At 37.3% G+C, this 72,089-nt stretch overlaps 2 protein-coding genes and 2 pseudogenes across 3 annotated transcripts; 2 read left to right on the forward strand and 2 right to left on the reverse strand.

Annotated features, from left to right (window-relative positions):
* The first annotated feature begins 18,587 nt into the window (after positions 1 to 18,587).
* On the forward strand, positions 18,588 to 23,319 carry LOC148872522 (uncharacterized; annotated as a pseudogene). The gene is made up of 7 exons (XR_016107283.1): positions 18,588 to 18,638; positions 18,726 to 19,368; positions 19,446 to 19,613; positions 19,683 to 19,763; positions 22,153 to 22,535; positions 22,672 to 22,840; positions 22,916 to 23,319. The product of XR_016107283.1 is annotated as an uncharacterized LOC148872522 (transcript).
* A 190-nt stretch (positions 23,320 to 23,509) lies between these two features.
* Positions 23,510 to 24,337, reverse strand: LOC148872523 (uncharacterized; annotated as a pseudogene).
* Positions 24,338 to 29,398: 5,061 nt separating this feature from the next.
* On the forward strand, positions 29,399 to 30,481 carry LOC148872524 (MSF1-like family protein). The gene has a single exon (XM_088973766.1). It carries the CDS (start codon positions 29,653 to 29,655, stop codon positions 30,208 to 30,210), a length of 558 nt encoding a protein of 185 aa, XP_088829892.1. The 5' UTR covers positions 29,399 to 29,652; the 3' UTR covers positions 30,211 to 30,481.
* A 9,884-nt stretch (positions 30,482 to 40,365) lies between these two features.
* Positions 40,366 to 42,624, reverse strand: LOC148872525 (zinc finger A20 and AN1 domain-containing stress-associated protein 8-like). Its single transcript, XM_088973767.1, has 3 exons — positions 42,239 to 42,624; positions 42,006 to 42,082; positions 40,366 to 41,221 (listed from the first exon to the last, which is right to left on the reverse strand). Exon 3 carries the CDS (start codon positions 41,206 to 41,208, stop codon positions 40,690 to 40,692), a length of 519 nt encoding a protein of 172 aa, XP_088829893.1. The 5' UTR covers positions 41,209 to 41,221; positions 42,006 to 42,082; positions 42,239 to 42,624; the 3' UTR covers positions 40,366 to 40,689.
* Positions 42,625 to 72,089: the final 29,465 nt, after the last annotated feature.

Below are 72,089 nucleotides of genomic sequence, written 5' to 3' on the forward strand. Positions count from 1 at the left end.
ATTCCACTAGAAATCCTTTTGGATTTTTTCCATTTTTTGTACAACACATGATGGTATAATTGTAGCACCCATGGTTTACATTGGTAGAGCTTGTATCACTACTTTTACCATAGTAGTTCTTCCTCTTGTGATAAAAGTTTTGCTCTCCTAGATGTCAATCTATTTTCAACTTTTTGGATAGCTTCCAGTTGCTTTAACTTGTTTGCTTTTCCAAAATTTTAGTTTGGCTCCTAAATACTTTTCCACTGACGGTATTTGTTTAAATCCTGATTCATAAGAGTATTCTTCTCTTCCTTGTATCAACTCCCTCACGAAATGTGCTTCCAATTTGATTTATCATTTGTTTTTATATTCTTTCAAAATGTTGTATGATCTCTTTTACTTTGTGCAATTTCTTTTCATTTTTAAATTTGGGTTGTGAATTGGACCAAGGCTACATCTTTAACTCCAACTATGATTCCTGGGCCAATGTTAGATGTGAAGATATTAGACCATAATTGTGTGAGTTATGGTAAATGTAAGCAATAGCTTATAGAAGATTCTTTTCCAAAAAAGCACATTCTGTTTATCCTTCTCAAGTTTAGAAAGAATCAAGGTGCCCTATTTGATAAGGTCTCTGATTGGTTGTATTGGAGAGATTTGGGATTAAATCAGGGATGGGCAATGGGCTACCTCTTGTTGTTTAGCCTTATGAATAAAAAAGTTTAAAAGGAATCACTTTCAAAAAAATAGCAAAATGATTTTAAAGAATTCATCTATGATTTAGGATTCCATCCCATGTTTCACCAGGAAAGGTCCACTTCCATTGCCAATCACCATCTAAAATTTCCCTTTTCAGTCATATTCCCTCTCTAGTGATTTATTTTTTTCAAACATTCAATGAGGTAGAAATATAGTCAATTTTTACTCATGGCCAAATGTTTCATGCCTTTTTTGGTTAATGATGTAATGACAAATTCCATTGGATTTGGAGCATATTTCCATGGCTCCTCTTAACCCTGACAAATTACAGGAATTTTTTATTTTATAGTTCAACAGTGGATTGATGTTGATTGAATAGTGACAAGTGGTTGTAGATAAGTGAATGTAAGAATCATTCAGGTTTTAAGATTGTTCATGTGTTGTATTGTGGCCAAATTTGAAACATGAATGCGTAGGATGTGTTTAAATAGAATACACTTTAAAACATACAAGTTACAATGAAGGATCTTGACACAAGAACACATGAATTAAATTTTTTTCATCTTAATTAATAACAAATAGAAATTGTGAAATTAGAGCAAATTAATGATGATTAGAACAAAAATAGTAAATGTAGTGTTTTCTCAAATATAGAACAGAATTTTATAGCCCCAAAGTACAGGGGCAATGCATCCTGACCATGAATTGATGCCAAATTCACGGGCAGGATGTAGTTTATAGGGGGGAGAGGGCTAGTAGTAGGGGGAGGGGGGGCTGGAATTCAGAATTCTGCATCAGATGTATCCATACTTCTCCGTTTAAAATTTGATTAACAAATGGCAATTTTGAAATCGATTTCATGTCTTGCATTACTTATGTAAAGATTGTATTGCAATTAACTATGATCCATAAAGGAACTGCGTTATTGACCCCATTTAACTATTTCTTTAAATGACTCTTTAATGCTTTTTCTTCAAGAAGATCCTGCATCCATATTATAATTGATAACAAGAAGTAGTTCAGAAGTGGTGCTTGATGATTAGCATCAATATGGTGAATATAATTATATTCATCAAAATCCAAAAGGAAATTCTGGTATTAGTTACAAAAGAAACAATGTCCAAAAACAAAAAACTTGAAAACAAATTTGCAAACTAGAGTTAAATTTAAAAAGGGAGAGGGGAAACCTTAAAGCTATGTTTGGTTTGAAAGAAAAAGTAGGGAAAGGAAAGGACAGTTAGGGAAACCTTCACAAATCGTGTATAGGTTTCTCTACCTTTCCTTTATTTTCCCTACTTTTTCCTTCAAACCAAACATAGCCTGAAAGGATTACTTTAGTATTTATTAGAGTTCTGGTTGGGTCTAAATGCTTGTCTAAGGTGTAGAATTTGCCATCACTGAAAAATGAACTTAGAATGTAGGTCTTAGAGTCCAAGGACTTAAGTGATTGAATAACTTCAAGGTTCAAACATTGTTGGTTGTTTCTCTAACATGATAAAAGTGCAATGAAGGGAAACTGCAAGAGCATCAAACATGCCTATTGGGATGAACCGGAGATCTTGATATCAAACACATAGAACACTTTATTACTCCCACTTCACTTACAACATTAACCAAGTCTATAGACTCTAGTAGCTTAGTTTTTCTACCAGTAATAAGCTCTAATAACATGAGGCCAAAGCTGTAGACATCAATTTGTCCAGTTGTTTTCTTATTGTGTCCGTGTTCTACAATCAAATAATGGAAATTCTTTAAGCGATTTTCATTAACTAAACTAGCACCAAAAGTAACCATATACATTTAAAATGCATGTATATGATATGTTATGTTTGTGCCTTGAATTCTTTGTGGTGACCCGCTTCATGAATCAGCTCCGAATAAATTTGAAAAAAACTGGAAGGAAAAATTTCATAGTGGTTTGTGGTAGATGCATAAGCCCGTAGCCCACCACAAATCACCCGCAGCGGTATGGACCTAACCCATATTCATTTTATAGGTCTGAACCGAATACAAAGAGTCATGTATTTTTCGGCGGTTTTCTCTCTTGTATATAGAAGGCAGAGTCTTGAGTGATATTGGGTGTATTTTGGGGCTTAGGGTTTTATGTGAGAGCACAACTCTATATTTCTTCTCCATTACCTACTACATAGTGGATTTCTATTTCTACGCCAGTGAAGTAGATTCTCAGGCAGTGAAGTAGATTCTTAGATACTTGACAGGCAATGAAGTAGATTCTCAGATACTTGAAAGAAACATTAGATGTTGTTTGGAGTTTATGAGGAATAGTGATAGTTTGATGGACTATGTTAGTTTAAATTATGCAAGTGATCTTGACAGGAGAAAGTCACTCACAGGTTATGCGTTTTGTATTGGTGGTTGTGTTGTTAGTTGGATAGCTACTTTGCAGTATATAGTTTCTTTATCCATTACTAACGCTAAGTATATGGTAGTGACTGAGAGGCAATTAAAAAAGCTATTTGGCTGAGAGGTTTGTTTGGTGAACTCAGTTTAAGTCCAAAGGTGATTGTTGTCTATTGTGACAGTTAGAGCTTTATTCATCTGACCAAAGATTAAATGTACCATGAGAGGACAAAGCACACTGATGTGAAGCACCACTTTGTCCATGATGTTGTAAAAGGAGATATCATTGTAAAAAAAAAAATAGTACAAAATGTAACCCAATCGATATGTTAACAAAGCCTCTTCCTATGGTTAAGTCCAAGCATTGTTTGGCATTTGCAGCATTTGAATTTGCTGGAGCTTTTGTTGGATAAAGCAGAGGAAGATTTATATTCTGCGATGCCTAAGAGAATTTAAGCCAATGTGGAGGTTTGTTATGGTTGGGCTTTGAATTCTTTGTGGCAACCCATCTCATGAATCCATTCTAAATTAATTAGAGAAAAACCCAATGGCAAAATTTCATAGTGGTTTATTGTGGTGGAAGTGTATGGCTTGGACCACTAGGCTCAAGTTGGTAGCCCACTACAAATCACCTTTGGGGTGTGGGGGTGAAGCCCCCATGGTGTTATGGACCAGATCCATATTCGACTAACCGAATATAAAGAGTTATATATTTCGAGGGTTTTCTTTCTTGTATATTTAGCCTTTGTTTTTTGTGAGAAGAGTAAGACTTTGAGTGTATTTAGGGTTTAAGATTTTTTATGAGTGAGGTTGTGAGTGCACAGCTTTGTACTCCTTTCCATTATAGATTACCTAGTAGATTTCTTCTCCTTTGCTCATGGACATAGGCTATAAGCCAAATCACATAAATTTGTGTGTGTCCTCTTTGCTTGCTTCCTTTTATCTCTGTTTTCCCTTTCATTTTTGGTGTCATTCAAACGTGCATTTCTAGGTTTTGTGCAACAACAAACATTGGTGGGATCTTTTTGGTACCTTCAACAAAACCCATCAGACCATGTGCTCAGAAAATGAGTAGAAATTGGGCTCTCCAAACCATATAGTGTGGACTAGTCAATTTAATTGGGAAGTAATGAGAAACATTACTGGATAGAATAGGGATTGGAGTGGGCTCTTCAATAGACGTTGAAGTTCTCAGGCTAGAAATCTTATATCCTTGTGTCATTGCTCTAATACTAAATTAACTTCATAAACAAGTTTGATCATTAAAAAGATCAAATTTCCATTGATTAAACTCCTTATATCTATACAAATACATCAGTATGAGACATCTGTATACAATTGAATAAAAGAAGTTACGTGTAGTTTGTATATGTTATAGACAGGTGGGAGTAATAGTTGTATGGGTACAGAGATGACATGATTATCTGGATTGTAGAGACGTCACTCTAACAATGCAAACATAGGCCCTACATAGTCGATTCGATTCAGTTCTATTGTTTTTACCTAAGCCATAACTGCCTCATTCCTGGGGTTCCTCTTGAATGGATAAATAAGGTTTTTTTTTCTCAACAATGGATAAATAAGGATGGCTTCATGAATTAAAGGGCAACCTCATCCTCTCTTCTCAATTTATCCCTTTGAAACACTTGGTATATTTGACTTGCTATCTAGAGATTTGTGAATATGGTGTGGGGTGAATGGGTTGGAACTTGAATGTGATTTGTTTTCAGGGCCTGAGAAGTGGCAAATGTTGTGCAATTTCTTTTCATTTCTAAACTTAGGTTGTGAACTAGACCAAGGATACATCTTTAGCTCCAACTGTGATTCTTGAGCCAAGTTGGGATGTTATGATATTGGACGATAATTGTCTAAACTTTTCAAATGCTATTGCAAGTTACTATAAGGGCGACACATGTTTGCTCTTTTGTCCCTCTTAAGTTTAGAAAAAATCAAGGTGCCCTACTCGCTTAGTTGATAAGGTCTCTAATTTTATTTGATGGAGGCCCATCACAAGAAAGCCCATCTCACCCCTAGGGGCGGCAGCTCTAGGATAAGGATAAGGCAAGAAGTCAAGATAGAGAAGGAAGCCAAGATAGAGAAGGAAGCCAAGAATCCAAGATTATCAAGATTAGTCCAAAAAAGATAAGCAATAACAACTCAAGACTTCCAAGACTATCAAGATTAGCAAGACTCAAAGCATCATCAAGATTTTCAAAGACTTCCTAGATTTAAGCATAGAGGATTACCAAGGAGATCGGACGGTGGAAGATCAAGCCCAAGAATTCCAAGAGGATTCGACCTTATCAAGACAGCTCAAGAGGATCAAGATTCATGTTCTTTTCCTAGTTCTTTTACAATTTCTCAATGTATTATAAATACTGTTATTTCCCAGATTTATTAATCAATTCATACTTCAGAATTTCTTCAGATTTCCTCTTCAATTTTTGCCACCTTTTCTCTCTCCTAGAGAAATCGTGTAGTTTCGCTAGCAACTAGTGTTCGCCCGGTGCTTGCATAGCCAGTTCCAGTTTTCCATTGCTTCCACGCTGCGTCACTATTGATTGTATTAGGGAGACTTGGGATTGAATCTGGCATTCAACAAGGATGGGGGGATGGGTTTGTTCAGCCTCATGAATCAAAGAGGTTTAAAAAGAATCACTTTTTACAAAAAAAAAAAATGTATAAAGAACTCATCTCTGATTTAGGATCTCATCCCATGTCTCACTAGGTAAGGCCCACTTCCATTACCAACCACTATCTAAAACTCCCCCTTTCAGTCTTATTCCCTCTCTAGTGAGAAGACATCTTTAGGATTTGCTTTCTGAAGCCTTAAATTCTATCACTCTCTCTTGTATCCTGCCAGGGGGCTTCAACATCATTCTTAGTATGGAAGAGAAAATTAGGGGTATTTAGCTAAGTTAGTGCAACGGAAGGGATGAAAGTTCTTGTGTTTGGGCCAGACTTGATAGAGGGCTGGTCGATACTTCTTGGCTTACATCTTTCAATTCAGCCCTAGTTCTTCATCTCCACAACCTCTACCCTGATCACATGCCAATATTTTGTAAGTTAGTGGATAATAGAAGAGATCAGCCTTCTATGTTCAGATTCCAGCAAATGAGATAGAATTGGTGTCTCCTGGCTCTTGGAACGCTACTTTAGAGGTTAGTTTTTAAATTAAAACACCTCCAAGGCTGTCTCTAAGTTTGGAATAAGGAAACTTTTGAAAATTTGTTCTAGCAATTTAGATTGCAGATGATGAGGTCCTTCGCAAAGAAGTGGCTCAGCTCATGCTTGGCTGAACACTTCTGATAGTCGTAATGAGCTAATAGATGTACTACCACACTGTCCAAAATCACGTTGGTGGACAACTTAGAGATCTCAGATTCAGGTCAAGTTATTCAAGAAGACCTTCGGTTTTTTGAACATGCACTCTTGGGTTGAACAATGTTCTCTTCATGCTGATCTCCTCGAGACATTCCAGATTTGAAAAGTTAATTAACACTTAAAGCGTGAATTGAACTTACATCACTCGGTTATAGCGCCAAAACACTTAATACCACTTCAAACCACTAAACCATCTCACCTTTTGTGTAATATGATGAAATAAAATAATTTTTATTAACTTTTGTAACAATACATATTTTATATTTATGGTTAATAATTCTAACTAAAAATTAAAAGAAATAATATTTAAAATTAAAATTTTATAAATAAATGGAATAAATATTCTATTAAATCCAAATATACATAAAAAGATGATTTTAATCCCAAGAAATTTATACAAATAAAATATTAATAATAGAATAATTATCTTAGTACTTAAAATTTATAAATTTGTGCATGATATATATCTTACAATTTTTATATAATTGTATAATCATTAGTTAATATTTGAATTTATATTAAATAACATTACACTTATCATTTATAAAAAAAAAAATTATTTACCACATATTTTATTTTCTTATAAATAGTAGTGTTTATAATCAGGTATCAGGAACAGGTACGTACCCACATCAAATAAAATCGGGTATCGAGTATGGGATACCCTAAAGTCAAAACCCAAATCCTATAGGATTTTAATCTAAAATCTCAAATTCATTCCAAGCCCTATAGGGTTTTGATAAACGGGTCCTATTAGAATCAGGACAAATCGGATACCCAAAAATTCCCGCAAAATTGCCATCTCTAGAATTGGCAAAGCTTATTGTGACTAACAAGACCAATTAGTGGTGGATAAATCATTAGGATCTTCCGTTGGTTGTAAAAGAGACTCAAAATCAAATCTTATTGCCACCAAGGTTAGGGGTTATGGGTATGGAGAATGGACCACCCCTCACTGAATATCTCGATGAACAAAAATAAACGACTAACATACAATAAAAAAAAAAAAAAAAGTTACAGCAAATTGCACATCAATGCTTTTATAAAGAATGTCCCTAAGTTGAATTGTTTCATTCAAATCAGTAAGAGATTACAAAGGAAGCCTATCTTCCTCAAAAATATTTTTCAATACACTTATGAGGGTCTCTTTGCCATGATGAGGAAGAAACATTTAAAGCCAATTGAAAAGGATTATGAGCAGCTCTCTTTCCTATAATGTTGATAAACCTGCAATCAAAAGCTTTAATTAAGGTTGTGTTTGGTTTGAAGGAAAAGGTAGGGAAAGGAAGAGAAAGGTGGAGAAATCTATACAAGTTTTGTATAGGGTCCCCTGCCTTTCCCTTTCTTTCCCTACATTTTCCTTCAAACGAAACACAACCTAAAGGATTGAAAGAGTTCCCTACAATTGGCTAAAATTGGATAAGTTCTCCAATGAAAAGGAGGCCCCTTCAACAAGCACTAAACCACATTCCAAGAGTCTCCTTTAACAACAATACGATGTAGCGTAACCTGATAGCATTGCCCCTTTGATATGATGGCATGAACCATCTTGAATCTTGGACTCTAATGTGATGGCATGGACCATCTTCAATTCTTCATGAATCTTGGACTCTTATATGATGGCATTGTCCCTTTGATGTCATCAGATTTGCCTATTTTTCAAGACTAAGCTATTTCTAGCTTCCAAATGAATCACAGAGTAATCAAGATTTCAACCACAACTAGCATTGGCTAATTGTCTGTGTTTTGATTTAACCACCAATGTAAATGGTACCAGATACAAATGGAAAATGCCGCAAGAGAAAAAGAATGTGGTATTCACTTAGATAAATGGCTAATTTATAGACAATGTCGCAACTAACACGTGCAGTCCTGGCCAAGTGGTCAATTTGTTATAGCCGGAATCTTTTTCTATTATATTTTTAATACCCTCTCCTCAAGTTGGAGCATCAGAAGATATGATGCCCAACTTGGATGATAGATCGATGAACTTGTCAATACTAAGAAACTTTGTTAGGAGATTTGTAGGCTGACAAGTACTTAGAACATGAAAGGTCTCAATCTCTCACCATTGTATGTGTTTACGAACAAAATGACAGTCGATGTCGATGTATTTCGTCCATTCATGAAAAAGTGGAACAATAGTTATATGTAATGCAGATTTACTCTCACAATGCAATTACATTGGAGATGTTAGAGAAATAGAAAGATCAGCAATGACCCATTTTAACTGTTCCAGCCATGGTGCAGTATTCTACTCGATAAGGGAAGTAGAAACTATGGGTTGTTTCTTTGTTTTCCATGAGATGGAAGAACTATCCAACATTGTAATGTAACCAGTTGTGAACTTTTGAGTTAAGGAGAGTTAGAATAGAGAATGACAAGAATAATTGGGTGCAGTTAATTGGCCATTGGCCTTGCATTGTATTTATAGTGAAGGAATTTTACAAAGAGAGAACTCTATCTTAGATAGAATCCTAGATAACAACAAGAGATAACACACAGAACAGATCTCATCTCAAGAGATAACACACAAAACAAATCTCATGTCATTAGGATAACAATTATCCCAATTATCCTAACTCCTAAGGATAATTGTTATCCTACGGATGGAGTCCTAGATGTATAGGAGTGTAATTACTGGATATACTCTAACACGCCCCCTCAAAATCCATGCTCATCATGAACATGAAATTTTTCCCTCAAAAGTGAAACTGATCGCCGGCAAGAGGCTTTGTGAGAATGTCAGCAACCTGATCTTTGGAAGAGATGAACTGCACAATAAGTCATCGTGCAAGAACAAGATCCCAGAGAAAGTGAAAGTCAACCTCAACATGCTAAGTTCGAGCATGAAACACAGGGTTGGCAGCAAGGTAGGTGGCACCAATGTTGTCACACTAAATAGTAGGTATCTCAGAGAGAGTGATGCCAAGGTCTCAAAGAAGAGATGAAATCCAAAGTACCTTCGTTGCAGATGTAGCACAAGCACAAAACTCAGACTCAGTGCTGGAGCATGCAATTGTTGCCTGTTTGTGGGAGCTCTAGGCAATGAGATTAGGCCCTACATAGATAGCAAAACCATCGGAGTATCGGCGGTCATCTGGACACCTTGCCCAGTCTGCATCTGAAAATGCATGAAGAGTAAGAGAGGTAGACGACGTCCGTGAGATGTGCAAACCATGCTTAATGGTATGTTTAGGTAACGCAAGATACATTTAACAGCTACCCAATGAGCATCAATAGGGGCCTACAGGAACTGAGAGACTTTGCTAATGGCAAATGAGATGTCTGGATGGGTGATAGCAACATACTGAAGGGCACCAACAACACCACAATACTCAGTAGGATCAGTAAGAGGAGAGTCATCATGACGATTAAGTTTGGGATGAACAACCATGGGAGAGGAAATAGGTTTGGCAGCACCCATGTGAGACTGTTGTAGCAGATTAGTAATGTACTAGTGTTGACTGAGAAGTATCCTATTAGAATGCAATAGAAGCTGAATACCAAGAAAGAAAGCAACAGGGCCCAAATCCTTAAGAGAGAAATGGTGAGAGAGTTCCTGAATGTAGTTATGAATAGCACTTTGGGAGTTCCCAATAAGCAAGACATCATCCACATAGATAAGTAGATACAGGGTAACATGCTTGGAACAGAACACAAATAGAAAAGTATCAGCTATGGAGGCTCGAAAACCCATCTATGCTAATTGATGAGTGAGACGAGCATACCAAGATCGTGGAGCCTAACGAAGTCCATAAAGGGCTTTGTGCAACTTGTACACATGGCCCGATTTGGTAGGATCTTCAAAACTCTTAGGTTGTTTAATGTAAATTTCATGAAGTACCCCATTCAAGAAAGCATTATCAAAATCAATCTAATGTATGCAACATTGATTCATCACAGAAAGAGAGAGAATGGTACGAATGGTTAGAGGTTTGACAATTGGGTTGAAAGTAGTTGCAAAATCAACCCCAGGAATCTGAGCAAAACCCTGTGCTACCAAACGTGCCTTGTATTTATCAATGGTACCATCGGCCTTCCGTTTGATCTTGTAGACCCACTTGCTCCCGACCACATTCATGTCAGACGAGTAGGGAACAAGATTCCAAGTGCCATTAGAAACCAAGGCATTAAATTCTTAAGTCATGGCATCATGCCAATGAGCAGATTTAACTGCTTGTGAATACCCAGAGGGTTCCGAAGTATCATGTCGAGACTGAACTAATAGAGACTATGGTAAGGGATACCTATTTGCAAGATTAGAAAGAGGTGGAAGAGACCCATCCATCGAATGAATCGCCATAGGATGCTAACAAGAAGGTTGAGAAGCAACTGGAACTGAGGTAGCAAGAATGTCCTGCATAGGACGGGTCCCATGGGATTCAATCTCAGGAGAGGACATACCTACGGAAGATGATGCCGATTGGGGAATGCTGTCAGTCAACGATGGAGGATCTGAACCTCCCTGTAGCAGTGAGTCAGAAGCTGGTGAGTCTGGAGGAGAACCCAGAGGTGCAATTGGAGGTGGTAGTGGTGTGTGCAAATAAACCCTAGTGGCGTGAACATAGCCTTGGGAGAACTCGTAGAATCCTAAGAACTTTTGTTCATAAAAAATAACATGTTCGGAGACGTATTCTTTCCCAATCACAGGGTGTAGACAATGATACCATTTACGTTTGTTATTATAGCCAAGGAAAATGCATTGCTGGGAACAAAAGTCAAACTTATGGTGATTGTACGGCTGAAGCAAGGGATAGCAAGCACGTCTTAAAATTTTAAGGAACCTATAATCCAGAGGATAGCCGAAGAGAACCTCATATGGAGACTTGTGTTGGAGAGTAGTAGTAGGAAGCTGATTAATCAAATAAATTGGTGTAAGGGCAGCATTTGCTCAAAAGGAGAAGGGGAGCGGCAAGGAAGCTAGAAGCAATTGGGTTGATTCAATGACATGACGATGTTTCCGTTCAACACAACCATTTTGTTCATGTGTGTGAGGGCAGGCAAGTCGATGTGCAATGCCAACAGAGTCCAACTAAGAAGACAGTTTGCGATATTCTCCACCCCAATCCGATTGTAGAGCCTTGATTTTGGTATCAAATAAATTTTTGATAACCAGGAAAGTACATCAAACACATCTGATTTCAAGTGCAACGGAAATAACCAAGAAAATCTACTAAAAGCATCAACGAAAATTACATAATATCAAAACCCTATATCTGATAAAATTGGGGTTGGTCCCCATACATCTGAAAAAATTAAATCTAGTGGATGAGAAACAACTAAAGAGGATGAGGGGAGAGGTAACCTATGACTCTTACTGACTTTACATGACTCACAAGATAAATTAGAGCTGAAATTAAAATGACCTTCATAAGGGAGACAGAATTGGGTGACAACTTGCTTGACAACTCACATTGTTGGATGCCCAAGACGTTTGTGCCAATCATCAACAGAAGCATTCTCACTAATCAATGCAGAAATTTGATTTGTATTGACCACCACACCCAGAAACTGATACAACCCATCTCTACCGGTTCCTCATAGTAGGATGTTCCCCATATAATCCTTCACAAGAAAATAATCACAATGAAATTCAAAAAATAATTTGTTATCCCGAGCAAACTTCTGAACAAAAAGCAGATTTTTGGAGAGCTTTGGCACATGAAAAATATTATTTAAAGAAAATTGGCTAGTAGTAGTGTGTGAAATTGAAGAACCAATATTCTTTATTCCAAACCTGAACCGTTACCAACTTTGACTTAATCTGACCCACCATATTTAGATCGATTTTGCAGATTGTCAACATCTGGCGTCATGTGATGTGTTGCGCCACTGTCCGGGTACAAGGTCGGATCAAAGGAAGATTGAGAGGGAGGAGCAATATTGTTGTTGTAGGCCACTGGTTCTACTTCTTCGTTCTTGTAATTGAGAATATATTGCCGACGACATCTAATCATGCCATATCCCGGCTTATTACATAGTTGCAGACAATTGTGTTTCCACACCCTCTATCACCATTATTTGCGCAGTTTTCTTAAGAACCATGCCCCTTACTTCTTCCGTGGGTGTTCCTGGAAGGGGAGTACTAATTATTATTCTAATTTTTATTTTTAAAATTAGCCATATTGGCCATAAGGGGTGAATCAACTGTAGTAGCATTCTGTTCTAACTAGCCTTCGTGGCCAAGAAGAATACCTAAAATATCATCAATATCGAGGTCCTCTATGTCAGACCTATTAGTGATGGCAGTAACAACAGATTCATATTCGGATCCTAATCTGGCTAAGATATATAGAATTAAATCACTCATCTTTACTGGTTCTGCGACAGCTGCAAGGCTATCTGCTATGGATTTAGCTTTTCTGACATATTTGAAAATAGACATACCTCCCCTTTTTGAGACTCTGAAGTTGTCTTCTATACTGCATCAGCCTAGATCTTGAGTATTTTGCAGAAGACATAGCTAGAGCATTCCAGATGTCACGGGATGATCAATGTCCTACAACTTAGGCGAACATGTTATCCATGAGTGATGCAATGATCTAGAATAGCACCAGTTGATCCTTCTCAAACCATTCTACATGTGTTGGATTGAGAATCATCTAACCTCCATCTATCAGATCTGGTATATATTGAGGAGGTGCAATGATAGGACCATCTATATACCCCATTAATTGGTTGGTGTAGAGGATTCGTAGCAACTTCACCTTCCAAATCAGGTAGTTGTTGATTGTGTGCTTGATAGGAAGATAATGGATCCCACTATGGGGAGCTAAATTCGAGCCTGCCATGTTGTTGGAGGCTGACGCACCTAGCAATTGTTGAGAAGCAGAACTGAAGCCACTGGAAGCCATGGGACCGACAAAGCTCTGATACCAAGTTAGAATAGAGAATGCCAAGAATAATTGGGTGCAATGAATTGGCCATTGGCCTTGCATTGTATTTATAGTGAATGAGTTTTACAAAGAAAGAACTCTATCTTAGATAGAGTCCTAGATAATACCAAGAGATAACACACAAAACAGATCTCATCTCATTGGGATAACAATTATCCTAACTCCTAAGGATTATTGTTATCCTATGGATGGAGTCCTAGATGTATAGGAGTGTAACTACTGGATACACTCTAGTAAGGAGCAAGAACAAGGTCATTTGAAGCTGGCAAGAAGATTCCATGATGTGGCATTACTTTTAAGAACTGGACAAAACAGAGGGTAGCATCAAAGTGTTCTTAGTTTAGTTCATGCATGAACTGACTAAGATGATGGACACCAAATCTGAGATTAGGCCTTGTTATAGTGAGATAAACAAGACATCCTACCAACCTCTTGTAACATGCTGGGTCAAAAACGGGAGGACTAAAAGTGTCCACAAAATGCCATTCTCGCATCTTTGGATAAGTGATTGGCTTAGAATCAGTTATCCTTGTTTCCACCAAAATATCCATGATGTATTTATTCTGACTTAGAAAAATGTCAAAGGAGGAACACACTACTTCATCAACTCGTAGAAAGAGAATGGACCCAAATCTTTGATGTAAAAACAGCCATTAGGTAATGCTTAAAAGAAGCAACTTTGGCAGAGCCATTTCCTCTAATGATGAGATCATCAACATAAACAAGTACAGAGATAAATGAGTCACTTGGGCAGCAGTAAACATGGAATAATTGACCACTAATTATTTGAAGCCAAAGGTGGCAAGTGTAGTGGTAAAATTTTCAAACCACGTGCGAAAGGCTTGTTTAAGGAATACAAGGATTTGAGTAATTTGCAAATGTGATGATCATCCTCCCTAGCAAAAATCAAGAGAAATATGCATGTAAACTTCTTCATTGGAGATCTCCGTGAAGGAAAGCGTTGTTTACACCAAGATAATACAAATCATAATGTTTTGTCATAGCTATAGCCAAGAGACATTTCATAGTGACTACTTTAGCCACCAGTGCAAAGGTATTAAGGTACTTTCTAAACATTTAACTTGTGTATAGTCCTAATTAGCAATTAAACGGGCTTTATGCCATTAGATTGAGATATCAACATTGAGTTTTATCTTATACACCTATTTGGAGTCAATGGCTCATCTGTCAAGAGGTAGATCAACAATGGTTTGTGCTTTTATTTCGCTCAATGTATCTATTTCACCAACCATAGCACGCTTCCAATTAGGGTCATGAACCACTTCTGAATGAGGTAAGCTCAACATGGGTAGAAGCAGCATTAAGGTAGGATTGTGGTGTAGTGGTGGGGTGATCCAAAAAAGAATGGAAGTTGATAGTCATATTCATGAAGACCAATGGGTGTTGGCTTAAGTGACAAGGGTAAGAAGGTTCAGTTGCATGAATGGCAGTGCTCAAATTGTGGTTTGAGTTTAGTTGTGACTTGTATAGGTTGAATGATGTTGTCTATAGGAGATGGGGGTTCATTAAATGGAGTGGGTAGCTAAAACAATGATTCAGTTGGAGAGATTTTAGTGCCACTATCAAGTATAGGAAGTAGAATTATAGTGGTTTGTAATATGTTCTAAATAATATGCTCAAAAGGGAATTGGTTTTCACAAATGGTTCAACTATGATATGTAAAATATATGATATCCAAAGAATAAATTGTTAGACAGTTTTGTATGCCCTTAGCTTCAATCAGAATGATGTACTTTATGAGTTTATTGTAAATGAATAAAAGTGTATATTTGATTCATGTTCCCTTGGTATGTTTCTGTGTAATACCCTTAAACTGGACACTTAATGAGACTCGTGTTAGTTTAGAATGTTCACAGCCAGTGGATCGGTCTAGGGAGACACATCCTGACAAGGCTGACACTGTGGTGCCACCAAGTCAGTTGGGGTGGCATGTCTCAGCTGTCAGGGTGAGACCCTAGGCACATACAGTGTAGGATTAATTGAATCTTTGAACTGGACCAAATTTTCAGTATTGCCCTAGACCTTGGAGATTGATGGGCAAAACTGGAAAGTTACACCCGACCCCTAGACTCAATTATGATACTGCACTAGGTGTCAGATTGGGTTGTCTTTGATGTACCAATCAGTGAGATCCTTAGCGGGGGTCAAAACCTAGGTATGTTGGGACAATCCGAGAATTCATCTGAGTGGGTGATCATAGTGACAGGATCAGCCCCTTTGTCGGACAAAGGTAATGATCGGGGATGCACTCCCACTGATGGAAACCAAGACTGCCGGCAGCCGATTTCAACCGTTGAGATTTGTTTTGCAAAGTATATTTTATATGAGATATAAAAGTATATATATATATATATATATATATATATATATATATATATATATATATATATATATATATATATATATATTATGGTTTCTAAAATGTTTGCAAAAGGTTTTAATTCCCAGGATCCGTATAAGTAGTGAGTGCAACACTGTTCCTTGCAGCCAAGGGAGAGGTCCTCTCTTGTCGGGCAGTGTATGATCATTATAGGCTGAAAGGTTAAGTGTAAGACCATTGAGGATAATACCTGATGGGCTAATCTTGCATCTGCCCACAGTCCCTGGGTGTTACAAGGTGGCTTGGCCCAGGGACCACTTAGGGTAAGTGTTGGGCTCATAGAGCCCATTTGATGGGTTTCAGGGGGTGCACTGTCTTTAAAAGTGTATTCGGCCAGGCCTTGTAACAAAGGCTGGGCCGAACCCATGTGACTGATGTGTAGATCAATGCTTGGGTCCCACGCCATACAAGGAAGCCCAACTGGGCAGTAGTTAGGAAGGTTAAGTGAGCACATAAGATTAATGGGCCTAAAGCCCATTTCGAACTGTGCTATTTATTTAGTTAATTAAATGGGCGAATTCTGAGATGGATTGGTAGATAGGATAGGGTCTTGACCCTATCCACTCAGCGAGTTCAGATCTGAATGTGATTCAGATCTAGAAAACTCCTAATGAGATTAGGAGAAAGCTAATCTAATCTGCAGATAAGATAAGGGTTTATCCTTGTCACCTGAAGAGAAGGCTGATCCAAATATGATTTGGATAAGCAGCTCCTAATGGGATTAGGAGTTGATCCTTTAGGTTAACAAAAGAAGGAGGGGGCGGCAGCCTTTAGTAGAAACAATCACATCAGATTTTCTTGAGTGCTGAAATCACAAGAGAGAATTCTGCACCCTGCGAATACTCTCTTGTCGCATCCTTGCTCTTGCTGCCCTATTTGCCAGTTCGATCTCCAGTTGTGGGAGAAGTCAAGATTGGATCTTGACATCAGTTCTTTGAGAAAGGATTGGAAGGAATCTGTGTTCACGTACCATCCTGCTGATTCTTGCGAAGGACAGAGTTCTTGGAGAAGAACACTGTTGATCCTGTTCCATCCTGCACTACGCCATCTTCAGTGGGAGCAGACTTTGGATCCTTCCTTGGGCGTGAACACCTTCGTTGGGAGATACTACTTCTCCGTATCAGGTATAATCCTCTCCTACTCCTTCTGGTTCAGATCTGGTTCAGTTCATAGTTCAAGAATGATCCTTGAAAATATGATTTTCTAAAATAGGGAATGCGATTCCCAGTTGAAGGGAGAGAAAATTTTTTGAAATTCGCCCTTTATTCCGCAATCTTTGGGTGTCCATGGGATGGATCTCTCATCCCTTCATAAATGACCAATAAATTAACTGGAATCATAGACGTGGTAGCAAATAAGGTGTTATTTGTCAAAATTAATGGGTGGCTTTTGATTGGTCAAAACTCTTTCCATACCATATCTTTTCCTTATCATAGATTTTCCCCTTCACAAAAGACCACATCACGAGGCACAAAAATACATCTCTGTGTCCAAGTCATACAATTTATACCCTTTTTGGCCACAAGGGTAGCCAATAAACACACTATGAGTAGCCTTACTAGCTAGATTATCATGTGACAGAGGGCATGCCTGCACATAAAATAGGTAGTCGAAGACACACATATGTGAATAGTTTTGTGGTTGTTGAAGAAGCACCTCGCAGGGAGATTTTATATCCAATAAAGGTGTTGGGAATCAATTTATGATGTATATTGCTGCAAGTAAATAACCTCCCCCTAAAAGAAACTAATAGCGATGCCTGAAATCGAAGTGTTTGTGCTACCTCTAGCAAATAGCAGTGTTTACATTCCACTACGTCATTTTTCTAGGGCATATCTATAGGTTTTCCTACATTTCCCTTCCTTTCCCTACACACCATGTGGTCTGAAGAACCACTGTCTATGATCCACTAGGTGTTTTACCAAAAGGATTCATGAAAGCCGGTTCTTGCGTTTCTTTATTAAGGAGTGTGATCAATTGAGAATATTGTTGTGGTTTAAGGTCAATAGGGGAAGCAACCCCCAACTCAGATGTACTTACATTTGCACAATAGACAAAATGACCATAGCATCTATATATCCTTGGTATGTCCATTCTTTTTACATTGATCACAAAAGAATTAAGCTAGGATGATTGGTGTTGTGAGTGACTGGCTTTGAGGTAGATGACATTCCTCTTGTGTAACTAATGCATAACTTTGCTGATGCTCAGTAAATGCTCGGACCCAAGAATAGATGATCGGATTGCACAGAAAGAATCACCTAGACCCATAAAAAACTAGTGAATTTCTTCTTCTTTTCTCATGCAGCCATGAAATACTTCATGGCGGAACCATAGAAACAGTCACGTAAAGGTGTGAGAATTCCAATTTCATCCCACAATCTTTTAACCTTTTTAAAATATAAGATCTCCTTGCTGGAGAAAAGCTAGATCATGTTTAAGCTAATGGATTCATTACCTTGCAAGTATCTCTCATCAAACTCCAAATATCAGACGACAATTCTTAAAGATCCTTGGTCAAAGAACTTATCAACCAAGAAGCGACAATAGAATTATTTTTTTCCAAGAATCCAATTTTGGTGTGGATCTTTCAAGTTGAGGGAGAGAATCATCGACGAAATAGTATTTGTTGTTTGCTCTTAAGGCTGCGTTTGGTCGGAGTGCGAATCTGAACTGTTACAAATTTCCATTCCGGTTCAGATTTGTTTTCATTTGGTAAGAGTTCAAAAATACACCTATTTTCGATGCAAAAATGTGTATAAGCCAAGGTTTGCATCGAAAATATGTGAAAATATTGCTTTATAAAAAACAAAGAAAATTTTGCCACGATTTTGGTCGAAGTAAATAAGCATAGGTTTTGACTGTTTTCCCTTTGAGTGTTCGATAGAGAAGAGAAAGGTTCCATGATAGAGGTAAGAGAGATCTGAACTTCAAATCCATTCATCTGCCGTGGTAATGAGAAATCTGAACTCTCATTTTGATTTTCTTTTCGTTTTTAGGTCACTTCCCTCATCGGAAGAGAGATCTGAACTCCAAATCCATCCATTTGCCTTTTTCTGAGTTATGTATTATATTTCTTTGTCCTATGGGTTTTCTTAAATCTTCCTTCATTTTCTTCTTGAATCTTTAATCTATTCACTTCATTGAATCTTCCTTCATTTTTGGTTCCTTGGGATATTATCTTATTATGGGTTTTCACAGGAAATAAATACATAGAAAAAATGCAGAGAGTTCGAGGTGATTTTTTTCGATTTTGGCAATCTTTCGCTGAATTTGGTGGTTTTGGTGGCTTTGGTAGCCACAGGAGTCTGATCTCTACTTTTTTTGGGGGAAGAGACCCTTTCAATGATCCTTTCTTCACTAGTCCATTCCAAAGCATGTTTGAATCTAGTATGATGGGACCAAACATGTTTGGGTCAAGTTCAAGGTCTTTTGGAGACTTAGATATGCATCCAGCTAGATTCCTAGAGCATCAAGCTGCACAATCTAGTAAATAAAAGGGGCCTATTATCAAAGAGATAACATCTGAAGATGAGGCCGAAGAATAACAAGGAGCCAAAGCCAAAGAGAAGACTGAAAACCCTAGGAAGCATTCTAGGTAAAAGGAACCGTATGTTGAGGATCCAGATGATGAATCTTAAGGTTAAGTCTTTTCTATAATTTCATACTCTTGTAGTTTCTATTATATATTGAAGTAGATATTCAATGTGTTTTATGAGAGGAAAAGCAAGCATGTTTAGTATTGGAAATTTGGAATGACTATAACAGGACAGATAGAGCACGTCCCCAGGCTCGTAGTCATAGCTTTCAGACTTCCACTGTTACTTACGGAGGTGCCAATGGGGCATATTATACTGTCTACAATTAGAAGGACTGGCAGTGATGGGGTATGTATATCTATTCGGTTGACAGTTGGATGATATGGGTTAAACTAAAGCCTCGATTTTTCTGGTCAGGTGACTATAGACGAGAATAGAGAAGCTGATACAACTACTGGTCGAGCCACACACAGGGTTTGGAGGGGAGTTCATGATAAGGTATCATTTGCAGGTTCTCTAACTTAACATCTTGAATTGTTTATTCACTGTTGGTTGGATCACTAGAGTTCTCATTATGCCTAGGAGGCCTATAAATTGGAATTTAAGTAATATTGCATGGATGCAAACATAGGAATCACAATCTGATGCATGTTGCATTGTGATGTGGCAAGATGAAAAAAGGGAAGAATCAATTGTCTATAGTAGAGTATAAGCAGATCAATTGTCTATAGGAGCACAACTATCACCACAACCTTGATTAAGGGTGTCAATGGACCAGTTCTGGATTGGACCCCGTCCAGTCCAAAATCAATTTGGACGGATTGGATCCAAAATATTTATTAGATTGGATTGGCCCTGGTCTATCCGTAACAAATTTATATTGGATTGGGTAGGATTAAGCCAATATCAGGTCCATTGATATAAGATAAGAATATATGTGTCAATGGACCAGGTTTGGGTTGAAACCAATCTAAATCAAAATGAATTGGAACAGATTTAATGGTCTAGACGTTGAATTGGACCGGTCCAAATTGATCTAAAACATTCATTGGATTGGATTGGACCTGATCCATTTATAATGGATTCACATTGGATTGGATCAAATTGGACCAAATCCAGACCAATTGACACCTCTACCCTTGATATTTGATAAAGTTGGAGTTATATGAAATTTCTAGTGGAGATTCAAAGAAAACACTCACTACATCTTTTGAAGGCTTGGATGGATTTCACTAAATCTAAAGATGAGACTATTATTTAATGCCTTAGAGCTTTGGTGTCATATTCTAAGAGAAATACTTTAAAAACGAATATATCCTTTTGGATTGCGAACTTAATAGTGTCCTTGTCATGTATTTGAAAAAATACAAAAGCTATTTATACTTTGAGAGATATACTAGAAAAGGGAGCCCATTGGGTAGTTGGTGGTGGGTTGAAAACCCTTTTGGCTTCAAATTGGATGTTAATGGTACTAGATTTGACGTTGTATTGATTACACATCTTATATGGATGATCAATCATCAAGCAATCAAGAGGATTTATTTACTTTTTCCCCATCATGGTTTAAACTGTTTACTTTGGGTGTTTGGATGGAGGTGTATGACTAGCTCTCCTCCCCTTCAAACTAGCTTGGCGAAGAGATCCTCAATATTGGACCTGAGTTGTCTGATTTATGGTTAAAGAAGATATGTTTCATTTGTTTCTTAAATGTAATCTTTCTAAGTTGGTATGGTTTGGTGGTTCAAATTTCATGATTAAATCTAAAGAGTTGAGCTACTCATTTGGCGTCTGTTTAGCTTAGATGTCGTTGCTCCAGAAAATAATGATACATCAGTGTCACGTCAGAAAAAAACAGTGCTCCAAGAAATGCCTATTTGTTTGGAATTGTTTTTCTATAAAAAAACGGTACTCTAAACTATGCCTTGGAAACCGGAAACTCGTTGCTGCCAACAGGAACATGAGGTGATAGTGACAGGGACATGATGTGACACTGGATAATAGGTACTGGTGCTGAAAAGTTTTCTAGAGCATTGGTATCAAACAGAAAGTGTTGCTGCTGCTCCAAGAAGCGTTCTACATGGCAGCAACGTTTCCAAACAAAAAAGAGACACCGTTTTCTCAAAAAACAGTGCTTCCAACCCACACATCAGCAGCACCATTTTTAGAAAACAGTGTCGCATCTGCAGCATCAATGCCAAACATATACTTGCTGAATGGATTTCTTAGTTATCAAAAATTGGCCACTTGGCCACGAGTACACAAGTTAGTTGCGACTTTGTCTATAAATTAGCTATCTATTTTTCTTGCATTTTCGTCTATTTGGTACCATTTACATGGTATTAGAGCATGTTCTGAAACCTGTTTTCTCCCATCCATGATATTTTTCTCCTTAGGCTGTGTTTGTATTTGTTCGGAAAGAGTTCAAAAATATGCCTATTTTTTATGCAAAAATATTGCTTTAAAAAATCGAAGGATATTTTGCCACGATTTTGATCGAAGTAATAAGCATAAGTTTCGACTGTTTTCTCTTCGAGTGTCCCATAGAGAAGAGAAAGGTTCTGTGATAGAAGTAAGAGAGATCTGAACTCCAAATCCATTCATCTATCAAGGTAATAAGAGATCTGAACTCTCATTTTGATTTTCTTTTCATTTTTAGGTCACTACCCACGTTGGAAGAGAGATCTGAACTCCAAATCCATCTATTTGCCTTTTCCTAACAGTTACGTATGATATTTCTTCGTTCTATGGGTTTTCTTGAACCTTCCTTCATTTTCCTCTTCAATCTTTAATCTATTCGCTTCATTAAATCTTCCTTCATTTTTGGTTCCTTAGGATGTTATATTATTATCGGTTTTCTCAGGGAATAAGTGCATAGAAAAAAATGCAGAGAGGTAGAGGTGATTTCTTCAATTTTGGTGATCCTTTTGCTGAATTTGGTGGTTTTGGTGGCTTTGGTAGCCACAGGAGTCTAATCTCTAGCCTTTTGGGGGGAAGGGACCCTTTCGATGATCCTTTCTTCACTAGTCCATTCCAAAGCATGTTTGAATCTAGTATGATGGGACCAAACATGTTTGGGTCAAGTTCAAGGTTTTTTGGAGACTCCGATATGCATCCACTCGGATTCCTGGAGCATCAAGCTGCACAGTCTAGTAAACCAAAGGGGCCGATTATCAAAGAGGTAACATCTGAAGATGAGGCCAAAGAAGAACAAGGAGCCAAAGCCAAAGAGAAGACTGAAAACCCTAAGAAGCATTCTAGGTCAAAGGAACCGTATGTTGAGGATCCAGATGATGAATCTCAAGGTTAAGTGTTTGTTGTAATTGCATACTAAAACTATATATATACTCTTGTAGTTTCTATTATATTCATATTCTTGTAGTTGCTATTATATATACTGTTGAAGTAGAGATTCATTGTGTTTTATCTTTCAAAGAGGAAGAGCAAGCATGTTTAGTACAGATAGAGCACATCCCCAGGCTCGTAGTTATAGCTTTCAGAGTTCCATTGTTACAAATGGAGGTGCCAATGGGGCATATTATACTTTGTCTACAACCAGAAGGACTAGCAGTGATGGGGTATATACATCTATTCGGTTGACAGTTTGGGTGATATGGGACTCTTTAAACTAAAACCTCTCTTTTGTTGGTCAGGTGACTATAGACAACAACAGAGAAGCTGATAGAACTACTAGTCGAGCCACACACAGGGTTTCAAGAGGACTTCATGATAAGGTATCATTAGAGGTTCTCTAACTCAACATCTTGGTTTGTTTGCACACCCTTGGTTGGACCACTGGAGTTCTCATTATGCCTACGAGGCCTATAAATTGGAAATTAAGTAATACTGCATGGATGCAAACATAGGAATCAGAACCTGATGCATGTTGCATTGTGACGTGGCAAGATGAAAAAAGAGAAGATTCAATTGTCTATAGTAGAGTATAAGCTGATAAATACTCCATATTCCTTGTTCTTCCTCTATGAATTATTTGCATGGATAAATACTCCATATTCCTTGTTCTTCCTCTATGAATTGTTTGCATGGATTCATACTCCATATTCCTTGTTCTTCCTCTATGAATTGTTTGCATGGATTCATACTCCATATTCCTTGTTCTTCCTCTATGAATTGTTTGCATGGATTCTACAATGGACAATTGATTCTTCCCTTTTTTAATCTTGCCACGTCACAATTCAACATGCATTAGATTCTGATTCTTATGTTTGCATCCATGTAGAGAACCTCTAGTGATACACCCTCGAAACCCTGTGTGTGGCTCGACCAGTAGTTGTATCAGCTTCTCTGTTGTCGTCTATAGTCACCTAACCAACAAAAGAGAGGCTTTAGTTTAAAGAATCTCATATCACCCAAACTGTCAACCGAATAGATGTATATACCCCATCACTACCAGTCCTTCTGGTTGTAGACAAAGTATAATATGCCCCATTGGCACCTCCATTAGTAACAATGGAACTCTAAAAGCTATAACTATGAGTCTAGGGACGTGCTCTATCTGTATTAAATATGCTTGCTCTTCCTCTTTGAAAGATAAAACACAATGAATCTCTACTTTAATAGTATATATAATAGCAACTACAAGAATATGAATATAATAGGAACTACAAGAGTATATATATAGTTTTAGTATGCAATTACATCAAAGACTTAACCTTGAGATTCATCATCTGGATCCTCAACATAAGGTTCCTTTGACCTAGAATGCTAACTAGGGTTTTCAGTCTTCTCTTTGGCTTTGGCTCCTCATCTTCAGATGTTATCTCTTTGATAATCGGCCCCTTTGATTTACTACATTGTGCAGCTTGATGCTCCAGGAATCCAGGTGGATGCATATGAGTCTCCAAAAAACCTAAACTTGACCCAAACATGTTTGGTCCCATCATAGTAGATTCAAACATGCTTTGGAATGGACTAGTGAATAAAGGATCATCGAAAGGGTCCCTTCCCCCAAAAAGGCTAGAGATTAGACTCCTGTGGCTACCAAAACCACCAAGACCACCAAATTCAACAAAAGGATCGCCAAAATTGAAGAAATCACCTCTACCTCTCTACATTTTTTTCTATGCACTTATTCCCGAAGAAAACCGATAATAATATAACATCCCAAGGAACCAAAAATGAAGGAAGATTTAATGAAACGAATAGATTCAAGATTCAAGAGGAAAATGAAGGAAGATTCAAGAAAACCCATAGGACGAAGAAATATCATACATAACTCTTAGGAAAAGGCAAATAGATGGATTTGGAGTTCAGATCTCTCTTCCGACCAAGGTAGTGACCTAAATATGAAAAGAAAATCAAAATGAGAGTTCAGATCTCTCATTACCTTGACAGATGAATGGATTTGGAGTTCAGATCTCTCTTACCTCTATCGCAGAACCTTTCTCTTCTCTATCGCATGCTCGAAGAGAAAACAATCGAAACCTATGCTTATTTACTTCGATCAAAATCGTGGCAAAATTTCCTTCGTTTTTTGTAAAGCAATATTTTAACATATTTTCGATGCAAACCTTGGTTTATACACAGTTTTGCATCGAAAATAGGCGTATTTTTGAATTCCTTCCAAACGATTACAAACGCAACCTAAGGATAAATATATCATGGACGGGAGAAAACAGGTTTCAGAAAACACTCTAATGCCATGTAAATGATACCAAACAGATGAAAATGCAAGAAAGATAGATAGCTAATTTATAGACAAAGTCGCAACTAACTTGTGTACTCGTGGCCAAGTGGCCAATTTTTGATAACTAAGAAATCCATTCAGTAAGTATATGTTTGGCATCGATGCTATAGATATGGCACTGTTTTCTAAAAATGGTGCTGCTGATGTGTGGGTTGGAAGCACCGTTTTCTCAGAAAACGGTCTCTTTTTTGTTTGGAAACGTTGCTGCCATGTAGAATGCTTTTTGGAGCAGCAGCAATACTTTCTGTTTGGTACCAATGCTCTAGAAAACTTTTCAGCACCAGTACCTATTATCCAGTGTCATATCATGTCCCTGTCACTATCACCTCATGTTCCTGTTGGCAATAACGAGTTTCCGGTTTCCAAGGCATGGTTTAGAGCATCGTTTTTTTATAAAAAAACAATTCCAAACAAATAGGCATTTCCTGGAGCACTGTTTTTTTCTGATGTGACACTGATGTATCACTATTTTCTGGAGCAACGACATCTAAACTAAACAGACGCCAAATGAGTAGCTCAACTCTTTAGATTTAATCATGAAATTTGAACCACCAAACCATACCAACTTAGAAAGATTACATTTAAGAAACAAATGAAACATATCTTCTTTAACCATAAATCAGACAACTCAGGTCCAATATTGAGGATCTCTTCGCCAAGCTAGTTTGAAGGGGAAGAGAGCTAGTCATACACCTCCATCCAATATTGAGGATCTCTTCACTGGAAACAAGTGAAGAATTGAATTCACAATAAATAAACTTAGTATTAAAGTACCGCGGAGAAAATTTGGTCCACAGTAAATAGTTTAAACCATGATGGGGAAAAAGTAAATAAATCCTCTTGATTGCTTGATGAGTGATCATCCATATAAGATGTGTAATCAATACAACGTCAAATCTAGTACCATTAACATCCAATTTGAAGCCAAAAGGGTTGGGGACCGATGGCTCCTTCTTATGTCAATATTCAACACACCACCAACTACCCAATGGGCTCCCTTTTCTAGTATATCTCTCAAAGCATAAATAGCTTTTGTATTTTTTCAAATACATGACAAGGACACTCTAAATTTTGCAATCCAAAAGGATATATTCGTTTTTAAAGTATTTCTCTTAGAATATGACACCAAAGCTCTAAGGCATTAAATAATAGTCTCATCTTTAGGTTCAGTGAAATCCATCCAAGCCTTCAAGAAGATGTAGTGAGAGCTTTCTTTGAATCTCCACTAGAAATTCCATATAACTCCAACCTTATCATATATCAAGGGTAGGGGTGTCAATTGGATTGGAATTGGTCCAATCCAATCCAATCCAATGTGAGTCCATTATAAAGGGATCAGGTCCAATTCATTTCAATGAATGTTTTACACCAATTTGGACGGGTCCAATTCAATGTCTAGAACGTCCAATCTATTCAAATTCATTTTGATTTAGATTGGTTTCATCCCAAACCTGGTCCATTGACACATATATTCTTATCTTATATCAATGTACCCAATCCAATATAAATTTGTTACGGATGGACCAGTTCCAATCCAATCTGGTAAATATTTTGGATCAGATCAGTCCAATCTAATGTATCTTGTCGGTTCATCCAATCCGTCCAAATTGATTTTGGACTGGACGGGGTCCAATCCAGAACCGGTCCATTGCCCTTAATCAAGGGTGTGGTGATAGTTGTGATCCTATGATCAACAAGTATAGCAAAAAGAATATGCTTTATAAGGATGAATTTGCTCGCATGAAAGAGAATATTCGATTTCCATCCAAACAAGAGGCCATTTGATTAATGGGAATAAAGGCCTGATCATTCCAATTCCCATTCTAACCATTCGGTTGGGTGGAAATCGAAATCCCATTTCCATTCCTAGTGAAATGGCACTCCCCCATATGAGACAATGAGCATTTCCTCCCCCTCCCTTGGGAATGAGAATCTCATTCCAGCTGGCTCTAATTCCAAGTCTGAATCCTTTCTAAACCAAATAGGTAAGGGGAATAGATCATCCCGTACATTTCCTATTCTAACTCTTGGTATATATGCACTAAATTGACCAGTGAACATATACCGGAGCCTTCGATTGACATTTTTCTTCCTACTAACAAACAAAGAGCTTCCTAGATATGTGTCATCTTTCATCATCAACCTAACCTCAAGCAAAGAGCCTTTAAAGGACAATCTCATTGACAAGAATTAGAGATCTTTTATAGTTTATAGCATGTTCCTACTAATCACAATAGAGCCTAATAGTTTCCTTTGTTTTAATGATCTTTGAAACCTTAGCCTTGATGTCGCGTAATCTAGACACTCTCTCGTGTACTGTGACTCAGATTCTGACTAGATGTCAATCTGGCTAGACTGAGTTGTAGTGACTGAGTTGATGTCTGACATCCAAGCTGATGTGCTGCAAGAGAAGGAAAGGGAAGGCACTCTGATGCTTAAGACAATAAGTGAATGGAGATTTCTCTAAGAGTGTAATAGAGCTTGAGAGAATTAGTATGCATACCTTTTCAGGTGAATTCAGACGCTTTGTCTTTTGGTGGATAAAGGAATTAAATACTAAAATATCAAGGTATACTAAAATATCAAAGGATAATACAAACAGTCTTCATTAAAAAAGGTGCAAGATGCAACCATAGCATAATTAAATGAAAAACAATGGACTGTCCAATTCATTGTTTATAAAGGAAAGATGTTATATAGAAGTGCCCATCAAGGTAGATATCTGATAAGCATCGGGTAAAGAACTTAATACAGTTATGAGAATTCATACAAACAATTCATAGAGGTAGAACAAGGAATATGGAGTATTTATCAGTTTATACTCTACTATAGACAATTGATTCTTCCCTTTTTTCATCTTGCCACGTCACAATGCAACATGCATTAGATTATGATTCCTATGTTTGCATCCATGCAATATTACTTAATTTCTAATTTATAGGCCTCCTAGGCATAATGAGAACTCTGGTGGTTCAACCAACGGTGAGTAAACAAATCAAGATGTTGAGTTAGAGAACCTCCAAATGATACCTTAAAGTCCCCTCGAAACCCTATGTGCGGCTCGACTAGTAGTTGTATCAGCTTCTCTGTTCTCGTATATAAGTCACCTGACCAACAAAAGAGATGCTTTAGTTTAAAGAGTCCCATATCATCCAAACTGTCAACCGAATAGATGTATATACCCCATCACTAACCTTCCGAGTTGGTTTGTTGACTCTGTGCTGAGGTGTCGACAGAGGCCGTGTGTCACCATTTATTTGGGAGGAATAAATCACCCCTCATCACTTGGCCTATCAAAAAATGAATAAACCATCATCTATAAATATAACATGGTTAATTGTTGAACCTATTCTACTGGATGCCCTTGATTTGATTGGTAGCTAGAGAGTATTTCAACATCTTAGAAACGACCATGATGCAATGATGAATAAATAAGGAGACAAAGAACAACCCTTAGAAACATCTTACTATAGACGAAAATATACAAATACCGAGATGTTCCCAATGCACTGCTGCGAGGACAAAATCTGATCTCCAGACAAAATGCAATTATCCAATGTTGGGTCCAACTATATGTGGTCTTAGAGAGATGAACGGGATACAATCCCAACCTTTGGCATTTGTTTACCTCTCTCCCCACTGTACTCATCTCACTTTCTCTCTCCCTTTACACATACCACTTGCTCATAAGAGATCGAATATGCTTCCCACAATACATTATAGTTGCACATGACATGACCAATATATTCCATACTTATATGTTGTGTTAGATGCTGGATAATATTTTTGTGAGTATCAAATCCAAAATCTAGTCATAGGGGATGAACTTTTTTTTGTGTTCTTTTGTTTTTGGTTTTCTGTGTTTCTTTGTGAGTATCAAATCCAAAACCTTGGTCTTCCTAACCGCTCACTCATTTTTGCTCGATCCCCGGTATGGTAATCCATGCAATAGCATTAGTAAGCTGTAAATTGCTGTTACAGCTTTTGTTTACTTCTGCTTAACTAGTTTTTTACCTAAACCCGACCCATTGGCAGGCCGAATTTTGGGTCACAGAGTCTTAAACAAATGTTGTCTGTGTGGAGCCCACTTTAGAAAGCAAATTTTGGGTCACAGAGTCTTAAACAAGTCAATTAACTTAGACAGATATAAGATGTCATATACCTTGGATGCCAAGTAACTAAAATCCTTTGCAAATTCATTGGGACTGAACCTCCACTGACGTAAGTGATTGCGCTAATAAATCTGAAATGATTAATCTCAAGTTCCCCATATTCGCCTTGCCTTCCCATTCGCCAATTTCGTACTTAGAACCAAAACCAGAAAAACACACCAAGGTTATTTCGGTCCTTGCACCGCCCACAGGCTGAAACTGAAACACTGCGGCTGTTGTGCGCAAGGGAAGCATCATTCGCTCTTCCGTTGGGAGTAATACCATAAAACTTAACAGTATTAGGGGCTTTCTTATTATTATTCAAAATTCGTATAACATTTTTGTTAATATTTTTCGGCCTAGGATGGACTTAAAATCCCAAGGGTATTTACGTCATTTTAACCTCGAAAACACCCCAATAAAAGAGCCCTAACTGGTCTTCTCTTTCTGCCTGCGTTTCCGGTTTTCTGTCTCGCCACTTCGAACCGTTGCAGAGGGCAGAAAGCAATCTCTCTCTCTCTCTGTGGAAGAGATGGTAAGAGCGTACACTCAGGAGCACGTATACAGGCATCCATGGGAGAGGGTAACATCCGCATCCTGGCGCAAGTTTACCGACCCCGAGAACAAGCGCACGTTATCCCACATCCTTGAGGTCGACACCCTGAATCGGAAGCTCGACCCTCTCACCGGCAAGCTCTACACCACTCGCGCCATCACCATCCACGCCCCCGGTCCCTGGTTCATCCGCAAGATTATCGGCCAGGACATCTGCCACTGCGTCGAATCCTCGGTCGTCGACGCCCGATCCCGCTCCATGCAGCTCACCACCCGCAACGTCAGCCTCCAGAAGTTCATAGAAGTCGAGGAGAAGAGCTGGTATGAACCACACCCGGATAATCCCGAGGGTTGGACGGCTTTCCGGCAAGAAACCAGCATCCGGATCAAGCCCTTGTCCGCGTTGGCATCGATGGCCGAGAAGGTGGAGCAGCGTTGCGCCGAGAAGTTCCTGCAGAACAGTGTTAAGGGGAGAGAGGTCATGGAGAGGATCTGTAAGTATCTTGAAGCTGAATCTAGCGGGATTTCCATCTAATTCTGAGATTTCTTATTTCTAATTGGGTTATTTAAGGAGAGGGTCTCTGGCCTTGACTTTGATTTTCCAATTCTTAATCTGATCTCGTAGTCCCCGAACAATGGCGGAAAATATTAGAAAAAAAGAAAAAAAAAAAACACACAAAATGTTGTGAAGTTTGGACGATAGGATCTAATGATCTTCCCCCTTCACTTTGTTGCAATTTTGATGTAATAAATCGTGCCTTCATTGTACATTAACCGACTAATCTAACCACTCTTTTTCTTTTTAATTTGTTTTGTTGATTGTTATGAAGTTTATGATTTCGATGAACCTTATTTGTGGGAAGTAGAATGGTTTCAAGTAATAAGGCAGGCTGGAAGAAAATCCTAGGGAAGTAAGAAGTTAGAGATGATTTCAAGTGGAAGAGAAGCGATCTATTCTAAAATGACTGTAAAATGAGTAGCAAGCAAATTAAAGGTGATTGGGGAATTAAAATAACAACAAAGTGAAGTGCAACATGAATCCTCTTTTAAACCTATCTATCAAAAAGAAAATTATCATCTAAACCTTGTCCAAAGTCTATGGGGTTGGCTACATGAATCCTCTTTTGAGGTATCCCAACAAGAAAATAAAAATGTCATTGCCCAATACTGGATTCTTGGGATGGATGGACTGTATAAGGTCTGTCAATTGAACCTTTAATTGAAAATGGATGCCTGATTCAATTTAGCATTACACTCTCTCACTCCATTGATGTTAGCATTACACTTTGCCATTACCCGCCATATGGTTTTAGATTTGGCATCTCCATTATACCTAATTCAATTTAGCATCTATGTTCACCAAAACTCCATTAATCTATAACTCAACTTTTCCTCTTTTTTATACCCAAATACAATGCAAAATTTTAGACTGCTGAAAAACTATGGAGTAGAGTTTATGTGATAGGCAAATAGCACTCAGATTAAAAGGGAAATTCTATAAAATGGTTGTAAGGCCAGCTATGCTGCATGGAGCACAGTGTTGGGAAGTCAAAAACAATATGTCAAAAAACTAAGTGTGGCAGAAATGTGCATGCTGAATTGGATGAGTGGAAAAACTAGAAATAATAGGATTAGAAATGAAGTCATTCTAAGAAACCTAGGAGTAGCACCAATAGGCAATAAAATAAGAGAAAGTTAGGATGGTTTGGTCACACCACATTCATAGAAGATCATCAACAACTCCCACAAGAAGAAATGATCTGTTGCAAGGTGAAGGGGCTAGAAGGGCTAAGGTAGACGAAGAAGGGCATGGGTAGCCAACCATGCTGATAAAATGTGTTGCTGATAAAAAATAATAAATATGGCATTAAACGGAATGGATTGGGCAAAACAGGATTCATGTAGCCAACCCCATAGAGTTGGAATTTGGTAAGGGTTGGATGATGATGATGATGATGATGAAACTTCTATAAAACTATTATGGCTAATTTCAAGATTGTTATGGAGGAAAAGGGAACAGAGAAAAATATAGAATTGACAAAGCACAACAAGGACCGAAACTATAAATGGCAATGCCCACTATAAATAATATATTTTAAATTCTAAGACCTAAAGAATTGAGGATATTGTAGATGAGCATTGGAAGAAAAGGATCGTGGATAAAATGTCATATTCATTAGCAAGAGTTGTACATCTTGGATGGAGAACTAAAGTCAGGCCTGGGTGCTTAGCTGTTAAGGGTAGTTTCCCTTCCTTTTCTAAGATAGATGAAGAGGGGTGGAATGGTTTCAGTCAATAAAAAGAATAAGTTTTATTACCATTTTTCTTCCTTTTTCAGTAGTAATCAGAAGGGATAGAGGCGGGTCTCTTTAACATATTATGCAGTTTTTTCTTTGTTTTAGTAAATGTATACATGCTCGTGGCACACAAATACACAACAGAGTAGTCATCTTTTTTTCTTTTCTATGTTGCTTTGTAGTTTATGTTTATCAAGTAGAGTTTGCCCGAATAATCTTGTGGTAGGTAAGTTTTTAATTTGGTAACAAAATGTAAGCAATTCCTTTAAATTTCCAGTGGCCAGTTGGGTGACTAATGTTTCTTAAAAATGAGAGGGCATCCTCTATTGGGGGGGAAGGGGGTTGGAGTCTCCTCAATCCGCCCCAACCTATATAGATGTTTTCTTCTTATCCTTTGATTTTGTGGAAATGAGGTACACTTTCACTTTCTTGTCATTTTCAATAAATTATTGATTTTGTTATTGATCAAAGCAACTATATGCAAAATTACAATTTGGTAAAATTGCACCTTTTGCTACATTGCTACATTCATGTAATTTATCTTGTTCGTTGAATAAACTTTTTGTTTGAATCACAGCTTACATAGGTTATATAATTGCTTAACATTTTGTTTTAGTAAAATTGCACCTTTTACTGCATGCACTAAAACATGAAGATTTGCAAGGTGGAAGTCAAGTTTCCAAATAACCAAACATGAAATAGTGACGTCTTTAAAGTGAGAAGGGTCACTGTGAAGTGTGAATTTCCTCAAATAGTCAAATGATAAGACCAAGAAAGTCGAACTACTCGGAATTTAATGAATACTACTTCATTGAATATGCATAAACTCGTGGCTGAAGGGACAACAATCCATCTAAATTTTTTTTCTGAACTCATCATCTTCCCAACATACTGAAAGCTCTAGCAAATTTTATCTATAAAAAAAAAAAAAAAAAGACAGCTCTAGAAAATTTCTTATTTTCTGAACAAAGATCAGCGGGTTCTAAGCATGGTTTTTAAAAATGACCCGGAGACCGAACCGGTTAGAGGTCCTATTACCAGGTCAAGTGGTCAACGGTCGGCTCATTTTGACAAAAAAATAGAAAACGGCCAATTGTGTTCTGTAAATCCTAGACCCCTCCCTCCCTTCCCAAACCACTCAACCTGCATCCTTCCCAAAACCCATAGTGTGAAAATCCAACCCTCCCTGCACATTAAAATTCCAAACCTGACCTTACCCTCTTCACATTGGAAGGTAGGGCTAGTTGTAGTTGGGGGTTGGGTCCGGAATTTGCATCTAATTTCATGATATTTTCAATTATATATGGTAAAAGACCTAAGCATATCCTGAGTTTTTTAAATAAACTTACATACTTTGTGGGCTGACCACACTAAAAGAGAGAAGGAAGAGAAGTGAGGTGGAAGAAGGAAATTAGGCTATTTCCAGGGCAAAATAGAAGATAAAGAAGCAACAACAAAACTTGCAAATACGAGTAAAAGATATCTTTAAGCATTTTTCAAAAACTTAGGTACGTTTAAGTCATTTTAAAACCTTATATACAAGCATTAAACAAGTGAAAGAACATGAACAAACATACAAAACAAAAATCAAATATTTTATTGAAACATGTTGAAAATACAAGCTATCAATTATCCTTCTCATAAGATTCAAATCATTATTAAATTCAACACATGAGCATTTAGGATATTTTAATTATTTTTCTATGGGGGTATTTTAATAAATTCAATATACAAGTCAGAGAGGATCATTATTTGTGTTTTAAGAGTATCATTGAAAAACAAAAATATATATATATAAAATTCCTCTTTAAGAAATAACAAAGAAGAGAGAGAACACTTGTTATTCTCGTAAAATTGTAAAATTCCTCATAAGAGAGAATTAAGAAAAAACAATAGACCCATTCAAAGTATCAACACGTATCTGCTCATATCAATCATACGTATCATTCCAGCACCCTGCCGTTACATCCCTACAATGGATGTCTATTGTCTGATCGGTTCAAGGTGTGGTGAAGACCTAAATTGGCTCCCATGGACCAGATGAAAAAAAGAAAGTAAAACAAAAAACACCAAAAAGGAATATCAATTCGCTCGATACGCCCATACCAATCTAGTACTTGAATTGTTTAAAAATAATGCAAATGAAGTGTAAATCCCGATTCAGGGTAAATTTGTACTCTGATTCACTTTTTCTTATGTTTGGCAACATTACATTTTTGCATTGACAAATGACAAACAAATGTATATTTACATTAATAATAAGATGTAAAAGTATACCAATAAAATAAAATTAAATTTGCATTCAAGTGGACTTTTGATAAAAAAAAAAAAAAATCCTATACTTTGGCTCGAATGACAATTTGGTCCCTAAACTTTAAAATGCAACAATTCAAGTACTAGATTGTCACTTAGATTGTTACATTTTTTTAATTTGGATACTAAATTGTTGCATTTTAAAATTTAGGGACCAAATTATCACTCAAGCCAAAGTACAAAGCACTGATCGGATACTTTCCCATTAAAAAACATATGCTTTATTTGTCATGCAAAACTAACCTAACTTTGCAATTTATATGAACATTTTTACACTACACAGGAAAACCACCAACTGGGAGGATTTTCAGGTCACTTACTGGCATTTTTTTCATTCAAATCAGTCCACTCCCTATTCCCCATATCACAACCTATCAAACAATAACCTTGCAAAATATTGAACAGTCCAAAGGCATTAAAAGAAACCGTCGTGCCAAATCACATTAACTGCCTAACAGAACTGCAAGAATTCCAGTTGGGACCAACAATGGCGTTCCCATCGTTGTGTTTTAGAATTGTAGACTTCGACAATTCTCTCATTTGAATCAGGATCAAGGGTTCCAGTGACCAAAATTTTGTACAAAATGGTGATCCCATCAGTGAGCATGCCAAGTTGCCCACGATATCAATGTATTGAATTTGAAGCATATCCAGAAAGACCTTATGGGAGCTAGTGACAGGATTACAAACGATCAAGGTAGAGTAATCATAATTGTGGTTACAAAGGCAAAGGAAACCACCAGAGCGGTAAAAACCTTGAAAATGCAGAGCATCGGTCAAAAGGATAATGCCGAATTTTAAAATATATATATATATTTTTTTTAAAAATATATATATATATATATATATATATATATATATATAGATATATAGATATATATATTGGTCACATGACTTCACATGTGAAAATAGCTTGTGACAAAGGGTGGATTTGATCAATTGTCAAAAACTCAAAAGACTTAAAAACACTTTTAAGAAAATATGTAAAGAGATGGATCAAGTCAATTTCATAAACCTTAGATTGCCCTAAATTCAATCCCCATTCGTTTACCAAACAAATCAGTCCACTTTCAAAACGCATCTACATAAAGCCAAGTAACTGCTGTAGCCATACCATCACTACCATGCCAAAGAACTCATGACGAGAAACATCTGCACCTGACATCTGACACATAAAATTCGGAGGAATGTGAAAAATAAATAAAAAGAACAAAATTCACATAAAGGCATCAGGTTATATAAATACCAGTTCAGTCCCCTATTTTCTATAGTAGTGTTTTAATTAAACACACAGGAGCACCAGAAATACATGCTCTGTTCTTCACAAAATTTACAGCAAACATTGAAGAGAACACATGACCTTACTAAGCATGTGCAGCAAACTTGGACACTGACTTCCCTCCAAGAATAATGCTACAACCTACAACTCCAGATCCTTTTCATTCAAAAATATTTCTCCTAGTCAGTTTTTATAAAGTTAAATGATATTGCCAACTCAGGTCTTTATAGGAAAATGAGACAGGATTTTTTCCAAAAACTTCCAGAGGCAAGGATAAATGATTAAATGCATCAACAATTCCAGACAACTCAAGTCTTTCTGAGACAGACCTACTTTTGAGTATAAGTTATAGTCCTTCAATATTTCGAGATTTACAACAATACAAGTCATCAGCTTTTACCCTAAAAATAGAAATAAAACAAAAGCAAAGCATCAACACACACAAATTACACAAACCAAAGCAGCAGAAGGGTGATAGGGCAATTGGCAAACACCTATTCCAATCATTAGCTTCCCACAGAATGTGTTAACTTGAATCATCCACTGGCCACATTTTCTGACCAGAATTTTTATTCAACTAATATTTTTCACAAAAAAAAAGTCAGCACGAGTTTGTATACACTTGCCAAATAAAGAGGTTAGATTCACTTGGACCTCATTGATAACCTAGATAATAGACAAGGAAATCCAGTAAACCCCTCTATCTCATACAAGAAGTACCAAAACATACAAACTCAAGTGATCAAGCTAAAATAAATAAATGAACACCAACTCACCACTATGGTATTCTTCTACACTGCATATGGACATTATCAGTGTATCCCCCTAACGCCATTCAAGAAAGACACAACCACTATACAAATCAATAATACAACAATATGCCAGCGCTATCTAATATAACCAAAATAAATTATCAAATGCATAACACAATCCAATTAAAATAATTGCCTTCTGTTATATGAGTTTCATTGTTCATTGTCGCGTTGCCATAAACGAGAGGGTCCCAAGTAGAAAGTGATACAGTAGATAGTGCCTAGTAAATTGATAACCCATTATTCCCCATGCCTAGTTTCACTCTACTAGCCGAGTAGGTTTGCCAACAACTTTTTAACTAAACGTAAAGTACAACTATGTGAAGGATGATGGAAAGAAGAACTAAAACACCTCCTTTAGAACAGCCTCTGAGGCCGATTACATGTAGAAAAGAAAATGGATCTCAAGGGAACTTGTTGAATCCCAGTTAATTACATATCATCTCAAATTCATTAACAGATACTAGAATATACTTCAACAGACGGATTGGTTCGTGGTGCAGGAGGCATTGACAAGGAGGCACCATGAGACCAACAACAAAAAGGTAAGGACACCCTTAACAAATTTATGTATCCCAATCCAATGCTCTGGTAAGTTTCCTTAATATTAGGGTTTTACAGATCCAACCTCTACCACAATCCAAGCTCTAATAGCAGAAAGCTCAGTTATTGACACCACTCTGAAAAAAAAAAATGACAAGCAACACTGTTGATGCAACAATGAACAACGGAAATAAATCATGGAAGAAGAATTCTACTCTTCATAGGTTCCTGCACAAATGGCAGATCTAGAGTTTTTTGGGTTATCTGAATTTTGTCATTAGAAGAATTCTAATCTTCTAAGGGGTGTTCTTTTTTGGATTTTGATTTCCATTGACCAAGAAACCCATGTTCTTTTTTCAGATTTATGTGGGGACCAAGGAAAGTTTATTTTCCTGGGTGGGTAAATAACATCCCACTTGGGGAAAAGTTGGCAATAATTGAATGGAACAAAAATGCCCATTTTAATAATGGATTTTTATGACTTAAATAGTCATTGCCTTATTTACATGGGAAATAAATGAACATGGGTAAATGCACTTACCCGGCTAAGTCTTTCCTAGGAAACACTTACCTGGGTAAGTAACTTACCGAAAAGCGAATGGGGCCTAAGAGTTATTTTTCCTTTACAACATTTGAATTTTTAAATGTATTATTGTAACCATGACATGTTTCATGTAGTCCAGTTTAAGTAGGGCTGTTCATAAGAATGTCCAACCCGACCAAACCGACCAACCCGGACCGACCCAACCCGAGTCGGAAAACCGAAACCAACCCGACCCGAACCGAACTAGTATTCTATTAGAATTCAATTAGGTGTCCTTTTTTAGTTTTTTACCTGGATTAGAATTTAGAAGGTTTCTAAATTTTTATTTTATTGATTTACCTACCTAGATTTACCTAGTTTTTTACTCTAGAAGGCCCATTATTGACACTTGTTTTAACATGAAGAATTTATTGATTTTATTCTTTACCTGAATTAAATTTAGATTTATCTTGGACTCTTGAATATCAAATTATCAACTAATTCAGATTTTATTTGGCTTTGTACAGGAGCAAAACCGAAACCGACCCAATCCGACTCAAACCGACCAGGTCGGTTTGGCCTGTCAGTGGGTCGGTTTCGGTTCCCACCTTTGCTAACCCGACCAGGTCGAGTCGGTTGGGAAAATCCCAAGAAACCGACCCAACCCGACCCGCGAACACCCCTAAATCTAAGGGGTCAAAAGTTGTCAATTTCACTTGGCATTGGTGCCACTACATAGGTTTTTCAATTACATATCCACCATGGCCAAAGATATAGTGAATTCAATGTGTTTTGGGATAATTGTTATCATTTTAGTAATAGAGTTCACTATGCTTGTCATTTGTACTTATGCAAATGAAATTTCACAGAAAGGAAATAGAGCCTCAATTTCTTGAAAGAGATATCAATGCATGAGCCATTTATTAGTTATTACTAATACATATCCATTATTGATCATTCTTTCATATTCCTCCAACACACAAGAATATTTTTGTTCTCTAGTACATGTATTCCAACATACAAGGACTATATGAACACCACTTCCCCTACACACACAACTCTAACAAGCATAATTGCATATACAAGTTACCATGAAACTTCAGTATAAATTTTTAAGGAATCTATAATCATGTAATTACTAAAAAGAATATCATTGCATTATAACATGTCCATGCATAAAATATGTGCATATGCACAAACATATGAAATAGAGCCACTCAAGACATTTAAATCTGGCATACTGAATCCATGGTCACTTAATTTATAGTTCTGATTTAAATTCTAAACATATCATAGAAGTAATGCAAATTTAGCTTCCACTCTACTAATAACCATCACAAATCACTATATCTAACCTACTATATAGAACCCTTAAGAGTGTGCAGCATTTCAATATAACATAATTGACAAGGCGATGCCTAGGCAACAAAGCACCCTTGGAGGCTCACCTCGCCCAATCACCAAGTAGTTTTGTGCACTATGTTATAAAATATTTTTATATTTTTAATTTTGACATTATAATTATAAAACAGGCATTATTAAACTAGAATACTCATTTATGTGTTTATGTACTAATTTCTTTTTATTATTTTCTTATTTGTTAGGGTTTAATCAACACAAACATTGCTAACTGCTGTATTGAACCCATGGTTCAAAGTATCGATACTCCTCTGTGTATCAGCAAAGGTGTATCAGCACTTATAACAATACTCCCCCCATTTTTTATTTCTTTGGCTTTTAATTTCATTTATAAATATATATATATTATTATTTTAAAAAATGGTTTCCCAAAAACACCTGTAAACATGTGTATTGGGGCGCCAACGATACGATACAATACAAATATGGGGCACATCATATTTTGTTCTTACAGATCTTCTTCTTCCACCTTTTCTTTTCTTCTTTTCCTATAACAAAAGTAGGGACTCAGCCCCTATAAAATGTTGATTTTCTATACTTAAAACATGAAATTTATACTTCTCTTATGAAAATTATGGATAATTATTAAGGAAAGATGGTAATGGAACCTAGGGAACTACCCTAGGATATATAGTTTTACTTAAAAAAATCCACCACCTAAGCAACTAGGCAACAAGGCACCCCCCCTATCGGCTGTCGCCTAACCTTGCCTTGACACCTTAAAAAGCTACGATTGCTAATCTTAACCAATCAAAAGAGTAAGTTGGAGAAAGGCTTTGTTGAGTTGAGTTGCACATAACCATGTTAAATGGATTAATCAAAACGAAAACCAGGTTGCTCAATTTGAAGAATTTCAACTACATCAAGCTCATGTTCTGGCTCAATCCATATTCAACCCAACCCAACCCAAGTTGCACACCTAGATCATAATAATGGCCATAATTGGCCAATCTCCAATAAGCTAGCATACAGACCTCTGCAATATTTACAAAAATAAATGTGCAATTTTCAGAGTCATTGTCAAAGTGGCATATCAACTCATATGTCTAGAACCATCACAAAGATAAAGATACCATCTAGGTTTCACCAATCAATAAATTATGATAACTGTAAAGTAGTGCATCACCTAATAAGCATGAAACCCTCATGTTTCACTAAGAATCCAACAGCCAGCTTTCATACAAGAAACTGTGGTACTGGAACTATAGTGATTTGTACATGAAGAAACTCTACAGACTGAGAAAGAACAGCATGCCAACTTCACAACAGAAGAAACTGAAAAAAGATTGTTCCAGGTTCTAGTTAGAATCCCCTACTACCAAACAAATCTACAATCAGCAAAGAGATCTTCAAAATGAGAACTAAAATGTAGCCTGAGAAAGGGAGGTGACAACAACTACATGGACAACCATTAAAAATGAAATCAAGGATAAAGCAGAATGAAGCCCAAAAAATTGAAACCACAATGATGCACAGACAGGTTTCATATAGTTGCAGCATAGAATTTGCATTACGAATGCACCACCGGAGAGAGACTATATGAACTAGAAACAGTAAATTACAAAGGTAGCCAAATTATAAGCCAAAATGTCCATAAAACCAGCACAGACAGACTTACACACTGGAGCCAACAAAGAAATCCTTGCCAACCAACAAGGAATATAGAGTTCTTCAGATGCAAAGATGCCCTAACTATCATGCTTCCAACCATTTATATCAATAAAGGACACCTAACAAGAAGAACAACCAACTTAAAAGAAGATGTATCGATGAAACAAGAAGCATTGCAAGTTTGCAACACAGCACATGAACCTTCACTTCATGTTTCTTAGATTTTGTCCAGCTTTTCTGCCTTGACAACAGGGTTGGCTTTAGCTATTGCATCCCGGGCAGCAGTCCGGTAATCAAAGGGGCAGTCATGCTTGTCAGAGTAACGATGAACCGCACAGAAAATGTTTCCACACCGACAATTGAACCCTGTTAAGCCAACACGCTTCCTGCAAGAGCTGCACCTATTCGGACCCTCTTTCACCTTCACCTCTACCCCCTCACTTGATGCTGAAGCAGAAGATACTTGTGTTGAGATGAGCTTGGGCTCTACTGAACCAATAGAAACATCCACAGAGCCAGCAACAACAGGCTCCTTTCCATTACTGCTGCTGCTGCTACCATTTACGATATTCTCTATGGATGACGCTGCAAGTTTTGCCTGCTCCTGCTTCAACACCAAATCCTTATGGCACTTTGAGCACATGTTCATGGTAGCCGCGCTTCCAAAGAAGCCGCAGTTGTTAACACAGAGAATAGGACCTTCAGGAGCTTCGCATCCAGTCTCATCGTGCTCCATTTTATCAACTCTCCTGGGAAAAAGAAAACCACTCAAAATCTCAAAACAAAACTCAGTAGAAAAAATCCACCAGCAACCTAATCCACACGTACACAAAATAGACAGATTGATAACAGATGTAAGTAATCATAAACCATGGTCCTAAACAAACAAAATACATTTAGACAAGGATAGGAACAACAAAGAACAATAAGGCAACTGAACGTAAGCATATACTATAACGTGAATGCAGAAACAGTACTCTCCGGCCAAACAAAATATCTAAGGTACAGAATAGAGAATAAATACAGACCAATCCACGTAGAAAGAAGAAAATTTTCCCCAAAAGTTCCGCCTTGGTCAACCACTATCCATATATCATAATTGTAAATTTTACATGAAAAACAAAAGAAAAGAAAATGAAAATGTAAAACACAAAAGAATCCAATCTCTATGTTTGTATCATGTCCTCAACACTCTCTCAGAACCCAGCCAAGCCTGGAGCCATTCAAATTCTCCTTTGAAAGTAGAAAGCGTAAGACAGCGTCTTGTTTGAAAATGGAAACCCCAAAACCACGCCCCAGAAAAATGTAAATTGCCAATAACATAGAAAGAACTCGACGTCATCGAATTGTACACGCAAAATGTGAATTGTGTGCGCCAAAATCGCCAAAGTAGAGAATAAACCCTAACCCCAACAAAACGACGGGAAGACAAAACCTGACCCCAATACTGAGACAAATAAGGAAGAATTTGAAACCCTACCTAAAATCTTCAAACATATGGGGAAAGAAAGAAAGAGGAAAAAAAACCCTCACCTGTTCGCCAGGATAAAAGACTTTTGGACGCGATTCCTTTGGCCGATCACGAATCTTAATCACACCCCAGATGGCTCCTGTCACCATAAAAATAATACCCAGAATTTAATCGAAAGAAACGGTAGCTCAAACGAAATCAAGAACAATAACAAATGAAATAAAAGTAAGTAATCAGAAAAAAAAAAGAAAAAAATCAAATAATAAAAAGAAAGAAAAAGGGATGAAACCCTAACCCAAGCAAAGACGCGATCGGAGAATCAAGAGAACACCAGAGAGAGGTATAAAAGCGAAGGGAAAGGACGAGGAGGAGAGACAGAATGAAGGCGATGTGTTTGTGTTAATTTCACCTCTCTTTTCTCTCTCCCTCTCTCTCTCTCCACCTTCAGTATTTAAGTCTTTCTCCGCCAACGAAGGCTTTCACCCACTCGGTGAAGCCAATTTGCCCGCCCGGATTACCCGGATTGCCCATTTTGCGTCGCCCAGGCTGCTTTCATCTATGCTTCTGCTATTTATATTTTGTATCGTTTATTTTCTTTCCAATTTTCGAGGTATTGGAAATACAGAGCTTATCAAGGGGCCTTATTGGTATTCCGACATTGTTGCGCTGTCATACGGCCATAATCCTACTTCGTTGTAGTGTATTGTGATTTAAATTTTCGTTTTGCCATTTTCATCCTTCGTGCCTTTACTATTTTACCCTTTTTCATAACAACCATTTTTCGATTAAAAACTTTTATTAATTTCTTTTCACAGGTTTATTTTAGAATTAACCGCTCATCCATATCTTGCAGTTGAAACTTAAAAGCGCATTTTGTGGGACATCTGGGCGTGAACGGTTGGATTATAACTCAACGTATGCAGAATAAAACAGATAGCACATGAAGAGTATAAGATGTAGATATTTTGTATAAAAAAATAGGTAGATATTTTGTAAAATATCTTGTACTGATCATACGTTATAGATAGTAATTATTATTGGTATTACTATTATTAATTATTATATTATAATTAATATATTAAATTATGATTTTTATTATTAGTTTTTGCTTATTATTATATTATTGTCATAATAATAATTAATACCATTATCATATTAGAAAAGTACAGATAGGCTTAATGCAGATTTATGAATTCGACTGTAAATCTATAAATATTCAAATTATCAAATATTCACACTCTATGCATGAATACTCGCCTATGAATCGGTATCAATTCTAAGCTAACGCCTACCCCAACAGTATATTGGATCTACAAATTCTAACCCTAGGTTGAAACGTCATTCTCTCTTATTATATTATATTACTATAATATTATTATAATATTATCTTATATTTTTAATATTTTTATTTTACTATTACATTTTACTTAATTATTTTTATTATTAAGACAAATTTCTTAAACTATTATCTTAAAGTACCACTAATTCTAAAGTTTCTATTGTCATGGTGTTAAATCATAGCAAAGAAGATGAAATGATGTTTTTGTCCTTATATCGTAAATTACGTTTATGACCCGTCGTCTACAGTAAGGGATATCACATATGTCATTGCCCGAGTAGAGAAACATCATCGCTTACCGTTGCAACTTCCAATCGGCGGTGAGAAAGATTCGTTTGGGAAAAAAATGTCGTTCAGCCCTGTTACACAATTTTTTTAAATGGAATTAATTGTAATGGCGTTAAACACTAAACCTTGTTTGTTTATCTTACATACAATTTTTTATTTCTTTCACAGTTGATCGATAGAAGACGGTAGTTTTCTTTTGTAGTAGGATCAATAGAAGACCGTAGTTGTATATTGCTTCTCAGAATCTTCCAACAATGAGGTATGTATAGCGATTTATGTGCATCTTTAGTTCAGTCAACCGAGAGTATTGATAGTTATTTGATTATGTTAGGTTTATACATCCAATCTGATATTTGAATGAAGGTTCTAAATATCGATATAGGCCAATATGCTTGTATGTTTTAGTTTTTTTAAACCAATTCAGAGGGATTGGTTTAAGTCCCGATTATCCTCTGAATCATGACCTAACCCGATACAATCATGTAGGAGCATATCAGAAAGGCCCCAATACGATATGTATCAGTGGATACAAGATGATACATAACAATCCACATCCTCATCACTCTCGCAACCTCTAAGACCTCTTATAAGAATCTTAGATGACACTTGATTAGGATTAGGGACATAATATCAGCTATATGTTTGAATTTGTTCATTGAGATATAACAGAATCTAGAGAAATGAACATACAAAGCTCTTTCTCCCCACCAAGTATCATATTATAACTGAACAGAGCAATCCGACACTTCAAATTTTTCTTGAACAATCTGACACTTCAAAACAGTAGGCTACACCCGGTTTTTGTTCTACTAGTTTCATTGGACAACTGAAAAATGAATTAATTGACATTATAAAATTTTGAGAACCTACATCATATAATGTAAAGATAAGATGTCACTCTCCTATGGGTATTTTGGTTCATATCCATGAATGAGATATTCACACAAGTAGAGGCATAAGAATCCAACTAAAAGCAATTTGACTTATGAATGAGCACAATGAGTCAAATTTGTGGGATGGCAAGGTTTTTCTCTATCATTCCTCCTTGATTAGAGAACTTCTGATTGTTCAACCGAGTTCTAAATAGAAATGTCAATACACATCGCCACATTTCAATAGTTTTTTGCATTGTTGAATATGTTTTAAACCATTCCTCCTCGAGTTTATTTCGTCCACCTTGCTTAAACCAGGCTTCTTCTTGTCCTATGTCATCTATAATCTTTTTCCTCCACTGCCTCTTTTCTTTTCTCTTTTTATTTTTTCATGTTTTAATTTATTTTTATCACCATTTTGTTGCTTATTTATTAGTCATCATCATTTTTACTTTTTACCTTCTTATTCGTTTATTTATTTTATGTTTTCTTTTCTCACTCTTTTTCTGTTTTTCTAAGCTTTTCTTTTCTCTTTTTTTCACTTTTTTGACTTTTTTCCTTTTCCTTTTATATTTGAAATTTTCTCTTTTTATTAACCATTTTATATATTTTTTATTTTGATTTTGGTTGCTTTTTTTGAAATTTTCAGTTTTTATATTTTATTTATTAATATATTATGTTGTCTTTTCTTATATTTTTCATTTTTCATTTTTAACCTTCGACTTTTATTTTAAAAATCTTGTTTATTATATTTTTTACCCCTTTTTATCATTATATTTTTTGAAATTTTTTATTTTTTCTTTTTCTTTTTTTACTATTGTACCTTTCTATTATCTTATATTTTTTTATCTTACTTTTCCTCTCCTTTTTACTTTTGTTTTCATTTTTTTTTTTTTATTTAAAGGTGCTCAACACATGTGTCCTATCCTAAAACTAGGGTGGTTCCCCCTACTCTTTTCTCAAATTTGGGGTTCTAATTGAAGATGCATGGGTTGACACGGTTCATTTCTAGACACAAGGTTTCCAGCAAAGCGGGCTTTTCTAGTTGGTGACTGGTTCGGGGGCTTTAGGTGTGACCACAAGGAGCAACGTCCATCCTGCCTTGACCACCTACTAACCCCTCTTCTAGTGGGACATAGGATTTTAGCACTCATGCAAATGGTGTGTGCAAAAGGTGAGTGAATCAAATAAGCAATGACAAAAGCAAAGCAACTAGAAATCATAAAAATCATAAAACAAGCAATTAATATCATAAAGCAAAGAATTAACATAAAGCATATCTATATACAAGAACAACCTAAGCCAAATGAATCCCATGTGGGCCCCGCCAATGGTCCAAGAACTCCTTAGTGGAGTTATTAGATTGTGAGAATTGGAAAATGGTTCACTTGGGCTGATTTGAAATTGCCACCCATCAATCAAATGAAATGAAAGTAATAGGACTTCCAAGAATGGTTTTTAAAAACATTTTTGCTTTAATAGTAACTTCAAAGCCCGAAGCACCAGCTAATCAATTCGAATAAGACCCAAGTGGAAGAGGGAAGGGGTTAGACACCTCTCTCCTAAGTCCAAATAGGTGGACCCACAAGAATTTCCAAACAAAGCAAAAATAAATAAAATGTACAATTAATTAATCAAACAAGAACAAGCTAATAATAGAGAAAATAAACAATCAAGAACAAGAAGATAAAAGATAATCTTCCCTAAACATTTATTTATTTATTTATTTATTTATTTATTATTATTATTATTATTATTATTATTATTATTATTATTATTTTCTTTATTTTTTATTAGTAAATATTTCAGTTTTTATTTATCTATTTGCATATTATTTTTATCGACTATTTATTTTTTGTTGATTTCCTCATATATAGAACCCTATTTGTATATTTAATTTATTGGATCGGTCATCTATTTATTCTATATTAAATTTATAAGTTTTTAGTTTTTTCTTATTATTAGTGGGCCATTCTCCCTCCTTACCGCCAAAACACAACCGAATCTAAACTAACCATCCCACTTCATCTATAGTGTCCAATTTGATTATCATTTCATTTATCTTTCTTCGTTTTTATATTTTATATTTATATTTTATCCTTACATTTTTTTTTTTATGGGTTAATTTGTTCTCCTCGGATTTTCACTTTTCCCATGCCAAACCAGCACGCAGGAGAAGCACCCGGCTCCTTCACATTCTCTTTATAGAAATCCCCCCTCCCATCATTCTAATTTTATTTCCATCATCTTGATTATATATTTTATTTACCATTTACAACAATTGCTTGGACAACGAAAGCAAATTAGAATCAGAGCTCCGGACAATACAACTATTCCAAATAATCAAGATAAAAAAGAAGAATAAAATGTACAATTCAGACATTATCAGTCATGAATCAACTAGAACTCCATCCATTCTTTGAGAAATAACAAATAACCACTTCAATTATATGCTGGAACAATATAAACGACAATGAAGCTACTGCCTTTCAACAATCTCGCAGAGAATAGTCCCACGAGGAGCTTCACCGCATTGTCTATAACCTCTATCATCGCCGACAATCGACTAGTTCATACTAGAAATATAGCAGAGAAATCATATACCATTGACAATAATAAACTCAAGAAAAGGTTATCACCTAATTCTCACTAATGACATGGCTCCCTCCCCTGGCTCCGCCCCTGGTTCCGCCTGAATTATGGGGTGAATATTTTCGATGATGTTGGCTACAGTTGGTTCGGTTCAAGCAACAAAGAAAGAAAGGACATGGGGGTCGTTGAATGATTGAGGAAGTGAAGGTGATGAGGAGTAAAAGGAGAACGATGGGGGATGGTTGGGAACTATGGGAGAGTTCTGCTATTGTGGGTTCACAGTTCTTGTCAAGAAGATGATGAACAGTGGTTGAACAGAGGGAGAAAGATGAACGGATGGTAAATGGAATAGAAAGAACGGCAGGGAAGATGACAAAATGGAGGGAAAACAAAGGGAAGAGAGTTCCAATCGCCGCTGCTCTGCATTCATTGAAAGGAAGAAGATGAGCAGTGTCTCTTCAATCGATTTGGGTGAATTTTGGCGATTAGGGATTGGGAAAATGTATGTTTGAGTTTAGGGCAGTTTTATTCTGGCCTTCTGGGTTCTATCATCAACTCATTCATTAGTCACTTTCGAAACACACCTCACTTAATATTATTCATCAGCAATTTAGTGTGCATGTTAGATCAGAAGGGCACAATTGCAACACAATTCTCCTCTAATGCGAAATAAGCCCTGCAAAACTGAAGCCTAATTTATCCGTAAACAATGAAAAACAATGTGAAACTCAGACGACCAACAACGAAACCCTAACCCTAATTTTATCTGTGAACAATGAAAAATAATATGAAACTCGCTTATTTTCGCAAACATACTAAGAACTAAAACAATTAATGCCTTTTGCAAATGTCCTGAAATATTCTAATCTTAAACTTGAAGAACTAGGGTTCCCAATGTAAAAGACACAGAAAGAATAAGCGATTTGTTGCTTGAAAGACTTCAAGGTAAACGAAGAATCCTACCAATACACGTTAGATCAGTTCTATACTTCTATGGGTTGCTTTTTGTCCTGGGTGCACGAAACATAAAACTTCTTTAAAGGTTGAAGCACTGCAAGTAAGAAGGTTGTATCATCCACCAACGACGGTTGCGCGTAAATCTGAACCACTATAAATCTAAGAACAGAATTGCATTCTGGTCTCTTTCCCTCTGCTCTCCTTGTCGACTGATCTGTACTCTCTCATATTCTCTCTTCCCCTTTTTCCTATTTCATTTTGAAAATTTGAAGGAGAAAATGGGTAAAATAGTCTTTTTAATCTCTCCACTAACGGACGTTAATAACAAGGAAATTTTAGACAATTATCAAAAAACTTAGGAGTACTCTAAAACAATAAAACAATATATAAGGATAAAATTAGTTAATTATCTAAACTATAAGGGTAGTTTAATAAATTTTCCCTTAAATTTATATAGAGAAAAGGGGCATTTTCATAATGTTGGGGAAGTTAATGAGTAATTTGGTGATTTCAACAATCTCAGGGGTACTTTGGAAATTTAGGATTCAAAAGGTCAAATCTGAGTCTAATATGACAATGGGGATTCTGGGTCAAAGATTGGATGGTTGAGATTGGCCAAAACAAAATATTTTTTATGAGTGGGTAAATAGGTTATTTTTGTTGAAATTTGGTAGGGCGGGTTTCTTAGCATTTTAGATTAAATGGTGGTGTCAGATTGACCCAACTAGGCTCGGAGCGAACAGATCTGGAAGGGTAGTGTCTCAGTCAATCTAGATCTTTAAAATGGAATTTTAGTGTGATTGAAGGGCAAACAAGGGTTTTTCTAGTTGAAATTTTGCAGGTAGGGGTTTTAGGGTATTTGAGATCGGATGGTAATGTTAATTGGTTCAGGGGGATCAAGATCAAGGGAATTTGGGCCAATGAGAGGATTTGAAATGGAATTTTAGTTCGATAGAGGGGTAAATAGGGGAATTTTAGGTTGAAACTTTGTAGGTAAATGTTTTGGCATGTCTATATTTTAATGATGTGGTTTGATTGATCAAGATGCCTTTGAATTAAGGGGATCTGAGTTAAAGGTGTTTAGGCTAATGAAAGGGTTCAAAAGGGAATCTTGATTTAATAGAAAGATAAATGAAGGAATCTTGGGTTAAAATTTCATGGGTAGGTGTTTTACAATGTTTGGGGTTTTATGGTGGTATTTGATCTAAGAGTCAAGGTGTGAATGTGAGTTGATCAAGGCCATCGAATTGGTATTTGGTAGATTTAATGGTGGATCTAAGGGCTTTTGGGTTGAAATTTGGGTTTTTTAGTATTTTAGAAAGATTGGAATGTTCTGAGCGGGTGTTTGGGATGAATTGGGGGTTTTAGGTGACTGAACTCTTCAAAAATCAATTTGATAATTGCACCATCCGAGTTCCAACATTACTTGCTTGTGCAATAAAGTATACATCTTTGATTTGCAAATTTTTTATACGATTAAATAATCTATCACAAAATTCAGACACGCCAAAACATTGTTCAATATTGTTCTTGCATTGAATTGGACCATATTTGAAACCAAAAATAAGGGAGATTACACCTAAAACAGAGACCACAAATTGCATCTCTCAAGGTGGGTAGTTCATGCCCAACATCAAACCCAAAATCGTTCTCTAACTGAAGATTGTGTAATGTATAGAGAACTGATTCAGCAACACTTGTTTTTCAGCAAATCTGCTATCCAACTTGTTTGGATCGATGGGTAATTGAGCCTGAAATTTTTCTAAGTTTTTCTTGAAAAGAAAAGAAGAAAATTAATCTAAATCAGTTCTTGAAAGCTTAGGTCGTTCAACGGTTTCTTGGGAGATAAAAGAGAACAAGAGGGAGAGGTGTTTAAGTCTGATTTGTTCTCTCCTAATCTAATTAGGAGATTTGGATCTAGACTCTATTAAGAGATAAAGTTTATCCTCTTAAGAGGATGAGTGCTCTATACGCAATAGCAAAACCCGGATTTGACCTAGACGTAGTCATGTGACAACTTAATTAATCTTATTAATATTGTCCTTTGGCCCATTTTCTTCAAAGGCCCACGACCCTAGGTGTTGAATGACCACTTTAAGCTTCATATTGTATGGTGTAGGACCCACAAAGGTCTCACTGAATCCATAAGAGTCTGGTTCCACCTCTGAAAGAGGCCAAGCCGAATTCACTATTTTGAGCAGTGAGCCCCTAAGCAAATTAGTATGGGCTCAATCTGGGCCTAACATTTACACCTAAATGATCCTTGGGTTCAACCACCCTATGAAGACGCAAAGATAATAGACTTAAGTGAGATAAAGCCCATCAAGTAATCAGCCCTGTAATGATCTCTTACACTCAACCTCTCGGCTCATAATGATTAACCACTAGTCAATAGGGAATGACCTCTCCCCTGGCTATAAGGTGTACTGCCACACTCTCTACTCGGATGGATCATGGGATTAAAACATTTTGCAACCATTTTTCATAAAATAGTAGTACATAACATATAAATATATTTTGCAAAACCATATTTCAAACATATGTGAAATCCATTATCGACAATTTAGGTTTCCATTAGAGAGTATAAACCCTAATATTCACTTTGTCCAACAAAGGGGTCAATCCTATCACTATGATCACCCACTCAGGTGAATTCTTAGACTACTCCAACATATCCAGATATTTGACCCTTAATGGATCTCACTGGTTGGCATATCAAAGATAACCCAATGCAACACCTAGTGCAATATTGTAATTAAATCTGGAGTTATGTATAACTTTATAGTTTTGCCCATTTATCTCCAAGGTCCAAGGAATAACTAGAAATTGGTCCGAGTTCAATGCTTCTAATAAACACCCACTGGTTGTGCTTAGGGTCTAACCCTAGCAGCTAAAACAAACTACTCCAAATCCTTAGCAGCACACTAGTGTCAACCTTGTCAGGATAAATTCCTCAAATCTATCCAATGGCTGAGAACATTTTAAAATAACACGAGTTTCTTAAGTGTCAAGTTTAAGGGATAACACATAGAAGCATACTAATATCAACATGAAGCAACAATGTATTTTATTCATTTACAAATAAATGTTTATGTACATCAATCTGATTGGAATTAAGGGCATATACTATCAAACATAAATATCATAAATATGAAGCTTGTTCAAATCCAAAGTAATGTTATTGGTGGTTCCGGAGTTCGGGTACCAATTCGAATAAGAGGGAGGCAAGGAGATCCTTCTATATTACTACGAGGAGACCCCAATAGAGCAAACAATTTTCTACAAGTTCAAGCAGAGTGACCTGGAATGTTGCAGATCTGACAAATAGCATATTTATCTTGATGAGGAGAATTGTTGTATTTTTTACTATTGTTATGTTCAAGTTGACTTTTGGAGCGTCCTTTGTAGTTAGGAGGATTAAATAATTGAGAATGCTTACCTTTGTTGTTAGAATCTTGATTAATATTGCTATAACCGGAGCTATTACCTTGTGACTTCTTATAGGATCTGTCAATTACATTGGCAGAAATGGAATTGGGTTTGACGTTTAAGTCACTTCTCAAAGGTGAGAAGCATATAAAACCGAAAGATCATCAAGTCGAGCAGTAATGGCTACCACGAATGGGTCATATTCTTGACCAAGTCCTCTTAGAAGATAATGGATTAGAACAATCTCATCTATTGTGTAACTTGCAGTAGCTATATCATCAAAAAGCCCTTTCACCTTATGTATAAAATTTATTATGGAGAGAGACCCCTTTTTTATGTGAGTCAGTTCTAACTTGAGATCATGTATACAGGATTTGTCAAAGGATGAGAAAATTCTTGCAAGAGTCATCCAAACAGATTTGGAAGAATTGCAGCCCACAACTTGGACTAATACTAGTTCAATAAGGGATCAGAGCATCCAATTCAAGGTGAATTGTTCCTGCTCTTTCCAAGCAGTATATGCAGAGTTGATAGATTGGTCTCCTTCAAGATGTCCCAGTGGGCCTGGAAATGAACCATCGATATAACCAATGAGATGATGTCCCTTCAATGCAGGAATTACTTGAACAGTCCATAGAATATAGTTGTTTCTAGTCAGATGAGCTGTAATGGAGTTCGTGAAAGTTGCAAAAGTAATGGTAGATTGGGAGGATGAGAGGGTTTGAGAAGAAACTGAGGTGGAAACCATAGATGACATGAGTCAATGGCATTGATACCAAATCAGATATTTGAGTTTGAAGTAGTTGGATCTCTCACATTGTGTAGAGTCCTTTGTATTTATATAGCAAACTAGTTTTGCTACATAAGAATTATATCCAAGATAGGTTACAAGGTTTGAATATTTAAATTTACAACGATTTCAATGGATAAGCATTCACGTGCCATGCAAATCAGGATTGACTCCAACATGTAGGTCCCCAACTATTGGTGTTGCTATTCTCTACATTCGATCAACACATCCTTCTTCTTAGAATGGCTACAATAATAGAAACACCCCTAATGAATCTTAGACCTAGAAAGAGACTTTTGTGCTTATGCATAACAAAATACTAAGATTAGATTGGAATGAATTAATCGAGTAATAGAAGAACCAAAGAAATGCAAGCATTTTTTATGATTTTCACTATTATTATTTAATCTAAATATTAGTCTTGTTCCATTCTCCCTTCTTTTCCAACCCAAACTTTATTACCTTTTGTGAGAGCAATTTTCAATCTAGGAATGCTCAAAGTTGAGGACAACATGCAATAAACCACCCCATCTATACATGGCTCATAACTTCCAAAGATGATCATCTGAATAAATAATGACATTTGAAGATAGAGAATGTTCAAAGGGAGGGTGTTATTCATTATGGTGATGTTCGACGATTGAAAAGGAGAAGAACCTATGTTTGGTCTGGTCAAGTTAAAGTGTCTGACATGAGGATGGAACAACAGTGTTAGATGTGATATTTGATGATGGTTCATAGTGTTGGATTGCTACCAATAGGCAAAGGATGTTTTCAATTTTGGGTTTTTTAGTGGCTTGGTTTAGAGATAACGTCAATGTCAACTACAAGTAGTGGAATTTCATCATTCTCTTCCATAATAAAGCAAAAGTTTGAAGATTAAACTTATTAATGAAAGAATGTGATAGTGTTTAATGGTTCATCTCAAGTTGTCAATTTTTATAATCGAAGAGGTCAGACAAGTCATTTCCTCTTTTGCAAACTTCAATATATATATATATATATATATAAAGATCTAAAAACTTGAGAGCTCACTATATTGGTAATGGGGCCCGTATAATCATTATTATTCATTGAAGCTCCCATAAGTTGACTTTGGTGTAATTTGTTGGGAGGTATCTTCCGTCTCAATATTTTGTACTTTCGCTTTCTAGTTGTGCTTAATGAGTTACCTTGATTTAAAAAAGAAAAAAAAATAACTTATTGATGAAAGAATGGATATGGTGATGCTAGAGCTATACAAATAGGCCAATACAGAATACTTGTAATACCTCCTATGGAACTATCTTTTGGGCCTTGTTAGTTTTTCAATAAGTTAATTACTCGGGTAAATGCAATTATTTGGGAAACACTTACCTAGGTAATTACATTTACCCATATTCTTTTATTTCCCAAGTAAATAAGGAAACAATCTTTTTATCCATAAAATCCATTATTAAAAGCTCATTTTTTCCCGTTCAAGTGTGGACAACTTTTCCCCTAGGTGGAAAAGTTATTTACCCACCTAAGACCTAGGAAAATAAACTTTCCCCAGTCCCCACATAAATCTAAAAAAAGAACATGGTATTTTTGGTCAATGGGAACCAATATCCTATTGACCAACTTCCTACCTCTCAAAATCCAAAAAAAATAGAACACCCATTAAGACCTTCAAATGTTCCTAAACTTCCGCAAAGATAAAAACAAGGGAAGAAATTGAAACATTTTCCAATGGAAGTCGAAGTTAAATAAAAAACTAGTGAAAATAACATGATTGGAAATAAGAATGGGAATAATTTTGGAGAATGATGAAAATCATTATAAGGAAGATTTCTTTACAAGTAACATTAGGTCTAACGTATACAAATAAAAGATCCTTCACTGAACTTGGATCTTATTCAATGAAAGAAATATGGATGCTAGAAGGAAATGTAGATAGTCCTATTCTACTCGAAACTCAAATACCTTTGATAGCCAAAGAAGATCGCATCAAATATACTTTTTGATTTGGCAACAAAATTAGTGAGAAACAAGATAATTGAAACAAACATGCAAGGCTGCCAATGAGTTTTGAAGTTTGTTGCCTCCATCTCTAAACCCCAATATGGGTTCTACATTGCCATTATCATTGATAGCAAGACGATCGTCCACATTGGAGATTTCGAGAGGGAAGAATATGATAGAACCAAAACACAAAATTTTACCATTCACTTAATAGAAAGGAAAAATCAACACTTCAACATTTCCATTAGCATTTACCAACAATGTCAATTATTAGAAAACTTGATAGTACTTTAAGGAATTTTTCAAACAATAGGCTAAGTTTTACTCTACTTCCTAAAACTTAGTGGTAGTCTAAGTATATTATCTTTTAAAAAACAAAACAAAATCAGTAAAACAAATTTTTTATTAAAACAAAAAAAACATAGAAAGTATATTATGCGTGTGTATTGTTCTGTGGGCATTTTGTAAGAGGCGTTTATCAAAACGTTGCCATGTCATTACCAAATCAGCATTTAGCCTATCATGGTGATCCATATGTATACTCACAAAAGTTGGCCTTGATTTTTGTGTGCCTACCATTGGGAGAAGCTTCATTTTAATGCTTCCCCTAATGGTTAGGTGTTTATTCATTGTTCTGCTAATGTGGTGCCTATTTGTCATAAATAGTTGACATTATTACCTTTCTTGGTTTTGAAGACAAATCAAGTACAAACATTTAGTTGATAAATAGAAGCTCTAACAAATACATACTATAAGTTATGTGTATGTGTGTGTTAGTTTTCAAACTAAAACAAAAAAAAAAAAAAGCATTCTTGAATTTATGAACTTTTTGTTTAGGTAGAAACAAAGGAAACCTAGGTCAATATGTAGTGTGGTAGATGCATTGGCAAGAGAGAATTTGTACCATTGGCTTCTATGTTATACCCTGAACTTCTTGTTCAAGAGAAAACCAAGGAATCGAAGGTCAATATGGGGTGCATGTTGGGGTTGTATCTCAACCATCGGTACTCACTACGTTGATGCCATGGTCACCAAATTCATTTGACAAGCATAGCCATGTCAGTAGATATGAGTCAGCATTGAGTAGGTGATCAAACCATCCCACAAAGACCCCAAGTGGATAAGCTCCAAGACACCCCATGCTGTAGCACACAAGACCTCCGAAGATTATGAACCCTGGCCTCTCCAGGGAAACAACAAGTGAGACACAAAGCATACACCAATAGGCTACAACACGCAATTATTTAAAGGCATCTCCCCTTAAGGATAGGCATATATCTAGCTCTCTCACTCCTTTTCTTTCATACTCCCCTCTCAACTCGAACCAACTTGGCTTGACCGACACCATCTACTAATTTGAGCATCAGAGTGCCTTCCTCGGGACACCATCCTTAGGACTCTTAACTTTCTTTTGTGTGTAGATCTATTCAATACACCACAAATAAGTGTCATTCATTGCATGTTCGCCTTAACTATACCTCAGATAAGTACCATCTATGGCCTATGGGAAACCGACACAAAAAAAGACTATAGTTTCTTTCTCTCGTCCTGCACTAACAGCCATGCCTCCAAAAAATACTTCCAAGCACTCTAGCACTCAATCCCCATCGTAGGGGTCCCTCTCTCAATGTACCTCCCCTCCTCGTGAGGTTCAGTAACCAAAGCAGGTGACCCCTGAGGAGTTCAATGCCTTGAAAAAAAATTATTGATTGTCTCGTAGTGATCATGGAAGTATTGGTTCAACGACTACACCAACTCGACAAGTGTCCACTACGTCCAATCTTCTAGTAGAGGACCCCAAAGGGTACCTAGGAGAACTTACGAAGCCTAAAGTCAACCATAAGTGACCCTATCCATCTTGGAAATCTGACTCCTACGCTTGGATCCAAGCCCATGATGCTTACTCTTAATCCTAGCACTAGGGCACTCATGCCTTCGTTAAGGAGTGACTTGGACCCTAAACACACCAGCAGCCACAGGCTTTCACGGCCGAGTCGATCTCCATTAGAGATCATCATGCACTGCTAAAGCCAGTGAAGCATGTCGACCTCGACACTGAAATCAAATATATGCAAGAATGATTGAATGAACTCAAGTGAAATAACCTCGATTTAAGTGTACTTTCCATGGGAACTCATCCCACAAAGGATCCTGTCTTCAAGAAAGAAATCATGGACGAGCAGCCACCCACAAGATGGTGACCTCCACTCTCTTGGGTGCATCCCGACAATAGTATGTCGCCCTACGATCCTAATCAATCACCAACTAAGATCAATTCGAAGAGAAGTTCCTAGTGCAATTTACTAGCAATCAACAACACTGGAAGATGTCGGCCAACCTCATGTAGATCAAGTAGGATGACAAGTTTCTATGGGAGTAATTGATTTAATGCCATGTCCATCCAAGTCCAAAGCTTGAACCACTCCATAGTAGTGAAGGCCTTGATGAATGGTCTATGGTCATCCTGATTCAGCTTCTCACTCCAAAAGAAGCCCTCTATTAGACTAACTAAGCTCTTATCATGAATGCAAAAGTACTTGAACACTGAGGAAGCTTGAGCACAAGGTCAACAAGACAAGGAAGGACAACATGATAGGAACCACAAAGACAAAGATGATGGATGAGTCAACCATAACTGAAAAAGATTGGATCACTATAGAGACCATACATCGAGAACCCCACAACAAACATTTTGGAATTTTACTCCACTTAATGCTACACAGACTAAGGTACTAATGCAAATCTATAACCATCGCCTCATCCAATGGTTGAAGAAGATGAAATCCCAAGGCAACAAGAGTCGGTATAAGAACTATGAGTTCCTTAGAGACCACGGCCATAACACAGAGAGTTATAGGGACCTCCAAATCATATTGAAGACCTCTTTTAACGAGGATAACTCAGCGGGCTCATGAACGAGCAACGAGCTCACTATAGAGACAACCTTAGCCGTATTGAAGTGCTCGGCGACCGGGATCCTCCTTCAGTTGGAGTTGTCATCATCATCTCAAATGGGGTGGCATCAACGGGAAAGAGCTCTTCGGCCTAGAAGGACCACTCAATCAAGTAAAGGACCAAATGTCAAAAAAGCCCAAGGTCGATAAACATATCATGTTTATCAAGGACGACTTCAAGGGAGTCCATACACTGCATGACGATGCTCTGAAAATAACGGATAACATCACCAACTTTGAGGTACATCGAGTTCTCATAGACATTGGGAGTTCAATCGACATAACTTTCGAGGAGGCCTTCCAAAATATGAAAATCAAAAAAGATCAGTTGCACCCCATAAACACCCCTCTAGTTAGATTTTCCAGAGATTCATTGGTACCAAAGGAGAAAATCACCCTATCGATGACAATAGGAGATTGTCCATGAAAGAGCACGCTTATGGTGGACTTCCTGGTCATAAAGGTTCAATCCTCATACAATGTTATCCTTAGTCGACTTACATTGAACTCACTGCACACTTCCGTATCCACATACCATATAATAGTAAGTTTCCAACCGAGCACAACATTGGCATTTCTAGAGGAAATAAATGCACTACAAGGTAATGCTACCCGGTCACTTGCAAAGGAAAGCCATTGCTCAAGAGGCTCTTGCCACTGACGGCCTAGACATTCGAAACAAACTCTACACAGCATGGTCAGCCCATAAAAATCAGTTGGCTTAGGTGCCACTCTTCAATGGTGACTTGAAGAAAACCATGCAAGTAGGTTCCCTATTTGAGGATGATCTCTAGGAGAACATCATCCAATTTCTAAGAGCTAACATAGATGTTTCACTCTATTTTTCTAAAGATATGCCAGGGATTGACCCACAAGTCATAAAACATTGACTCAACAATAACTCTGCTACCAATCTATGTGACAGAAGAAAAGGAGCTTTGTTCTTGAACAGTGGCAGGTGATAAAGGAAGAGGTTAAGAAAACTTGGACATAGGCTTCACCAAAGAGTCACTTAACTGAATAGTCTCATGAATATCGAAATGATGAAGGCCAATAGAAAGTGGGGAATATGCATTGACTCAACTGATCCTAATCAAGCCTACTCTAAAGACAATTTTACCTAGTCGAGTATACATTAACTCATCGACACAATAACAGGGCATGAGCTCCCCAATTTCATGGATCCATTTTCAGGCTACAATCAAATAAAGATGCACCTGTGTGACTAGGAGAAGACAACTTTCATCATCAACCGAAGACGCCATTGCTATAAAGGCATGTCTTTCAGCTTCAAAATTGTCAGCACAAACTATCAAAGGTTGGTGAACAATATCTCCAAAGATTAGCCTATCTGGAAAGTGGAAGAGTATGTCGATGACATGCTGGTGAAGAGCAAGAAAGTAAAGGAGAACCAAGTCAATCTCAAAGAAGTTTTCGACCTCCTCAAACAATACAAGATGAAGCCAAACCTAACCAAATGCACCTCCAGCGTCAACTTAGGCAAGTTCCTAGGGTTAATGGAGACATAAAGAGGGATTGAGGCCAATCTAGAGAAAATCCAAGAGATCCTAAACATGTAGACCCCATGAAACACAAGGAAGTGCATCGCCTTACAAGAGGAATCATTATGCTCAATAGATTCATTTCAAAGTCCACAGACCGCTACCTTCCATTCTTCAAGGCCCTAAAGCAGGTGAAGAACTTCAATGGATTGAAGAGTACAAGTAAGCCTTCCAACACCTAAAGCAGTACTTAAGCTCACCATCCCTATTGACAAAATTGAGCCCCGAAACCAGCTATTGCCATGCTCTAGGCTAGTGGCGAAGTGGTCAGCTTGGTTCTGGTAAAAGAAGAAGATAGAGTCCAAAGGCACATCTACTACACCAACAAAGTCCTCGCCAACACAGAAACTAGATACATGAACCTAGAGAAGGTCTCTCTAGACCTTATAACCTCAACATGTAAGCTTCAACCGTACTTCCAAGCTCATAGCATCCACATCGTTACAAAACAGCCCCTCAAGCAAGTGTTGAAGAACTCAAAGATGTGAGGATGATTGGTAAGTTGGAATATAGACCATAGAGATACCTCAACTATGCTCCACAGCCTACCATCAAAGCTCAGGCCTTAGTCGACTTTATAGTTGAGTGCACATTCTCAGCCCCTAATCAAGTTGAAGATCACCCAGCATGGACATTCTGTGTCGAGGGCTAGTCAAACCAACAAGGTATTAGTGTCGGTATCCTACTTGAATCAAGTAACATTGTTCTCAACTAGGGGTGAGCATTCGATTTTTGGTTCAAAACCGAACCAAAAAAATAGAAATTTTCAAAACCAATTTAACAAGATGGCAAACTGAACCGTAACCGAAATATGTAAAATCCAATTAAACAGAACTGAAATTTTTTTCAGTTATTTTGGATATTTTGGTTAAAACTGAAATTAAGTAAAAAACTAGAGAAGAAGAAGAAGAAGATGACCCAACACTCGGTCAGTGGTTGATTCTCAATAGAACAGGGAAGATGCCCTCAGCCGATCAACCCCTCCCCTAGTAGGTAGCAATACCACAACACTATAACAGGCCAGCAGCCAGCCTATTCAATGAGAAACTAGAGAGAGTCAAAGAGATCGAGTTAGAGAGAGACGATTGAGGAAGGAAGACGCTTAGACTCCCACGCCAACCAATAGTTTACTTGCCTTTCACTCTTTTGAGTTTTTATTTTCTTTTACTTGTCTTTCACCCTTTTGAGTTTAACTTTTTTTGGAAACTTGGCATTAAATGAAGTAATGATGTATATTGCATAATATATTAAATATTAATATATAATTATAAATTATAATATAACTAATATTAAAATATAAAGTTATAAAATTAAATTGGTTTTTTCGATTAACTGATTTATCAACTATGATAACCAAAAACCGAAATACAAAATAACCAAATAATAAAACCGAACCCAACCAGAAAACCAATTAGACTGAAACAATTAAACCAAAAATGAAATTTTGGGTACACCCTTAGATTCAATTGCAAGGCATCCAACAATGATATGAATCCCTTATATCTAGACTTCAGCTTGCACAAGTGGTTAAAGCAAAGTGGATTGAAGCCTTCAGCGATTCACTATTGGTGGCAATCCAAGTTGGCAGCTAATTCAAAGCTTGGGAGCCCAGCATGTCTACCTACCTAAGGAAGGTCCAAGAGCTTATTTCCCAATTCGACCACTTCCCCATACAACAAACATCACAGGCTAAAAATCTTGGAGTTGAGGCCTTGTTTGAACTTGCCAATTCATTTCAGACCAACCTTGGAAGCATAGTTTGAGTAGATACTCTAGCTCACCTAAGCATCATCAAAGTAACCTTAGCAGCATTCTCGGTGCAGCAGCAACCATCCTAGATTGACCCCATCTCCAATACCTACAAGATAGCACTCTTCTAGTAGACCAAATAGAAGCCAAGAAGGTAGCTCACAAGGCAGCTCTACTACAAATCCCATACATTGTCATACCTAAAGTGCCTCCCCCTAGATGAGGTTGATTACATTCTTAGGAAGATACATAAGTGCCTCTACATTGACCATCCTAGTGCTCAAACCTTGGCTCACAAAGCTTTTCACCAAGGGTACTTTTGGCCAACTATGTAGTAGGATGCAACACAGCTCATACAAAAGTATAATCACTACCAGAGACACTCCAACCTACTCCATTAGCCAACGGTCCCCTTAATGTTAATCAACAGTCCTTGGCCCTTTGCTCAATGGGGTATGGACATCTTTAGTGACTTCCCTACCATGGTAGGGCAAAAGAAATTCCTCCTAGTGGCCATGGACTACTTCACCAAGTGGGTTGATGTCGAGCCCTTGGCACGCAACATAACACAAAACACCTAAGGTTTCCTATGGAGGACCCTCATCTACTACTTAGGGATTCCTTGAGTGTTGATCATTGGTAATGACTCACAGTTCACAAAACACTATAGTGCACTGACCCTAGAGCAATGACCAAATTGAATTCATGAACCATATACCCTACTACATGACCTGAAGACATGGTTGGATAAAGGTAATGACAGATGGATGGAAGAGATTCCAAGTATCCTCTGCACCTAATGAACCATGTCGAGAACAATGATCAGAGATATCTTGTTCATTCTAGCATTTGAAGTAGAAGAAATGATATCAACAAAGATCGGATCCCCCATACTCTAGACTGAACTCTACAATGAAGAAACAAATGAGGACCTCCACGTTGAACTCGACCTCCTAAAAGAAGCCAAAGACCAAGCATAGATTAGAATGATGCTAGCAAAGGATGAACAATTATTATGATGCTCGAGTCTATAGAAGGCAGTTCAAGGCAGAAGACTTCATCTTGCAAAAGGTCATTGCTCTAGAACCCAACTAGATGGAGTCATACAGGGTTGGCAAAGTATTGGGGTTGAGCTCCTACAAATTAGAAAACCTAAATGGCAAGTCAGTACTGAGGAGTTGGAACTCCAGAAATCAAAAGATGTACTAATAGTGAACGATGCCAAGAAAAATAATAGTTAAACCCTTTGTAACCCTTCAAAATGAGCAATAAAGGATTTCTTTGCATTGAAAAGGACAATTACCACACTACACACACGATCACAGAACACACCCAAGCTCGATTGAGTATGTATAGTTAAGGCTAAATATAAAACCCAACTCGAATTGGGCATGGTGGGCATGATGCCCCTACCACCCATGGCTAGAGGGTGGCATCCAAAGATCACCTCCCAGTGTCTGCAATGGTCCCATCAGGTCGAAGTCACTTAGCAATCCTCTCAGCTTGCCATCGAGAAAAAGATGACTAAAGATTACAGCCATCCCACCAAGGAGCCTCCAACTCCACGTGACCAGGTGCCACTAAGCTCCCTAAAGGGACCTTTGAGAGCTCTAAAGAGCATTAACCAACTTTGCTCATGTACAGTATAGAGCACCATGTTAAGCCTTTCTGAGAGCTCTAAAGTACCTTGGCCAACTTTTGTCGGATAAAATACAGAGCACCATGTCAAGCCTTCCACAACCTATTGATCTCTAGGACCTCGTCCACCTAATAGGATAGTTAACAAGCCCAAGGATTTGGTAGGATCTTTAAGCTAGAGATTCCACTGAAATTTTTATTAGCAATGGACCTTGGCCAACCACGAACCAAGGACCATCCTAGGCACAAAGTTAACCAATTAAGTCAAGTTTGAGAAGCAAGCATCATTAAGAAGTCAATATAAGAGGTCTTGGCTAGTTGTAGACCGAGGACACACTCCAGTCACAATCAATAAATTAGAAATGGGAAAAAGGATGACCATAATATTATTTAATCATCAAAAAATTTCTTTTAAGGATATAAACTCAGCTTCCTGGGTTGTACAAAAAGACTAAAGATAAATCAATTACAAAACATCATCTAGGTTTGCTATGCCGAGTCCCACAAGTCTAAAAGAAGAAAAAGCTAAAGGACAATCACTAGTTTGCAGAAGGACCCAGCTCATGCTACTTCTCTCCATCGGCCTAATCTACATGTGGAGGTTGTTGATCCAAGGGATGAAGGTTGAGGATGACCTTAGCCGCGTCGAGAATCATATCCACCACCCTCTTCTAATACTACTCAAACTTGAGGAGATACGAGTTGATGGAAAAATCCTTGAATACCCGGCACTAGGCCTCCTCAATGAGACAATCCAAAGACTCCTCAATATGGACCTAAGACTCCTTGACTACTAATGCCTTCTTCTCATCCAAATCCGTCATGGCCCTCGCTTCGGCCAAGTCCTTCTTTAGGGTCTGGACCTTTTTCTCTACCATTAGCTTCGCCCTCTCCTTACTTAGAGTGGCCCTAGTAGCTTTCATCTTCCCCTCCGTGATCTCAAAAAACTAGGACATAACATGCATTCAGTTGATAAGGTGGATGACTGAGCAAGCACCTTAGTAGAACAAGGTGTTGGACCAAATTGAAAAAGAAAGGAACATAGAATGTTACCTAAACGGTGAGCTTGATGGTTGTGTTACCAACCAAACTATTTGTTTGCTCCCGCATATCCTTTGCCACCTCCGAAAGCAAGATACCCTGGTTGATCTCCTCACAAACACCCTCCTCAAGGGTGTCAATCCGCAAAACCTTCCAATTCGGTCGGTATTAAGGACCATCCTCCTATGTTTGTGGCCTTGGCATCAATGCTAGGTGAGGAGGAACAAGCTACCACTTGGCATATAACTCAACCTTAACTACCATCTCCTTGCGAGGGCATTTCAAAGGTCAAGCAGGCACTTGGCCCGATCTCCTAACCTCCCTAATTGATAGAGGAACACTCTTCAACCCAGGCACCAACTTCTCTAAATTCTGAGCACTCTATAGTCGACATAGCCTATCTACCTTCTCCTTCTCTAACTCTCAGCCAAATTCTAATGATCACCCACGGGGGACATCTCAAAATCTATTAAAGAAAATAGTTGGGCAGCAATACAAAACAAATGAAGAAGAGCATAGAAATAATGCAATGCCATTACCAAGCTGAGGCGGGCATAGATCGGCACTGATCAGATGAGCCTTGGATGTGTACACCATCACATTGATATGAAGACTAACCATTTTTTCCAGCGCCTTGCTCTCCTCAACTGTTAGATACCCAATAGGGGACCTTAGTCATAGGGTTACTCAGTTTCAGGCGCAGGGGCCATTCGCCCTCTTGACTCACAAAAAAGAACATGACCTTCTACCTATACAAACGAAGCAGCATCGGCCAAGATCTTCTAGCTCTGTTGATCCAAGAAGTAGTAAAATCCTGGATGGTTGAGCTTTTTAAGTATAAAAGGGTGTGGAAAAGTTTAAAAGTCATTGGTAGGTCATGCAACGTGCAAAAACACAATAGACCGATCAAGTACCTATAAGAGTTTAGCACAAGTTGGACGGGTAACACCTAGTGCTTAGCTAGTAACACAGTATGTGCACCAACCCTTCGTCTAGAAAAAACCTATGCTCGGCCTCCAAACTATGTTCATACATGCACAACTTGCCCTCCCTAAGCATGCCTACATGTTCCTTCCCCTCCCCCTTTCTTGGACACTTCAGCTGGTACTCATTCAGGATTAAGTACATGTTCTGGATTCGGTCTATATCAAACTTGATCAAGCAACTTGGCACATCACCAAGATTGAGCAAGCCATAGCTAGTGTCCTACTTACCCCTTCCGCCTTGTCAGACTCCACATCCACCTCGGCCTCAACATGGTCCTCACCCTCATCCTAGACCATAGGGTCCCCTTCTAGAAAATACCCCACCTCACGAACCTCCTCTTCGAGGTCTACACCAATGATGTCCACCTCACCCTCGGCCTTGTTGGTGTCCGTCTTGGGGGCCCTCACTTCGATGACCTCTCCTTAAGAGGCCGACACCCCACTCTGCTCGCTACTTGAGTCAAACTCTATGGTCCTAGTATATCTAGAAGATTAATCTAAAGAACGAGGCAAGGATGAAGGCATACCTCACCCAAAGGACGAGAACTATAAGACAAAGACTGCCAAAGGTGAAGACCTTAGTCAAGCTCTCCAAATCATTCCCACTTAAGTGGTAAAGTGAAACGGTTTGCTCCTTCATCACCTTTTATAGAAGCAACCAATGGTTAAATCAAGACGAATCAATAGTCTAGATCAAATCCCAAGGCCGTATATGTGCATGAGCTTGGGAAGTTGAAATGACACGACCGCATGGGCACCCAAACAGTGGTCTGACCATGGGCACATGGCTCGATCGGCACAAAATTTCTAACAAAAGTCCCACAACTGAGCACTGAAAGAGCTAAGCCTCCAGACTTTAGCCAAGCACCTCCTCCTCGAGTTCAAAGCTAGGATTGGTGTTGGAGTTGTATCTCAAAAGTCGGAACTTGCCACATGAACATCATGGTCACCAAATTCATTCAATAGGCCCAACCACATCAGCAGCTCTAAGTCAGCACCGAATAGGCAAACAGGCTGTCTCGCAAAGACCCCAAGCGGATAAGCTCCAAGACACCCCATGAGATAGCACACAAGACCTCTAAAGATTATGGACCTCAGCCCCTCTAAGGAAACAATCCGCAAGACTCAGCTAAGGCACATGGTTATTTAAAGGCATCTCCCCCCATGGTTAGGTATATGTTATCTCTCTCACTCTCTTGCTCTCATACTCCCCTCCTCGACTCAAATCAATTCGGCCTAGCCAACTTCACCACCACCTACTGACTTGAACATCAGAGTGCCTTTCTAGGAACCACATCCTCTAGACTCTTTACTTTCTTCTACCTACATATCTGCTTGATGCACCACATCGTCCTTCCCCCCTAGATCAATTGGTAGGACTATCTATTGGGTGTTCCACTCAGCTACACCTTGGATCAGACAGCATCAATATGGTAGATGCATTGGCAAGACAGAAGTTGTACCTTTACTTCCTATGTTATACCTTAAACTTCTCTTTCAAGTGAAAATCATGGTAAATAAGCGATGTGGTAGATGCATTGGAGGAAAAAGGATAATAATGAAAAATCTCTCATGAGGAATATTTGGGCCTAGGTGCCAACTTTGTAAACCATGGATGTATTTATGCACTATTATCAAAAGACCCATGAAATGCAATGTTAGCGTTAAGAAATGCCCATGTTAAATGAAAGAGTGGTTCTTTTCAATTCCCCTTTCCCATAAACTTTGATGAATACCGCCTCATTGGTTTATCACTTTTAAGATATCAGTTGATTGGTTTTTAATGCCCATGTTAAATGAAAGAGTGGTTCTTTTCAATTCCCCTTCTCCCATAAACTTTGATGAATACCACCTCATTGGTTTATCACTTTTCAATTCCCCTTATCCCCCTTAGAAATTTTTGTTGGTTTTCAGAATGTTTGTCCCAAACCCCACTTATGCCATAGTACCCCCTATATTGTAATAGATTCCCCCACCTATCCCTATTGCTAGTTATACAAACTTGTACAAATTTATGAGGTGGAGGAAAAATCACAAGTGTATTTTCTTTTTAAATTTCAAAATAAAAAAGAAAACAAAAAAAAAAAAGATTCTGAAGCAAAATGACAGAATAAGTTGGCATGGACAGCTGTGTTTTAATTACATAAAATAGATTATGATTTGTAAGCATTAGACTATTGTATTTTCTTCTCTAATTCATCTTCACTAAAGCGAAAGTTCTTTTTTTTTTCCTTCTTTAACCTTTCAATAAAAGATTTTAATTTTATTCTTGCAAGTCAACTAAGAGATTCCCATCATTGATTTGTTTTTTCATATTTTCATGAAGTGAAATTGTTTGGTAATGAACTAATGGCACTCTTTTCTTGGAGCTTAGGCTTAGGAAAAAAAACAGGTAGATGGACTGGAGACTTTAGGATTAACAACTCTTCCAACCCACCTACCTACCCATCCACCCAATTAAGTTGTAGGCTGGTTTGGAGGAAAACAAGTGATTTTCTTGGTCGGTGATATTGACCAAGAGGATTCTAAACAAAAATAAATAAATAAGATAATGAATCACATTTTCAAATATCTTGGTGTTTAGTTTAACTTGGAATATAAATTTGAATTGTAGAAGGTAAGGGCCTCTATACTCACACTCTTATTAAGAAAATTAGTAAATGATTATCTAACCTATACTATATAATTAAAGCACCTATCAAGAAGCATAGAGATTACATGTCCTGAATATCATAACAAAAAGCGTTATAAATAAAAAAATTAGATGGTTTATGTGGAACTATTCAAGAATTTTTTATTTTAAGTTGAATAAAGATGGTGCAAAATGTGTCAACACCCAATTTTGGCTTAATCTACTGGTTAAAGTCCTAATTCACCCTAAACGCCTAATTAGACTATTTTGGTCCCTCTAAAACACCAAAAAACTTTTAACCCAAATTTTAACCCCAAAAGTCCTTGGATCCACCATTAAATCTATCAAATACCAATACAATGGCCCAGTTAACCCTAATGTACACCTCAGCCATTAGATCAAACACTCCCATCAAACCCCCAAGCATCCTAAAATACATACTTATAAAATATCAACCTTAAATTATTCCATTTACCCCTCTATAAAACCGAGATTCCATTTCAGATCCTCTCGTTAGCTTAAACACCTACAACCTAAATCCCCTTATTCTAACTTCTCTACCAATCATACCACACCATTGAACTCCTAACACAACAAAAACATATATTCATAGAATTTTAACCCAAAATTCCCCTATTTTAACCCTTAATAAAACCAAGATTTCATTCCAAATCATCTTGTTTACCTAAACTTCCATGATCATGGTCCTCTTGTACCAATCAAACATTACCATCAAATCCCAAACATCCTAAAGCCTCTACTTACAAAACGTCAACCAAAACTACCCTTGTTTGCTAATCCATCACATCAAAATTCTATTCGAAGACCGAAGCACTACCCCACCAAATCTAATTGATCCAGGCTCATTTGGCCAATCTAACCCCACCAATCTATCCAAAATGCCCAAAAGCATCACTATGCCAAATTTCAACCAAAAATACCCTTTGAATTGTCACTCATCTAAAAGGATTTCATTTTAACCAATCTCATTGGCTCGCACACAAAACCATTTTACTTGCCTAGACCCATCTCAACCCTCCGATCTTTCACTTAGAACCCCGACTACTAGATGAGAATCCTAGTTGACTCCCTTAGACAAATTGACCAAATTACCCTAAATTTTACAAAATTAGGAAAATGCCTCTAAACTTTCTAAGAATTACGAAAGTGCCCTTACTCCCTCCATATAAATTTAACCTAACGTTTTCAATGGAAGCCAATTCAAACAAGGGGTAGGTATTGTTCATCGTCTTCCTCCTTCACCAATAACAATGAAGGACGGGCGGCATTCCCCTTCCCCGATCATTTTTTTCTCTCTCTCTCTCTCTCTCATCGTCTTCTTTTTGCTTCCATCTTTGGCATTTTCCGCACTATTCATCATCTTCTTGATGAGAACAGAGAGCTGACATAGCGGTTTTCCTTTAGCATTCTCCACCCGCATCCCCAACGAGCATATCATTGAAGTTTTTACTCAGTCCTTAACCTCTCATTGTCGTTTTCCCATTTCTCATCATTGTTTTCTTCCCAACCATTTACCAACCCCCTACCCTAGCTTTCTTCGTCGTATGATCGAAATCAATAGCGGTCGACGCATTCGGGGACTTTCTCTCTTTAGCTCTAGCGGAGTTCACGTCCTAAGCACATCTTCCCATCAACTTCTTGATCGTGATCTCCAAAAGCTATATCCATTCGAAGACAAGTAAACGGACTGAGGTTCCCTTGATCCATTAATCGAGTATAGCCAACATACAGCCCAAGTAAGTTCTCATCTCACCACTAATCTATGTCGAGTCGTTGCCGTTCTCTCTAAAATTTTGGTCCACGGCAGATGCGGCAACAGGATCACCAATCCCTTCTATATAGTCATCATTGTTCTTTTGTTTATTTCATGTTTCCGTCGCGATTCTGATATTCATGTTCTTCTCTTATGCTCAACTATCTTTGTGGCTCATTGATTATCAGATATGTTGTGTTTGGGATTGATGAGAACCTGTCATGTTGTATTAGTAGATTGCTCTAAGCTTTTGTTTGTCTTATTGACATATCAACTCGATCGAATGGGTTCATTCAAACTGGAAACCCATTTGATTCAGCCTCTTAGGCTTAGGGGTGAGTAAAAAAACCGAAAAACTGAATGGATCAAAAAAAAAAAACCGACCAAAATCGAACTGAAAAACTGGTTAACCAAACTGATCAGTTCGGTTTTGGTTCGGTGCTTTTAAAATACCAAAGGTATTGGCTCGGTTTTGGTTAACCAATATAGAAAACCGGCGATTAATCGAACCGATCGGTATACATATATTTCTATATATTTATGTATATTATATATTTTTTATATATTATAAATTAATAAATATGTATTATATATATAAATATATATTATTTATTAATTATTCTTTAAAATATAATATTTTTTATATATACTTATAATTTTTATTATATATTTTTATAATATATATTGAAAAAAAACTAAAAAACTGATGAATCTAACCGATCAACCGGTTAACCGACTGGCTTCGATTTGATTCTGATTACCAGTTTTCCAAAAATCGATAATACTAGCTCGATTTCAAAAAATGCCGAACCATGAACACCCCTACTTAGGCCTATAATGGAAAGTTTCAGAGATAACCGGAGTTTGAGAAGATTAGATCTCCAATCAAATGGAAATCAACTCATCTAGTTAGGAACAGTAATGAAAGAAATAGGAAAAGAAATAGAGAATGATGGTGGAAAGGAGAGGATAGAAGAGGGATAGTTTATTTGGACTATGAATCAGGTTAGAAGGAAAAGGAAAGGAGGCTGGTTATAGGGAGACAAACAGCTTTAAAATATAAAAAAAAGGGACTGATCTATGATTTTGAACAGCTAGCTTAATAGTTAGGAAAAAGCGACAAGTTAGGAAGAGTGAGAGTAGAAAAAGAGCTGGTTAGGGAATAACTAGTGAATAAATGCATAAGTGGGGTTCAATAAGGAAAATAAATAAATAATCGGTAGAAACAATCTATTTCCGTAAAAATGTTGTCTATATAATGTTCGGTGGATAGGGATGTAAAAACAATCTATTGGTAGCGGATTTAAAGTGCTACAGAGACCTTAAGTCTTGAATTTTGAAAGCTGTGATCTTGGATTAACAGTCATAACTGTAGCTAACCATGCCATTCTGACATGTTAGCGTTTGGTACAGCTGAATTGACCTCCGAATTGCCTCTCTGAATATGGAAAGAACTTCTGAATCATTCAATGCCCGAGCTTCCTCTGAGGATCCGATGAACTTTCGATTCCATTCATGCCCCCCGCTCTCTCACCTCTCTTCTTTCTGAACAAAGGATCCCATAAACCAGGTCTAAAACCCAGAAAGATATACAATCAGAAAGAAAGTCAGGGCACACAGACCATGTGTGCACCGTAAGAGCTTTTAAACCAAACTAAGCAAGGAGATGCCCAGCGTTATTAGCATTCCTTGGAATGTAACACAATAAGTATATGTTGGAAACACCATTTTTTGAATCGTTGCTGTCAGATAAGACGTTTCTTGGAGCAACAACAACATTTTATGTGTGGTATCAATGCTCCAGGAAACGTTTTCTGCACTTTTACCCATTATCCAGTGCGACATCACTGTTCTATTGGCAGCAACAAGTTGTAGCTCCAGGAAATGCCAAATTTGGCAGCTGTTTGGCATCATTTTTGTTTCCTGGAGCAACGGCACCACATCAGTGCCACATCGGAAAAAACAATGCTTCGGGAAATGACCATTTGTTTGGAACCGTTTTTTCCATAAAAAACGGCATGACTTGGAGCAACACCAAATTTGGCATTTCCTGGAGTTGCAGCTCATTGTTGCCAATAGGATAGTGATGTGACACTAGATAATGGGTACCGGTGCTGAAAACATTTCCTGGAGCATTGATACCAAACAGAAAAAATTGTTGTTACTCCAAGATACTTCCTATCTGGCAGCAACAATTCCAAACAAAAATAGGAACACCATTTTTTTATGGAAAAACAATACTAAATAAATGTTTGTTTCCTAAAACATCCTTTTTTTTCTTATGTGGTACTGATATGACACCATTGTTCTAAGAAATGGCAACGATGCCAAACAGCTGCTAAGTAAGGACTAAAGGATGGCTCTGCAGCCAGCAATTAATTGTTGGATTTGCCACGGGGGAGATGTGATATTCTCCTAGCTTTCGATTCCGCTGAGGACATTGGGGAAAGCCAATAGTTCGAGAATAACAAAAACTGCCAAACCAGTCCTGGATAATTAGTCCTGCACCAGATGCCTAAAAGTTTGTTGCACCATCAAAATTAAGCTTTAGAAGACCATTCGGGGGCCTGGTCCAATGCAACGATGGGCTATAGCTATTAACTGATAGGGTCTGACTCAAGGTTCGAAATTTTGAAACGTATTGAGTCGTATCAACCGATACATATTGTATCGGGAGCTTTCTGATCCATTTCTCCAAGGGGTAAACGGGCCTTAAATTGACCCTCTGAACCAGATTGAAAAAATAAATAAAACAAAGGGGGACCGACAACCGATACAGTAGAGATATATTGGATTATATCGATATTTTGAACCTTGATCCGTCCCACTTTGAGCTTTAGCATCCTACTACAAATCTCTGCAAATTGAACTTCGGCATTTATGACCACTTTAGTGATCTCCATATGAGTATTGTCCAAGAAGCCTTACATCTAGCTTTCCACATGTACCGAAGAAAAATTGTCCCTTTCACCAAAGCAGGGACAGAAGATGGATAGGAGACGCTATCTTGCCTTGCCAATTTCCCAAGCTAATAGTCGAAGCTGCAAAATCAATCTGAGGGTCCATTTGGTTTATAATCAGAATCAAAATTCTTCGAAATCGGAATCGTAATGGTCCATTCCCATTGTCTGTTTGTTTTAAACAGGAATAAAAATGGAAATTAAAATCATCAGAAAAGGGATTTCATTCCCAAAGGAGTGGCAGGGAATGGCCATTCCCTCAAATGAAGGAATGCCATTCCAACAGGAATAGAAATGGAAATCCAATTCCGCACAACCAAACAATTGAAATGGGAATAGCTCATTCCAATTCCAATTCTAGACCCCTATTCCTGCAAACCAAATGAACCCTGAGATGTAGAGGATTAACCTTCGAGCTGATGCAGAAAACCATAAGCATTCACAGTAAAAAGTGACCATGAGAAGAAAATTTCCTTACCAACTTATCTTCACAAGAAATAACATTTTCAGGGAATCCGAATATGAAGGATTTTATTACACAATATTTCCCCAAAAATATCCACAATATTTCACATTTCAACAATTTTTTTCATGGTCAAT

This window comes from Nelumbo lutea, chromosome 2 (genome assembly GCF_056320005.1).
Source record: "Nelumbo lutea isolate HS-2025 chromosome 2, American lotus-T2T, whole genome shotgun sequence".
NCBI classification, from domain to species: Eukaryota; Viridiplantae; Streptophyta; class Magnoliopsida; order Proteales; family Nelumbonaceae; genus Nelumbo; species Nelumbo lutea.

Bases quoted from the DNA above. Each gene is read 5' to 3' on its own strand.
- LOC148872524 (XM_088973766.1), top strand. From the start codon at position 29,653: ATGGTAAGAGCGTACACTCAGGAGCACGTATACAGGCATCCATGGGAG.
- LOC148872525 (XM_088973767.1), bottom strand. From the start codon at position 41,208: ATGGAGCACGATGAGACTGGATGCGAAGCTCCTGAAGGTCCTATTCTC.